This window comes from Ruditapes philippinarum, unplaced genomic scaffold, assembly GCF_026571515.1.
Source record: "Ruditapes philippinarum isolate M1 unplaced genomic scaffold, ASM2657151v2 ctg3974_1_1_1_1, whole genome shotgun sequence".
Lineage (NCBI taxonomy): Eukaryota > Metazoa > Mollusca > Bivalvia > Venerida > Veneridae > Ruditapes > Ruditapes philippinarum.
The window spans coordinates 157,639-229,727 of NW_026853242.1; the positions used below are offsets into that span (position 1 = coordinate 157,639).

A 72,089-nucleotide genomic window follows, 5' to 3' on the forward strand; every position below is an offset into this window, starting at 1 on the left:
CTTTTAAAATTTGGATAAAACCCATCTTTTTCCCCATATGAAATAGTACTGGTTAAGTTTTGGCCCAAAAAGGTTTTTTTAAAAGCCTTGAGCCTTCAAATTTTAGCCCAAATAAAATTTTATTAATAATTTAATAAACCCAAAAAAATTCAAGAGTTTTACATGTAAATGTATAATGATTTTTCTTTCACCAGTTTGAGCTGGAAAGATGCCATAATGACTTGTAATGTTTAAACCATCTGCTTTAATAAAACCCAAGGAAAACCAATCTTACATCTACATTGTATATCCATATATTGGTTAAGGCATTAAGTTACGAGTCAATACGTCATTTATCAAAAGACATTTATTGTTTGTTTAGGATTTATTGGCATATTTAAATCTGATATTATCTCGACAACTTCCTGATAGCCTACAATTATTTATTATATATTAACCTGAAGCAGAAAATGTTAAAATGATATAATTGTTAAAAATACAGAATAATTGTTTATTTGTAAGTTATAATGCCTCGTTTATTAAAACAGGTCATCATAATTCATACTAAACTATCTACATGTTCAATTTGGCTGCTCATTTTGAAACATTTTGTCATTTTAAAAGTCATTAAAAGTAATAATGGTGAAAGTGGTTTTTATAGAAATTTAGTAACTGTATCCCAAAGTTACACATAAAAGCAGGGTAGGGGGTTTAATGTTCATGTCAGCATTAGTCATAATTTCATATGTATAATATTTATATCTTTCTTATTTTTGAGAAAGTATGAGTTTAAATAGAGTTACTGATTTTTAGTTCGGAAAAAATTTTGTATGCATATTGGCATGTCCAAAACTATAATGAAGGTTTTACACACTTGTTCTCAGTGATTATTTAACATATTTGGCACAGGTCACATAACTCTGAATTATCTTTTTACAGAGTTATTCCACATTCTTACTCTCGAGCACTGAGAATAGTCGAGCATGCTGTCTTACAAACAATTCTTGTTTAAAAAATTTTAACATGCATAATTTATACTTATTTAATGTGACAGTTCAATTGAAATGTTCCCTGTTGTTATCTTACCTAAGCAAATATAAACAGAGGAAAATTTTTCAAAAAAAAATTTCAAATTTTTTTAAGAAGTTTATTCAAAGTAAAAAATTTTTCTATATTAAAAAAAAAAGTGTTTTGTTTTTAACCCCTTTTTTTAAAGGGGAGTAAACATTTATTTCCCTACCCGTAAATTATGCTAAGGCATGGGGGGTTTTTTTTTAAAATTATTTTTTTTTATATTTTCGGGCTTTTTTTTTTGTTTTTATTGGTTTTATTTTTTAAAAGACCCCTTAAAAGTTTTAAAATTTCTATTCTCTTTTATTTGTCATTTCGCAAAGGGCTTGAAAAAACCCTTTTTCCCAAAGATTTTTAACCAAATTCTAAAAGAAATTTTCTTTTAGAGTTTTTATTAAAACATTAAATGTAGTTACCCCTGTAAATTTTTAAAAAAATTCTTTACGTGCCAAAAAAAAAATAATTATAAACCCTAAACAAAAAATTAAACGCCTATATTTGGATTAATAAGCAACCAAGATGGCACAAAAGTTAACTTGCAAGAACCTTCACTGCCTTCTGTCTGTATGTCTGTCCGTCCGTCTGTCAGTTCATTTAGATTTACTCTGACTGATCAAAGTTCTTCATAGTTTTCCTGGTGCAAAGATTTCTTATTCTGTTAAATATACATTTCTTTAACTTTTTAAACACTACCAATGATACTGTTAAGCCTGTTTTACCTGTATAAAACCAAGCCAGCCTGAAAATGTGTACAATCAGGCTTTATAGATTGGTTGTTCAGTTTATTTTTATATTAAACCCCTTAAAATGATAATTGATAGTTTTAAATGAAAAACAAATCCAGGGCAAAACTAGTATACAAGTCAAGGGTCATAGAAATAACTTGCTAAAATTAGATAAGTTTATCACAAATTCATTTTAGTTGATTGTATTGGAAGCTTGCCACTTGCTTGATTATTGAAATACAGTCAGACTATAGTTGATAAAAACTTTTGATGTTAATAAAAACCTAATATTTGCATGATAATTGTACATTCAATATTGAATACATCTAGTGCCACATATAAAGTTCATCTGCATTGTTTGTTCACTTTAAGACTCCTGATTATGTGGGGCTTGGATCTGAAACCCTTTTAGTGTTTTTCTTTATTGTATTTTCAAAAAATTATGTAAACTCTGTTAATGTATACTGTTAGATATTTAATTGATAACTTATTGAATAAAACCATTGTCTTTAATTGACTGTTGTTGTTTCATAATTAAAATGTATGTCCTTATGAAATTTGGTTTGTTTCTAATGCAGGTTTTTTTCATTTAGAGCCAGTAAGGTCAAAGTCATGAGCCAGTAAGGTCAAAGCCATATTTAACTTCTAAAGTAAACTCAATATTTACAGTGGGTACTTGCGTAGTATCAATTTTCGTCGGCAACCTAGGCTATTTACCGTGTACCAGTATTATATATAGTGCCGTGGGTTCCAAAGATGATCAAATTAAGGTCTGGTGATGATGTAAGAAAGGCTTGTATACATACATGCTGTTAGATTGTCTGTAAAACTCCAACAAGGGTCGATACATGTATATAAATGTTACAGCATAAATAAAATGAAAAGAAGACAAAAATTAAACAAAAATAGTAACATTTTATTCCAATGAAAGACATTGTTGCAAGAAAATATACCTTTGTAACTTATATTACAATGAGATTGATGGGTATAAAGCTATATATCTATAGAAATATTCTTTTATAAAATCTATAAACGGTTAAATTTATCGTTTCCGTAATCAATTCTCAAAAAAAAAGGTGTCTTATTTAACACAAATAAATTGTGTACGTTAACTGAATAAAATGTTTCGAAACTACTTTCTACGGTGTATTTTAAGCGGGGTTTTAACTATTTAGCAATTATTTCGTGCATGCGCCATTCACTGGGTAAAATACGAACATATTTCTTTCATACAGGTATTTTGAAGATATTCTTCAAACAGCGGATATGTAAACTACAGGCAGCATATTTATACAATCATACAAGCTCTATACAACCAGACAAGCTCTTTAAAATCAAACCATTTCTGTACAGCCAGACAAGCTCTATACAATCATACAAGCTCTATACAACCATACAAGCTCTTTACAATCAAAACAGCTCTACAATCATACAAACTCTGTATAATGATACAAGCCCTGTACAATCATACAAGCTCTGTACAATCATACAAGCCCTGTACAATCATACAAGCTCTTTACAATAGTACAAGCCCTGTACAATCATACAAGCTCTATACAATCAAACAAGCCCTGTACAATCATACAAGCTCTATACAATAGTACAAGCCCTGTACAATCATACAAGCTCTATACAATCATACAAGCCCTGTTCAATCATACAAGCTCTATATAATAGTACAAGCCCTGTACAATCATACAAGTTCTATAAAAGCTCTATACAATCATACGAGCCCTGTATAATCATACAAACTATTCTAGAATTGTTGACGGTGGCAAGAATTGAAGTATAACTTGAAATGATATGGTATGGACAGTCCATAGCATGTGTTGCTTGAAATATTAAAAATAAAATTTACAATCAGTTAACTATGACGCTAGTAAAAAGTATAATGTTGTGATTATTAATGTTAAGCAAAAGGGCTAAACAAAAGCAGCGATTCTGCAATATATTTATCGAAATTTCATACCTGCGGTCCATGAATTTACCAATTTACCAGGTATTGCAATAGTCTTAAAAACGATAATTTTGCTAAAAGCCTTGTAAATATAATTATAAATGCTGAACTACATTAAATTTTGCAATCTGTCTTCTGTTATATTATAATGATGACCTTGCAACACGACTTCAAGTAAAGTTAAAAAAAAAAAAACAACAAACAAGCAAACAAAAACCCAACATATTTACAAATGTTTAAAAAGAACTTGCATTGTTTTACAACAATCAATATGATTTGTAAAACAATATCCAAAACAAAAATAAAACACATTTTTCCTTAACTCACCATTAGATGGTTATTTGTTTACAGTTATTTATACAAATATGGCACATAAAGATCTACAGAATTCGAAAGCATGTGCATGGATCGAACATCTCAGCTTCATGACTTCTCCATATTATCTTCATGAAGTTGTAATGCCCCAACCGTATTTCGTTAGAAAACTATTGATCTTTTTACAGTACGATTTTCCCATAGTTGCGGATGTTGTATGTCACGCATGCGCATTTTGCGTAGGGCAAAAATGCAATAAGGAAAGACTACAATTTATCATACTTGGCTAACCACCATTCAGAATCTATGAAATGTTTTTTTAGAGTTTTTATTTATTTGGTATAATCCAAAATAACTGAAAATATTTTTCTCTTACGCAACCCAGCATTGTTACACAGCTTGTTTATAGTTGCCTTTAAAATCGTTTAATATTAGTTGCAGAAAAAAAGAAAATGACACGAATAAAAATAAAATGAATATTTTAAAATGGTTAAACTTTCGACACTAAACAATAGCCGCAAAAATTAAAGAAAATTTGAAAGTATTTCAGCATTCGTTTAATTAATAAAACAACAATCATTTGTAAAACTAGTCATTAAAATACTGTCGGAGCACTCGAAACATTCTTGTATAATATACCTTCACGATAGTTTGAAACTTTTGTAATGAAAAAATCAAACTAGAAGGAAAATATTTGTAATATAGCATATTTTTTGGAATTCTAAAGAAAATATAACTGATCCTGTTTGCGTTATATTCTTATTGACTAATTCACATTTTACCTCCCGTACATTAGCATCTAATTGGTTCGCACGTTCGCCTCGTAATCAATGATGTTCCTGAGCTAATGGTATCTAGCCAATTACATGTGATGCTTTTTATGAGGAAATGATTGTCAAAGCATTGTATATATATATATCACAGATATGCAAAACTTTGTATTGAAAACAATACACTCTAAATACAATGAATTATTCCTATTAATTTCCGCAGTCTTAATTAGGTTCTAATTTGTACTCCGGAGGTGGTGGGTATGCCGACGTGTCCGTTTGACTGTATGGTGGCGGTTGTATCGGAGTTTGACCGTATGGTACAGGATTTCCATACGGTGGCTGACCGTAAGAGTAAAATTGACCGCTATTGTAGTTTTGGCCACGTGACGGTATTGTAAAATTTTGGTAAGAGTTATGATTTGTCTGCCCCACAGTAGATACTGAAATGGAAAAAATAGCCAAATTCGTGATATAATTAATAATTACCCCAAAAAGGACTTTGACAGCTTTCATTTTGAATCAGTCAACAAGGTGTTATTACTGTTTAGAGATATCAGGGTGGTAATAGAAGTTAGTAAGACAAAAGTGGGCAGGGCTGGACGGATATAGCACGTATATGTTCAAGCTTGCTCAACTAAAGGCTTTCCACTTTCCATTTCAAATCTGTAAGCTTTATTGTAATAAAACATGTAAAAAAAAACATCTTTATGTAGAAAATTTGAGTCTGGCATTACTGAGTTGTACAACTATTTATAAATAAATGTACATTCCGAGAATATGACGATAGCTAAATATTTTCATTCAATAGTTTTTAATTATAACTGAATAAAAGGTGTAAAAAATCTAACCCTTATCCTAACGTTAACAATAATTAAATTTACGTTGCATTGCAATAGGTTAAATGTTTTTCACAATTTAATTTCATTTATGTGAATAAATGTTCAACGTGGCTATAAAAATCGTCATATTGACTTACTATTAACATTTTGTTGATTCACTGGTCGTACAAGTTGATTTGGTCTTAACTTCTTCTTTTTGGTGATAAGAATTGAACAGAACACACAAATGGAAACAAAAAATATAGCTGCAAACACAATCCCAATTACTGTAGCAGACGACACTCCATCGGCACTAAAAATACAAAAATAATATATACATGTATGTATATGTACAATTCATGACGTTCAATAGTTGTGGTGGTGGTGGTGCATGGTAGTTTTCACTCCGGGTCACGACAGTAAACCACATTGAAGTCACCAGAGCACAGTTCAGCCACCGCATCCTTAATTCCTGGGCAGGCTGTCAAGCAGTTTATCAGTACAAGATGACTTCACTTTAGCAAGGAACTGAAACTTCTGTACATGTCAGAGCAGAGGTGTAGTGCGAATGACCGTAGAAAGGATTTCATGATCAGTTACAACGAAAGTGACCTGCGCCGTCTGGGAATCGAACCCGGGTCGCCCGTTTCACAGTCCAAAGCTCTACCTATTCTAACCGGACAGCTCGTTCATTAGTTCAAAATAAGGAATCAGTATTTATATAATAATTAAAATTATCCGTTACGTTTTAGTATAATATGATTACGTCAAATGAACATGAATAAAAATTCAACAAATCCTGTTTTATTATTTCAATTTATTCAACACATGGCGGCCAATGGGAGGTAAAAATAGAAAATGCACGAATATAAAATGTATAGCCACAAAACCATTTGAGTAAGTGGAAATTGATAATTTGTGTTTTTGGGTTGTTTTTTTTTTAAATATTTTTAGATAGTTGATCTTTATGCGGGCTCACTTTGTCAGAGGGTTATATGATTGTTCAACGAAAGCAGGTGATTTTAGAAACGCAATGCAAAATGCAAATTGACCGTATGCAATTTATGAAAATGAGACATTTGCATACGGAACACCTCGCCGATATTCAAAACCTTAAACAAAGTATGGCGAGAAAGTTGGTTTTGTAGATATTGTGTCTCACCAGCATTTTCTGTTTCCATCACAACAATGATAGCCGTGGTCACAGTATGTGTATGTTGATCCTTGAACGTCACAGATATCCCGGTCCCCTGATACTCCTTGTCCTGAAATATGTTATATTTTGTTAGAGTATTGTTTAAACTTGAAAAACCGTGTTCCATATATATATACGTGTTCATTTATACGTATTTATATATACTCGTTCATATACATCGTGTTCATATTTATACTATTAGTTATAAAGATTGTTGACAGGTTGTATGGCCCTATATAAACGGTTGCTTGAAAATATAACCCGAGCCGCCAGGCGAGGGTAATATTGCAAACAACCGTTTATATTTGGCCATATAACCTGTCAACAATTTTTATAACGAATTTATAATACTGCAAACTTCCTTTTCTAGAGAAAAAAGTGAGAGTTCTTTGTAAATTGATAGCGGTCGTGTATATTATTAGTTATACCGGTATTATGGTTATATGGCCCTGATATAAACGGCTGTTTGGAAATATAACCCGAGCCGCTAGGCGATAGTTTATATCGCAAACAACCGTTTATATACGGTCATATAACCTGTCAGGAAAATTTATAACGAATTTTTATAATACAGCAAACTTCCTTTTTTGAGAAAAATGTGAGATTTCTAAGAAAATTGACAGCAGCCGTGTTTATAAAGCCGCTCACCCACGGACGCCTTATAGTGTAACTCAAAACATAACATAATATGTAATTCCTAGTTTTAATAAAGCTTAGCTACACAAATTCCTTTGTAAAATCAGTATAACCAAACGTACATAGTTAATAATTTGAAATGAACATGTTTATTTTTTTTTTAAGAAAATATGCTTTTTTAAGTTTATTCTTTAAGATGACATCTTAATTCTTTAAAATAGCATATTTTTGTTTATACTTTAAAAGTACATGTTTTTAAGAGAACGACATGACTAATGACTAGATATTCCTAAAGAGAACATCATTATTCATATCTAGAGCATGCTTATTTTTAAGGGAACATCTTTACTCTTTGAAAGGACGTTTTAAAAAAATGCATTTTATGTTACAAGATATAGTATTATGCAATGAGATAATATCCTAAAAGATACAGAAAAATATGTTCTGTTCAAGATAAGTGATATGTTATGCATGTATTTCACGAGTTTGTTTTTGGGTGGTTTTTTTTTTTTTTTTTTTTTTTTTTTTTTTTTTTTTTTTTTTTTTTTTTTTGGTTGTAAATGTTGTATAAATTCCAACACAATCGAACCAATAAATTAGATAATTACTACTTACGACTGTGTAAATCCCGTCATGGTTTTGGTATCATTACCGGATTATTATAATATTGTTATAATATGGTGTTAAGAGGATTAGATTCAAGTGGGAAAATAAATACTCAAGTAAATACGTAAACTTTATTGTTTAAATTAGCAATCACGTGTTCATTTATTTTTTTTTCGTTTTGAAGCTGGAGTATTCGAAGTGTATCGAGAGCTGTCTACTCATCCCGGCGTCCACGTCCAGATTTCACATTAAAGTTTTGGTGCTTATCTTTTTTTACTTAAGGTATCAACTTTAAACTTCAAATATATGTCCCTTATTATCAACAACATCATATGTGTGAATAAAGTTAAATTAATCCAAGTGCTCTTTTTATAATATACGAGAAAATGACAAGGGTTTTAACTCTAGCACCAATAGTTTCAGAATTATCTCCCCATAAACTTAGATTTGTCTTAAAAATGTTATTTTTTACTGTAACTTCTATATTACTTAAGGTACCTACTTCAAACATATAATTATGTTCCTTATCATCAACCACATGATTTGTGACACGATTCATACATATCTCTATTCATTCTATTCATTCTTACAGAATTACCCCCCCCCCTCTTGAACTTAGAATTTCGTATTAAAAAATGTTATTTATTACTTTAACTTCTTCTTTTCTAATGGTATTTACTTCAAACTTCAAATATTTGTTGCTTATTATCACTCACATTATGTGTGACACGTCGGACAAGTAATCTAAGGATTGCTGGTCGCGTGAGTTCAAACCCCGTCAGGGGCAAGCCACCGTTTCCGTGACCAAGGAAGTTTACATTTATTGCTTAGTACTGGTTGGCTTAGGAAGCTTATAGCTTCCTACACTTCCTACTCAATCGAACTAAATAAGTATTAACTAATATTATATTAACACTTAAAGTCAAGAGATTTTTTAAGCGGAGAAAAGATTATGTTTGTTAAAATGACGTTTTGTTTTTCATATATTATTGATCTTAAGAAAATTAAATATTTATTATATACTCTAAAACCTTAACATATGACAACGAGTTCTTAAAGTGTTTTTTTTTTATACATAGAAACGCTAAAAGATAGCCGTTAGCCACGTAAAATAAATTTCGCATAAAAGGGAGCGTTTTGTGAATTAAATAGTTGTTACTATTTAACAAGTTAAAAAGTTTAAGTTTTACGCTTGAGCTATAGATATCTGTTAAATTTTCTGCATTTTATTGACATAATGCTGCTTGATCTGGTTTGATTTATTGTACAATTAGGGTACATCTATTTAACCCAAAATTCATTCCTTCATTTTACATAATCATTTTTTTAAACATTTTATATAACATTTTCAAAAGGCAAACACATTAAAAACCGTAAATATATAAATTATATATACCTACCATGGTAAAATATTACTCCAAGTATCACAGAAATAAACGTTTCTTTCCTGTTCATCTTTAACATACACTGTATTTCCGCCTAATTGTTGACAAAAAACAAAATCCCTCTGTCTTTTCCGTGTAATTTTACATGTTTTAATCCCAAATTTTAATTAACTATTTAAATGTTTATCGCGCTTTCGTGTGAAAGAAATATATAAATAGGTCGGTGTATATAGTACCAAACTGTCTAAACTGTTTAAACGATTAAAGAATATTGATTTCAAGTTTGGTGACGTCGGTATTCTTTTGAAAGTTTACTCTGATATAAAAATGTATATATGTATACTGGGTGTATATTTATTTGAACAAGGAAAACAAAACTCAAATTTTCATTACAAGCGTACATTTAGATGACTTTTAAGAAGAGGAAGTGAAGCGAACTCCTGTATTTAACCGGGGTATCATTTTACAACACACAAGTCTTGTTCCCGCATCAACGTATTCCCTTTTGATTGTTTGACATAAAGGACACGTACATTCATGCACGTGTGTAGCAATAATTGGTTAGAATTCATCATTTCCATTTCAATGACGAACTTAATCTTACAGTATCTTAATTAACTTAAGATTTTATCTCAAAGAAATAGACTTTGCAAGTGTTATTTACATTGCATCCAAAAAACAAACTTGAAAGCCATGGCTATCTAAAATATAATTATGCTGATAATTTTAAACTACTTGGACCTTTTTTGTCCTTTTTTACATACTATCACGTAAAATAAACTTTATACTTAGCCAAAAATCAAACTACAAAATGTGGATTTATCAAATATGTGACCAACACGGAAAATAATCATGAATTATCGCCCCACGGAATGTCATTTCGTAACACCTCTTAAACAATTCCTGAGTTCGGAAATTCCATGGTCTTCCGTCATCTGTCTGTCCGTCTGTCACAAACTTGTCCGGACTACTCCTCAAAAACTACTAGTGCAATTTCATCCCAACTTTACATGAATGGTCAGTACCAAGTCTAGTTGTGCATATTGTCGGCATTTTCCGAGTCAATGTGGTTATGACCCTTTAATGATTTTGATTTTTAAAGTTAATCCTCTTATACCACTCATGCAATTTCAATGAAACTTTACAGTGTTGAACCTGAAGTTTAAGGAGTACTGAAACTAATTATGTATTGTTTTACATAGATAACATGCTAGATAACAGTATGGCTAATCTTTATCACAGCAATCGTGATGACAAAACTGAACAGCCCTGGTTGACTTAAAGTTTAACTTAAAATAGTAATGCATTAATTTTGCATAATTATATATTAGATCAGCCAGAACTTCTAATTAAGATTAAACCGATAATGACTAATTGGACATTGAAATGTGATAACCGTATGTATAAAATATGAGGTAAAATTTATACCAAACACGAGCAAAAAACAATACAAACTTATCAGAGCGTCTCTAATATCTTTCTGTGTGAATCAGTATATCAACGTGCTCAAAGTTTTGCACAAGAATGATACTCTGAGTCTGTGTTTGTTTTGTATGATTTTACGGCCCATCAAGACTATTTAGGTCTTTTGGCGTCGAAACCGGAAAGTTGATTTTGGCTAACCTCGGGTGCTACACCAGGGGTCAAAACCGTCTTATCTGCTGGAGCTAAGAGATTCATAGACATATAATAGATGTACATCTGTAAACAAATTCCACTTAATGTCATATGGTTTCGGTTTCTATAACCATAATAATAAGTATATAATTAATGTACTCTTTTTAATTACTTAATTAATATAGGTGTACCTTAATTTACTCGATATATTGGAAAAATCTTAGTCAACAACTCACAGCATTAAATTACTATTTGTTTGCATGACCGAAATACCGTATCCGTTCCGTGTATTTTTAGTCCCTCTCTGAAGCTTGATGGAATAAGGGGCGAGAAGATGCGATTGGTTATTGCACACAATGTTGGCGCCTTATCGTGCACAATGTTGGCGCCTTATCGTGCACAATGTTGGCGCCTTATCGTGCACAATGTTGGCGCCTTATCGTGCACAATGTTGGCGCCTTATCGTGCACAATGTTGGCCCCTTATCGTGCATACTTAAAATTCAATTCTAGGTTAGTCGATATATCTTGAACATTGTAGAACAATCCAGTTTAAAGTTTCATGTATTTCACATAATGATGATGAATTCCTCTCAAATAGTGGTTATCACCTTAAAGCGGTACATTAGGACTTTTAGTCATCATTTGAAGAACTAAGTCGCATTTACATGCCATCACGGACTTCTAATTATCGTATAAATTTAACCTTTTCTTTATTCCTTTATTCTTCATTTACAGTCACTATATACAGTATAGCTGTTTGACACGCATTTTATTTAATGTCATTTTAAAGAGAAAAAAGGATTACAATGGCAATAAAATAAAATTACACTTTATAGAGTGTAATGATCGAGATAAAGTAATTTATATTTGCTCAATGTGTTTTTGTTTTATTGCTAAATGTTATTTTGTGTTTTTTATGGGGTCTGTCACAGGAGTTATGACCACTTTCTATATGTAAGTCTCTGTTCTAGCACAAGAGCAAGGAAAATGATATTCGATTTACTATAATATTTTGATTTTCTTAAGTCCTCCAAATAACCACATATCTCGCAGTCACATGAGTGCGCCTTTCCGTTTTAAAGCATTATTTCTGACTTTAAATATTTACCGGAAATTACGTGTTTTACCACGTGATCGGACAAGTTCCGGCTAGAAGTCAAAATGGATTTGCTAGCGAACTATGACGATGAAAATACTGAAGATAACTCAATATCAGATAGTCCCAAACAAAAGGAGGTGTGTTAAATCGTTTAAGTACATAACATGTATTGAAAGTATACAAATTTTACTTAGTATCAGTTAAGTGACAAGGCTAATTGAAGTGGAAAACTATGGTGGTGTAACAGTAAAACCTTGTTAAACCAGGATGTTTTTTAAATCATAAATGATCATTGATAATTATAAGAATCTATATCTTATGTTCTCTTAATTGTTTCTTATTCTGTTTAGCAAAGATAATTTGATTAGATTCAGTAGACATAATCTTAAATATACAGAAATATACGTTTGAATTTGTCAGTGGTAATGATTCGCCCCACTCACTATTCGTCCCACAGAATTTCAAAATTTGTTGACGTTTCACCTACAGCTATTTTCAACTTACAGGTGTTTTGAATTATTAAAAAAATAAAACATTATAATTAATTTCATGAATGAAATAGAATAATAAAGAGTCAAAATTATTTTTGTTTTGTATCAATTCTGTGAATGTAGAACAAATGGTGTTTGGACTTTACACCTCCTGGATGTTTCACCCTTGGACGTTTCACCTTCAAAACCCAGGTCTTTTCACCTCCACTTTTTAAATTTGATAAATATATGAAATAAATACCATTATGGGTAAACATCCTTGTAAACAATTACATTCATGATATAAAGAAGATTTTTTTGACATAAATATAGTGAAATTTTCCTGGAAAAATATTTAGAATAAAATATGATACCATTTTTATTTTCTTATTATTTTTTATAAAATAGAAAATAAAATTATATGATGAAAATAACAGTGTTTATTATAATGTTATGTTATTGTATAGTGCATACATTGTAGATATAGTAATTGACTCTGAATAAAATTTAGTAAATCTGATCATTTTGTTTTTATATGTTTTTCATACATGGATAAATATTTGGTAAATTTTAATTGAACAAGAATATCATTTTTTAAATAAAATTTCTTAACCAAAAATTCAAAAAACAAATAGATCTATTTATCATGCAAATTTATATGAAATTGAGTTATCTCAATTATCACTCAATATAATCCAATTAAGGTGTAACAACTAAGGTATGTCAAACAAGTTTACTGATATTAATATTAAAAAAAAAGGAGGTGAAACATCCAGGAGGTGTAAAGACCAAAGGTGAAACGTCCAGGAGGTGTAAAGACCAAAGGTGAAACGTCCAGGAGGTGTAAAGTCCTGAAATCGAACAAATCAAATGATTACTGTTGCTTAGAAGTTAGCTTGCTATGCATTTATTTGATGACAAGTACTGAAGTAGTGCTGTTGTATGTGACAGAGTTCCTATTCCTGAAATTGAGGGTGTTACTGCATCATGTAAATAAAGGTGTATAAAAAACAAATTTATGTAAATAAAAATAAACAAAAAAGGCAAAAAAAAAAAAAAATTAAAACTAAAAATTAAATAATTTATCCCATTCCTTTACCAGCATGTATTTTTCAAACATTCCAATAATATTTTAAAACCATTCAAGCAAACAATAAATAAACAAGAACTTTATATTTAATCTATGATTTTTGATAAAGTTCTGTAGATTTCCAGTGAGAAAAAAAATGTGTTACTTTTAGAAGAGCAGTTTTAATTAACAGGATAATCTGACAATCTGTAACTTTTTTTTACCTTTTTTGTGTGGCTTTAACATGGATATCTTTTTAGGCTATAAAATCATTATTTTTGAGTCTGTTCCCAAAAAATTTGATGCATACCCCTAACATCGGTCATTCAGTAGTACATGCTCTTTAAAAAGGCCGGTGGGCAACCTGAGTGATCATGTCAGTTGTAAATGTTAACCCAGTTTAAATTGGAATACAATATATTATTTATAGTTCATGAGAAACACATAATTAAGGCCATCCTTAAAAAAATGTTTGTTTGCAGTAACCCGACCCAGACTTTTCAAGGTGGGTAGGTAGGTCGATTTTGTTTTTTATGCCCCCGCCATATAATGGCAGGGGCATATAGTGTTACCCTGTTCCGTCATTCCGTCCTTCCGTCCTTCTGTCATCATCAGTTTCCGTTCATTATCTTAATAACCCTTGCACATATTGAACTCAAATTTGACATATGGATATGTCATGAGAAAATACAGGTCAAGTTCGAAATTGGTCATGGTTCGATGATTTTTGGCAGAGTTATGCCCCTTTTACATTGAAAATAATATGAAATTTTCAGTTTCCGTTCATTATCTCCCAAACGGTTCAAAACATTCAATTCAAAATTGACATATGGATATGTCATGAGAAAATACAGGTCAAGTTCGAAATTGGTCATGGTTTGATGATTTTTGGCAGAGTTATGCCCCTTTTACTTTGAAAATAACAGAAATTTTCAGTTTCCGTTCATTATCTCCCCAACGGTACAACACATTCAACTCAAACTTGACATATTGATATGTCATGAGAAAATACAGGTCAAGTTCAAATTTGGTCTTGGTTCGATGATTTTTGGCAGAGTTATGCCCCTTTTACTTTGAAAATAATATGAAATTTTCAGTTTCCGTTCATTAACACCCCAATGGTACAACACATTCAACTCAAACTTGACATATGGATACGTCAAAGGAATGCGCAGGTCAAGTTCAAATTTGGTTATGGTTCAATGATTTTTGGCAGAGTTATGCCCCTTTTACTTTGAAAATAATATGAAATTTTCAGTTTCCGTTCATTATCTCCCCAATCGTACAACACATTTAGCTCAAACTTGACATATCGATATGCAAAGGAATGCGCAGGTCAAGTTCAAATTTGGTCATGGTTCGATGATTTTTGGCAGAGTTTTGCCCCTTTTACTTTGAAAATAATATGAAATTTTCAGTTTCTGTTTATTATCTCCCCAACAGTATTAAACATTCAACTCAAATTTGACATATTGATACGTCAAAGGAATGCGCAGGTCAATTTCAAATTTGGTCATGGTTGGATGATTTTTGGCTGAGTTATGCCCCTTTCACTTTAAAAATAATATGAAATTTTCAGTTTCCGTTTATTATCTCCCCAACAATATTACACATTCAACTCAAATTTGACAAATGGATATGTTTTTGGAATGCACAGACCAAGTTCGAATCTGGTCATGGTTCAATGATTTTTGGCAGAGTAATGCCCCTTTCACTTTGAAAATGATATGAAATTTACAGTTTCTGTTTATTATCAACCCAACAGTGTTACATATTCAACTCAAAATTGACATAATTATTATGGATATGTCAAAGGAATGCGCAGGTCAAGTTGGAATTTGGTCATGGTTTGATGATTTTTTGGCAGAGTTATGTCCCTTTCACTTTGAAAATAATATAGATACATCTTAGGAATAAGCAGTTTAAGTTTGAATTTGGTCGTGGTTCAATGATTTTAGACAAACTTATCTTTCCTGAATGTTGGAAAAAATTTGAACTTTCAGTTTCAGCACTCATACTTTTGTGGAAATGTATATAGCCATTATGTTGGCTACAAATATGCAATATGCTATTTTTAAAAGGTTAAGACTGAATAATTTCAGTGCCTTGAACATTGTATAAAAATGGTTTGAGTTAACATTGAAAAGTTTTAAGGGCTTTGAACTTAGAATGAAAAAAATAATTTGTGCAAACAAATTTGGAACTAAATATTATAACATTTGAAATTTTGGCTGCATGCGGGGGCATCCGTGGCATGATGACACATTTCTAGTTTTATTGAACTGTACTCCCAAATAAACATGGAATTTCAAAATGCTGGACAATATATGCTTTGATAATCTGGTAACAATTAATAAATTGATAACTGAATTCTAATTTAATAAGACCTACATTTTATTTCTTCTATTAACCTTTAAAAGAACAAAAACAAAGCACAAGGCATAATTTTCTGATCATGAAAAAAAATTTTGAGTAGGGGCAAATTTTGTGAGTCGGTTGCGTTACTGCAAACAAACATTTTTTTTAAGGATGGCCTAATTGATAAAATTACTGTTTGATTTTGTTTAATTTTATATTATTGGCTTCTATGAAGATATGTTAACTATTAGAACATGGCAATATTTTATATGATATATTAATTTATTGATGCTTTTATTTACAACAGGTGAAAGGTAAAACACATTTAACCCCAACAGTGTTAGAGAATGAATGGCTCTCCTTTGAACAGATGATAGCACCAGGTGGAGGAGGAGGTAACACAGACCCTGTGAAGAGCAGTGACTTCTTAGTGAATGGTATTGTGGCATATCCCGGCATGAAAAGTTCACAAAACCCAGCAGAGAGTGGTTTAGCTTTAGAAGAACAGTCATCTGCCAGCAATGAAAGTGATGCAGGTAGTTAAGTATTTTTCATATATAAGTTTAAAATGAAAATGTAATTCTTATAATGATATAGATAAGTTTGGTAATAAAAATGTTTATATATGAAAAAAAGCAAAACATTACTAACTAGTGTGAAGGTTGGGGATATGTTGACAATGCATACTTAATATTTTATAAGTAAGGTTTACTGTACAGAAGTTTTTGGTTATTTATATGGTGAATAAATGCAGGTAGGCGACAGGGTTTTCAAGTTTCAACAGTTTCTTCAGCATACATATGCTTCTATATTTCTCAAAAGATAGAAGAATGATTGTCATTAAGTTTCAATTACTATGAGTGTAACAAAAAAACTTTTTATGTATTTATAATGAAATGAATTGTTAGTTGAATATCAAAATTTACAATTGTGACTGAAATGTATGTTTCATAAATATGTTTGATCTTGAACAAATGAATCACTGACTTTTTCAGAAGAAGACAAGCCTGAACAAAGTAAAGATTTAGTGTCAGGGGAACCAAATGATGCAGAACCAGTAAAAAAAGAGGATGAAGATGATGATGCCTTTTTCAAACTTAGAAAGGTATGAAATCAACAGTCATCCCTGGAAAGTGGGAGCACAAAACATCTCCAGAAATGTTGTTACTTGTTTATTTTTGTAAGAGGGAATTTCACTAGGATTGTGCTTCTTTCTATAACTTTCCAGGGATTAGGATGGGCTTGAATGATTAACTGTAACCCTTACTGGGGTATTGAAATTATACGGACAAGAAATTAGTACATGTACATCTTTTAACTTTTTTCATGTATGCAAAAGGATGTTCCCCCCCCCCCCCCCCCCCCCAAAAAAAAAAGGGGGGGGGAAGAAAAAGAGTTTGTTTTGAGCTAGCTTTTGTTTTTTAATTTGAATATTTTCGTTATATATGAAATTGACCTGAAAGGAAGATGTACATATATTGGTTTCTTTCATATTGCTATGGAAAGACTTCGTCACATTATTGTTAGATACAAATCATTGGGTAAAACAATAATTTACAAGGTATGTCTTGCAAAGAAACTTTGTTTGAGCTTGAATGATGGGAAAAGGCAAGAATGTGCGAGGGTACCAAAAAACAGATAAACATGTGATGAAGTCTAAGATATAGCAAATGCTTTTAAAGTACATTTTCAATTATAACACGTCTGATTAAAAATGGATATTGTGACATGTTAAAAAATATGTTGGCTTTCACAGCCAGGGTTTTAAAAAAACGTACAAATCACCACAAAAAAACACTGTCTGACACGACTACTTATATAATATCATAGGTATCCAGAAAAGCTAAATTGCTCGAGAGAGGTCTTCTTCAAATAGTGATGAATTGCCACCGAATATAGGGTAAGTACGACAACCCCGAGACGCACTGGAGCCAAGAGAGAATTACAAGCCTGTGAGAAAAAATGTGTTTGGGGATATAGTAGAGTAACAGAGTTCTTCATCAAAACTTGACCTAATTTTAGATCCAGACATTTTGCACATTCTTATATTTATATCTTCGCAAGTTGAGTATAAGTACAAGAGAATCTATATAATTGGTATTAATTGAAGGGGGAAAGAGTCTTCTTAATACTTGATCATATATTTTATTTAAAAAATATGATTGTTTAGCAAATAAAATGATTATCAGTGTCAGAAAGTCATTGCTGTAATTTCACAAGTATATTAACCTTTTGCTAGTTTTCCCAACTAGTGCTGCATAATTTTGTTTTCTCTCAATATTTTATGTCGGAATTAAATGTGATGTTATATTTTAAATTATTCTATACCTATTATATGTAAAAAAAATGCCAGAATTCTTTATACCATGTGACTTTACAAATTAATTCTAGTATTTCTATGCAGGGGCATAAAGTATTCTTTATTTTTCTATGTATTTGTATTAAAAAAGAGTCGTACAGAAACTTTATGATTCATACACATGTGGACAAGTTAGAAATGGGCCTGTTAATTGGAACTATTAAGTCATTAACATGCCCTTGTTAACCATGATAGTAAAGGATTATTAATTTATAAATGTTAATTGAATACATGAAATACGTATAGAATAGTATTATTAGAGTATTATTTAACAGGATTCTGTACAATACAGGGATTTACATGTATAAGGGTGTGTACTCAGCTGAAAAAAGCACTTGCCCGGTGATACATTAGTATGTCACATGTCCATGTTGGTATACATCAAAATACAGGCCATTTTTTTCCTTGTATCATTATTAATTTCTGGTAAATGGAGGCATTCCAAATGCAAAACAAAAATTGTCAATCTGTATTAATGTTGTTGAATTTCTTTGAAAGCATATTTTCAAGAGAGAATCAAGTAGAATTATTTATTCATAGTAAAATAAATAAAAATAATAATATGAATGCAATGCCTATAGAAAGCACCTGTTCTTGTATCCATTATATGTTTAGCAGTTATTGTAAAATTCCCAATTTGGACAATTTTACTATGCATTTTTCCCAATTCCGTAGATGTAATGTTGTTTGCATTCCAAAAATGGTGAAACCATGGCAGAAAATGTAACCCTGTTTTGTACAGATACACTGTTAAATACCCTGATGAAATTTCTTTGTAAAATATAAAAAGACAGTGTTTGCAATGTGTATGAATAAATGGTATTAATTGATAAATATATAATGCTACGTGTACATACACTTTAGAGAAAGAAAACACAATTAGGACAGGGTATAGATGTTCTATTCTTTCTATCACTCATGATTGATGTAAAATAAGTTCTGATATCATTAAATAAATATGTAATAATTAATTTTACTGCTTGATATATTGTTGAAAAATTACTATGAGCCAGATTCCTCATGATTGCTACAGAAAATGACAGAGTACGGTCATAAGTTGTCTACTTCACAACTTTCCAGGAGAACTGGATAGCAATATCTCTGCTTCTTTTTGTATTAAACCACCAGTCTGTAAAAGTTGGTAAAGCCACTAAAGGAAATCCTTAAAAACTTTGTATAGAGCAAGTATACATGCACTCCTCGGTTGCAGAAAAAAATACATTGAAATTATATTGGTTTTAATTTTTAAGAAGTCATTATTTGAGCAAGAAATACAGGGCCATTTTGCTGTGTGCTTTTTAAAATAAACTTGGCATGTATTTGATTGATATATGAAATAATTGCTCTTTATTCTGTGTACTAAAGTCCTCATATGTTTAAAGTTAAACAGATATTTGCATTTCTTTTTGCTTGTACATTAATGATAATAAATACAAAGGAACCAAAAGCACTTAAACAGCAAGCAGTGTTCGTTTATTTTCAGCAAGTAAAAGAACGAGACAGGTCAAGCTCATCTGATCACGATCTGCGTGAAATGTCGACTGAGTGGATCACTAGTTCGGACAACTCTTCAGTGCGAAGCGTTCCGGTTTTGCTCTCTTCACTTATTCGCATGCACACCACCTGCAAATCTTTCACCACCGGCTTCAACCGAGTCATCAGCCAGGTCCACGCATAAAGCGGGCGAGAGCCCACCAGAGCCGGACAGAGAGAGACGAGGAAGATAAATCAACCACTGCAGTTATTGATAGACAGGTAATTTAACTCTTCTATATTGTCAGTAGCTGGTGACTAGCAATCAAAGTTAGAATAAACTTATCTTCATGTTTATGGTAATAGAATGCATTTTTCAAACCTGTACATGTACTGATACTAATTTGAGAACTGTCCCTGAAATATACATTATTTTAAATTATGAAGATCTTAAAGCCTGGAATTTTTTGGAAAAGAAAATATCAAATTGATGTTGTAACATAACGCTACCTCTCTGTGTTCTCATCAAGATCCTCCAAGTGACTGCTGATGATGTAAAATTAGATGTTCAAATTTCTACTTTCAGTTATTTAAATATGTATGGTTCCTTTTTAGATACTCGGTGAACATTATTTACGTGCAGATCTTCAATATCTTTCACTATATTAAATCTTTGAAACACAGCATAGTAAAAGTTTGCATAACAAATACTACATGTATATTGAAATAATCATTATTGATGAAGGGTTAGGGTTTTCAAAGTCTAATGTTAAGAACATACTTCATAGATATTTTCTTCCTTCAACAGGATCAAGATAAAAAAGAAGAAGGCTCTGGTAAGCTTTCAGATGAGAAGAAGAGGCCGAGGTCAAAGGATAGAAAACGCTCAAGGTCTAGGGATAGGAAAAGGTCACATAGGTCAAAGGTATGTTCAAGACTTGTTCATAAAACATTTTTAAGTTTCCACATATATTTTTGGTAAACTTTTGTAAAATTGTCTAAATGCGTTTGACAGCTGACAATTTTTAGTACTGACTTTTACTTTTTGTCATACTAGAAAACATTTCTCAAAGCCTGTATGATAACTTTATACTTGTATTTCATTACTCTTCGCTTAAATGAGGAAGCTATCAAGCTAGCTTTCTGAACGTGGGTGGTTCTATTCAGGCACCCATTCTTGCCTGAAATAATGCTGGGGAAGAGCACATGAGGTCTTCCTCCACCAGTAAAGCTGGAATGTTGCCATATGACCTATACTGTGTCGTTGTGACGTAAAAACCCAATTAAACAAACAAACTTGGCTTAAATTATGTAGCTAAGTGATTGGTATACAGTCAATATGATAATTGTCTGATCTAAAATGTTTCGCTTTTCTAGCATAATTTTTTAGTTTGTACTTATGTGTGTTGAAACGGCATTAGAATTTGGGGCACTTGCAGCCAAATGGTTAAGGCCTTTGACTTTCAACCAGTTACTCCTCACAACTGTGGGTTCTGACCCGACAAAGATTCTTTCTTGTGAAGATACTAACCAGACTAGTTTAGGAAACGTCAATGGGTCTACTCAAGGTGCCTGTTTGTGCATGTAATAATACACGAAGAGTTATTATACACCTCAAGTCTTCCTCCATAAGTATAACAGGAAAGTAGACATATGACCCTATAAATAGAAAATAATTAGAATTTTCTGATAAGCTTGTATTCTTAAGACTATTAAACAAACAGTAACCAGAAATTTTATTTTTTTGTAAAAAATATATAAACATGTGTTTCATCCATTATACACAATTTCTGTACTTTAATTTTCAGCATGATCACAGTTCCAAGTCTAAACGCAGACGAAGCAGATCACGTTCATCAAAAGACAGAAAGCGAAGACGGTCTCGTGACCACCACAGGCACAAGGACAAAAAGTCTCGAGACAGAAAATCAAGTAGAGACGAGAAAAGAAGTAAAAGCAGGGAACGGAAAGACAGTAAGAGTGAAAATAGAAAGTCAGAAGTACGTGAGCATAAAGATAGTACTAGTGAAAAAAAAATAACCGAAACTCAGTCATCTACAGACGTAAAGTCTGATATAAAAGACAATAAAGATAGTAAGAGTGAAGGACACAGAAAACGAAGTCGAAGTAGAGACAGGAAAGATAAGAAGAAAGATCGTAGAAGAAGTAGATCTCGTCACCGACATAGAAGCAGGAGTAGAGACAGACGTAGCAGGGATAGAAAAAAAAGTAGAAGTAAAGAGAGAAAGAGAAGCAGAAGTAAAGATAGAAAAAGGAAACACAGAAGTAGGAGCCGAGACCGTAGAAGTAGAAGTCGACATAGAAGCAGGGAAAGACATTCTAGGTAACTATATAATTTATGGCTTGCTAGCAATGAACATTGTATTATCAGTTATTTTAAGAAGTACATTAGTGACATTACCAGGGGTTTTATTTTAACTTTGTCTATGTTTATCCCTATGCAACTTGCCAAATGTGTATTACTTACGGTTGTTTCATTTACATGATATTCTACATGCCTACAGAAATAGACAATCCATATGTCGGCAAATATAATAAAAGCATTGTGCAAGATATGGATAAAATAAAAACAAAAACAGTACAATACAATATCATTCTTACTGACTAATCCATTTTTGATAGCTTAATATTGTGTCATAATTATTTTAGTTTTTACCATATTATGGAAAATTTGAAGTAAAATACTCCTGATGTGAAAGTACAGAATTTATAAATTTTGGGGAAGAAAATGTGAAAGCAGCCAGTAAGCTCAGGCTGAAGATCTGATTAATGTTATTTCAAGGGTCCTGGTCAGGCTGAATGTTATTTCAAGGGTCCTGGTCAGGCTGAATGTTATTTCAAGGGTCCTGGTCAGGCTGAATGTTATTTCAAGGGTCCTGGTCAGGCTGAATGTTATTTCAAGGGTCCTGGTCAGGCTGAATGTTATTTCAAGGGTCCTGATCAGGCTGAATGTTATTTCAAGGGTCCTGATCAGGCTGAATGTTATTTCAAGGGTCCTGGTCAGGCTGAATGTTATTTCAAGGGTCCTGATCAGGCTGAATGTTGTTTCAAGGGTCCTGATCAGGCTGAATGTTATTTCAAGGGTCCTGGTCAGGCTGAATGTTATTTCAAGGGTCCTGGTCAGGCTGTGTATCTTTCTAACCTTTGTCACATTGTGAAATAGAATGACACATTTATAAGATGTATTTGTTTTGTTACAGAAGTAGAAGTCGGGAGAGATTGAGGAGTCGTAGTCCTGTGATGGGCAGAAAACTAACTTTTAAGGAACAGATGAGGAAAGAATTTATTAATGCCAGCAAGGAAATGAGTAATCAGGAACATAAAGGTTTGTAATTAACTGTTGTTAATAATTTTTGGATGGATTATGGACAAATTTTTCTAGTTTATATTCATAACTTTCTAGTCTTGATTCATGTAGCTAATTGCTACTGGTGTTATAAAGGAATTATAGTAAGGAACTATGGTTGTGACCCTATTAGGGCTCAAACCTATGATCCCTGGATAGAGAGGCAGACACATTAACCATTCTGCCACTGCTAATAAACTTAAAACATTGGGGATGGGTTAATTATAAGGATTTTTGTTATTTTATTTATTATTTAACAATTTAATATTTTACTATTAAGTAAAGGTATTTTTGAAAATTATAAATGTATTGTTCTATTTACAACATTTGAGAAGTTAAAAGTGGAGTATATGTTAATTCTATGATAAAAGTTTTTCTTTAGCTTAGGAAAGTCACTCCTAGTCAGTGATTCTAGAATGCATGCTTAGGCTTTCTCTCTTTACATATGCGTATGTAAAACCCAGTTAGTTGCAGAAATGATTATCCATTTAAGTGTTGCAGATTAATATATGTGTGTAAATTAAAGATTTTCAGTGTATTTGTATTGTGGTAAAATTGAGCCTATCACGACAAAACCAACATAGTGCGTTTGCGACCAGCATGGATCCAGACCAGCCTGCCCATCCGCTCAGTCTGATCAGGATCCATGCTGTTGGCTTACCAACTCTATTACAAGTGAAGAAACTGAAAGCAAACAGCATGGATCTTGATCAGACTGCGCAGATGCGCAGGCTGGTCTGGATCCATGCTGGTCGCAAACGCACTATGTTGGTTTTGTCATGACACGGCTCAATTAACTTTACATCAGTTATAGATAGCCACACATCTTTATTTCATGCCATGATTATAAGTAAATTAATGTATGTATTTTACAGTAGTGTCCGACCTTGATGCATTAAGAAAGCCTGGGGAGGCTTTGAGACCATCAGATCTATTGAAGGGAGTCAAACTCAACAGTGGAGAGTCTGTAACACCACAGATGGCACTTATCCAGACTATGGCAGCTATGCATAAAAAGGTAAATAATGTAAACATTTGACTGCCTGTTTTCAGGTAGTGTACTGTATAATCTATTGATAACATGTTATAAAGTTATCCCCTAGTCAAGAATTCTAACAACTTATTTGGGGCCTTCATGGCCAAGTGGTCAAGGTCACTGACTTCAAACCACTTGCCCCTCACAGCTGTTGGTTCGAGTCCAGTCAGTGACTTTGAATTCTTTTTTGTGAGGAAGCTATCCAGCTAGCTTATGGAAGGTTGATGGTTCTATCCAGGTGCCTGTTTGTGTCTGAAATAATGCATGGGAGGGCACCTGAGGTGGACCTTTACTGTGTTGGTGCGATGTAAAACCCAACCAAAACAAAACAACAACAACAAAAAAAATCAATAGTAAAGTAGGGACATATAAAGATATGATATTTTGTATAGAAGTAACAAATCATCAGTGAATTTATTATGTATTTTTTCTTCACTCAGGCTCAGGAGTTGACTGGGGTTGAGGTGCCGAAGTACTATAACCCAGCAGCTGTTAATCCACTTAAATATGCCGAACAAGTCCAAAAGAGGAAGCTTTTATGGTCAAAGAAGACAGATGAAAACCAAAAGGAGAAAAATGTAATATTGTTTCTATTTGATTAAACATTATAAGATATTTCTGTCAACTTATTTTAATACCATGTTTTTCTTGTGTTGTTAAAAAAAAATGTAAGTGAAATTGAAATACTGTTTGTTTAAGTTAATGATTAAAGATCTAACACCAATTTGGGAATTATAATATTATTTAAATACACAATTGTTACATTATGATCTGGAGGGGGAACATTTTGGGCTAAAAAATTTATGTGTACTATTGAAGCTTTCAAGCGATGTTAAGGGGGGTGGGGTAAAAGGTTTAACATTAATGCTTGATCAAGTCTGATCCATGAACATTCCATTGAAATCTGTTACTAGAGTTATAGTAAGATACTTTGGCATTAGTCCCCACGCTCAACTTCTGTCACCCCCATCGCATACAAAAAAAAGAATATGTTAATATATAGGTAATGTTTATATAATTATCATATATTACAGGATCATATGGAGACGCAGTGGAAATCCGCTTTTGTTTCTACAGAAGATAATAAAACAGCGTCAAAATTCCGTAAACTTATGGGTATGAAGGGAGGCGAAGGTCAATCATCAGCGGAGGAACTGCCGGAGGACTTACAGAAACTGTCGGAGGAACAGCAACGGAAGCAGGCGGAATTGTTTCAGAGACTTGATCAGGACTATCAGTTTGCGCGTATGACGACCCACACGCAGCGTGGTGTCGGTCTCGGCTTTTCAACAACAATCATCGATCCAAATCATCCGCAAAATCCACCCTGAAATTGCCAGTGAAATGTTTTTGTTTTTGAGATATATATATGATACATATGTGAGATATTATTTCAGACTATCAGATATGATGCCATACATTGTGATATATCATTTAAGACATTACGAGATAATCATACAACACATTACGAGATATCATACAACACATTACGAGATATTAATATCTCATACATTATGAGATAACATAAAACATTATGATATATCATACAAGACATTATGAGATATTATCTCAGATATTTTGAGATAACATAAAAACATTATGATATATAAGACATTATGAGATATATAATAAGCTAACATACATTATGAGATAACATAAAAGATGTAATGAGATATCATGTCGGACATTTTGAGATATCATCAGAAATTGTGTCGGACATTTTGAGATATGATACAAGACATTATGAGATATTATCTCAGTGAATAAGATATTATGTCAGACATGAGATATCTTACAACACAATATGAGATCATGTCAGGTATTATCAGACATTATCAGATATTTTACTACACATTTGATTTATGATAGATGTAACATTTTGGGGTATAATGCTATTGGCCTTTATGTATCACTTTGTAGATAAGTTACGAAGCTGAACTTCATGGTCAAATCACACCACATTTGTAATAAGATGCCATATATTAACAGTATTTTTATGTTCATAATTCATTTTGTCATGATTAGTTGGTATTGTGTGCTCAATTAAATTTCAATTAAGTTGTTGCTGTGTAAAAAGTTTCAGTACAATCTGGAAATAAATTGTTGTTGACTGGTAGGTTGTATACACAAGATTAACTTTATAACTAACAAACATAATATAATTAATATTATATGTTATATTTGACAGGGAAAATGTTTGATTACCATGTAGATAGATATTAAGACAGTTTTTCAAAGTTTTAGAATTTCCTTGCTGCTGTTGTGATAACCTGTCTTTGATTTGGAGAACTTTCAATTATAAAAAGCAGGGATATAAAAATAATACTAAAATTGAGCAGAATAAGGTCTGTTGATCTCATAGGCTAGAACAGATACTTGGCTGTTGGCATGGTGTTGCTTGTAAAAGCTTTGCCTGTAAAAATTTGAAATAGAAAATAGACTTGGTCGGGACTTATATTTATGTACATAAGGATGTTTCCTTTTTTGCAATTACTTCAATTGTTGAGCCATTGCAGTAAGTTTTTCATCTATTTCATTACAATTTATGATTTGCTCTCTTAAAGTAATTGGTATAATTATTGCAGAAATGTTTTCATGATTTAAGACTGACATCCAGTATATATTGGATGTAAACACTTCTTAATTTGTTAGTATGTTTATCTTTAATTTTGTTGTAACTTGGTAAATATTAATGAGTTATGATTGTTTTTCTTTGTTTTTGCACATTACATGAATTGACACTTTTTTTAAGTTCTTGTTTTTAAAGTTTTTGTTTTTTTGTCCAAGAATATCGATTGAGGATATAATTCTTAAGATGTTGTCTTCAGTGATATTTTTTACCTTGGTGTAAAACATTAACAAGAAAAAATTTACTATGTACGTATTTGTATTAGGTCAGTTATAATCATCTATGGCGTGAATTGTTACGGACATTTTACATTTTATGTGCATATTTTTTATTTTTCATTTCAGTTTGGTCCACATTTTGAGCAGCTATACAACTGCATAGTTATTTATTGCTGTTGTGATAATGAATTTGTACAAAGAAGTCCTGAATTGTAAATATATAAAACCTAATTTTACTGCAATGAAGCATAATTATGTGCTATTTGTAAAAATTCTGTTAGAAGGGTTTGAAACAGAAATAAAAAAAGTTCAAACAGAGAATTGTTGTCATCTTGTCATTGGTTTATACAGAATTTATTTTAGTTCAATTATGTAGGAAGCTATAAGCTTATAGACACACTTTCTAAATTTGTTCCTGGAACCAACCAGTAATGAACAATGTGTGTAAAGTTTCTTGCTCAAGGAAACAATGTCTTGCCCCTGATGAGGTTTGAACCCATTCTGCTAGCAATTGTTAGATAACTAGTCCAACATGTTAACCACTCAGCCATGCTGTCACTGTCCACTTCCTACTATTTTCTGGCCATATTACAGGTTTAGTGGTTCCATTCAGTCACGGATTTATATTACACGGATTTATATTACATTGTAATATAAATCCGTGATTCAGCTTAACAATGCCTGAGAGGGTCACATGATATACTTTTCTACTAGTTATATTTGAAATCACAAGTTGGGCTGAACGTGTTGGTATTATTAAAAAATACAACAGATACCTTGACAGGAGGCTGCGTTGTATACTGTATGGAATAGGAAATTGTCAGATATTGACCATTACCTTGATGTTGTTTTTTTTCTTGGAGTATTGTTCTTGCAACATATTCATTTGTACCTCACATTGCATCTTCTAATTCACAATTCCATACAGTAAAATAATGTAAAAAGAATACAGTACATGAATTGGTACTGATATTTAATCCGACTATAGAAAATAAGCAACACTAAAGATGTACAGGCATATGATTAGAGTATTATTTTGCCTGAAATACTTTGCTAATTTTTTTTTTTTAATTTGTCAAGAAAATATTTAGCAGCCTAAACCTAAATCTATTCTCACACATAGCCAGAAATAATGAAGGCGGTGCAGATGTTTACATCTCCTGAACGAATAATCCATATAAACATACCACAGCTGTCAAAACATAAAAATGCTGACAAATCATAAATCCCTTACATAATTTACTGGACGATAAATTGTTAAAATGTAGCTTTACCTATATCCCATACAATTTTAATTAAAAATGAATGACATGTCTGTAGAAATGTGTAAAAATAGACGTGTCTCGTTTTAGTGTGACAATTTTTTTTATCTATTTTTAGCAATTACATTTGTCTTGCACCACTACTGATAGTCCTATAAATATGACGTCGCTTTGAGATATTTTGGCTTCTGGGCAAAGCAACGTCATATCGAAATTGCTCAAAAACCCATAGCATGTTCCGCCAGAAAATCGGGCGGAACGAAAAACAATGAAGACAGCGTGTATTTACATAATTTTTGACCTATTTATGAACAAAACTAAAAAATAAATACCTTTTGTCAAAATAATTAAACTGTCACATCCGAAAAATCATGATTAAATCCTCTTATGTATTTCAATTCCTTTTACAGCCGATAAACAAATGGCGGCCGTAAAGTGCGCGAAATCTGATTGGCTAATTCAAATGCAAGCGTTTAACTGAGTCAGAACAATCTAACGGAATATTTTTTTAACGAAATAATTGCCCATGCACCGTCAGTGTGTTCGAATATATTTTTCCGTTCAAAAATTTGGAATCAATCTGTAAAGCACCTTGCTTAACCAGTATGGCTGATAGACAAAAATAGATTGATGTTTATATTTTATTTTAAATTGATAAGTACATCGTTTGAAAGTTTTTGCGTATGATTGAGCATGAAATTGAAAGAAAATATGATAAGCTTTTGAATAAAGCTTGAAAGGCAAGACAATAGACATTTTTGGAATTTTTTATGATGCTATGCGTTTTTGAGCAATAACTATTAGACGTCAGGCTTGACCGACAAAAACTATAACAAGCCTGTAACGTCTAATATATTGGACTACACTACTGAAAACAATGTACAATTCACTTATTTGTGACTGTGTCAGCAAGGAAACACATTAGTGACTTTATTTTAAGAGTGGTAAAACACTGTGATGTATCGTTTTGGACTCTCATTACTGAATAAAATGGATTCACTTACAAATTATTTTTCACGTATGTTTGGAGAGGACGATGTGAAGGCAGAGGTTGGTCCTGATAAATTGAGTTCAAGTGATGATGCTGGTAATCCTAATGCAGCTTGGAGAAAAAGAGCAAAGCGGTGTCAATGCCAAACTGTCAAACCTATGGATCCAAACACTCCAGTGAAGGAGGATTGTGTTCGTTTTGTATGTATATCTGACACTCATACAAAATTAGAGCAGTTCAAAAATTTAGAAATTCCAGATGGCGATGTATTGATACATGCTGGTGACTTTACAATGCAAGGAATGCCAGACGAGGTTGATGTTGTTAACAAATATTTAGGTAAGAATGCATTGATTGGGTTTTACATCACACCGAATCAATATATACATTTGTAGGTCATATAGCGACGTTCCAGCTTTACTGGACGGGCACCTGAGTAGAATCAACAACGTTCTGTAAGCTAGCTGGATAGCTTCCTCACATGAAAGAATCCAAAGTCCCTGTTGGGATTCGAACCCACAGCGGTGAGGGGCAAGTGGTTTAAAGTCAACGACTTTAACCACTCGGCCATGGATACCCCAGATATTTTAATTTTAGACAGATATACTATTGTATATACATGATTAATGAGACCTACATTTTCTGATCCTAGCCTGTTTCAATATACAGTCATATTAATACATGTATGAATAAATATAGGAATTGAAAATATGGAAACATGAAATCTGAAAAGTTATTTATCAAAACTTCTGTAAAGCGTTTGAATTGACATGTCAATTTTCTTAAAATATTTCACACATTGAATATATCTCATATATATTATCTATGTTGCAGGAACTTTAACACATAAACATAAAGTAATAATAGCTGGTAACCATGACATTACATTTGACCTTGACCATGTGAAGAAGAATGGATCAAGGAAAATATGGTCATTAACAACTGGCATGGAATTGGAATCACGTTTGGAACATTTTGGAGTAAACACTGTGCATGAAATGTTGACGGACTGTATCTATTTAGAAGACTCTTCAGTCGAGATATACGGAATTAAAATATACGGAAGCCCCTGGTGAGTATAAAAAATTGTTAAAATATTTTATGATTATATTTCGTCACCTTAGTGCAATTACTGGGTTGCTAAGCTCCAATTAAATTTAAAAGGACTTACCCATAACTGCACTAAGGTGGCAATTAAGTTCTTAATATTATTGAATGATAATTTATAGGTATTGCTCACATTACATTTGGACATCGGGTATACTATACTTGATGTGCATGCAAATGTGACTTACTATTGCATTTTAAAAGCTGCCAACTTCAAAGTTAATATGATCTTAAGCTGTTTTGAAGAAGCGTTGTTTTTGTCAATAATTTTTTTTTTTTTGGAATCAAAGAATATATAGATCTACCTTAATTATGAAGTTTCAGGAAGAGTCCTTATCTTGCTGTTATATCAACACATGTATTGCTTAACGGTTACTTTTAAGTCTTTTTCAAACTTCCACATGAATAAATATATTCTTTGATGTTAATATGGAAACATATTGTTTATAAACAAACAGGACAGCAGGGCGTGGCTTCTGGGGATTTCAGCGTCAACGTGGCCCGGCTCTAATGAAGAAATGGAACCAGATACCAGCTGACACAGATATTCTAGTAACACATTCACTGCCATGTGGTACGATTTTTTTTACTCTTATGATGATTATGATGTTTCTATAATGTATGTAAAATACATGTGTTTTTGGTTGGATATAATAATATTAGTTATTTATCAGTGTATTCTATCTTTAGTGATATAATTCAAATGTTTAAAGAACATTAAGGATATCTGTTTTGTTACTCTGTTGACAAAAAAAACAAACTACACATACATGTAGGAAAAAGTTTTGTTATGTTTTTTTCTTTCATAGCTAAAAGGGATTGCACTGTGGGTCTTTGATATATGTTTTTTTTCTCAAGATTTTATATTTTATTTTTTTGTTGGGCTGGATCAATAACTTGTATTGCAAAATTTCAGATAATTCACTCACTCTTCATAATAATTATTTTGAAAATTGTGAAAAATGACCCAAAAATTAAAAGCATTCATTATAATAATGATTGACAAGAAAAAATTTTGTTGAAGAAGTTTTACTTATTACAATGATCAGGTATTGGAGACAATGTCAATGTTGGTGTGGCTTACAAACTGAAGAGAATGGTAGGAGGTCCAGCAGCTAATCACGTGGGTTGTGTAGATTTACTTGACACTGTACAGAAACGTGTGAAACCAAAATATCACATCTTTGGACATATACATGAAGGTAAACTTATTAGTTATAACATTATTATACTTACATGTTATTACCAATAAATGACTAAAATTTTAGCATTTTTTTACTGAATTTTTTTTCTGCATGACTAACGCAGTAAGGGCTATTGTTGCATATTCTGACCTATTTGTGGTTATTTCGTAGATTTTAAGTTCCGTTTGCAATGAATTAATTTATTGAACTGTCTTTGATTATTTGACAATATTTTACTGTTTAATACATTTTAAAATGTTTCATGAAGATTAGCATGCATGAATCTGGCATGCTACCTTAAACTTTTTTTCAGTTTTAGTTAAATTAAGTTGTTTTTTTTTTTGCATCACACCTGAAGTTGAGGTATTCATGTTTTTTTTGTTATTGACTCCTGCCTAGCATCATAAGTTGTATGCTACATATTCAAGGTGGCCTTGCCTCAAGCTTGTAAAACTATTTCCTTGAGTTCTGTCTCAAATCTCAGGATTTTCATTGGTCAGTGTACATTCCCTGACAGTTTCTGCCTTATCAATTGCCTGAGACCTTAGCTTGATCCTAGAAAATTACTGTATAACCTTGGACCCCTAGTTCTGGTGCCACCTGCCTCTGAAGTCACGGATCATGGGTTTGAACCCTAAGCAGATCAAAATCAAGTAATGTCAGCCAGTACATTTTTGACCAGGAAGTGGATTTAGTATATATAAGATTGATATACTAGTTCACGTATTTAATAGGACTTTGCCACAGCATCATACTTGGATAATATATATGTTTGAATAGAGCTTTGTTAAGTATTAACATTATACTAATTTAACAATTTAAATTACAGTGAGTATATTATTTTAATAGAAGTAAATTGTTACTGTATGAAAATTTTATATAATTTTATATTTGATAAATATGTTTAAAGCAGTGTTATAAAAGTATTAATAATAGCAAGAACTTTTATTAATCACAAATGATTACTGTATATATTAATTATTATATAAGCCGCGTTATGACAAAACCAACGTAATGTGTTTGTGACCAGCATGGATCCAGACCAGCCTGCGCATCCGCGCAGTCTGTTCAGGATCCATGCTGTTCGCTATCAAATTATCTACTTGTAATATGGTTTGTAAGCGAACAGCATGGATCCTGATCAGACTGCGCAGATCCATGGATCCATGCTGGTCGCAAACACATTACGTTGGTTATGTCATGACGCGGCTCATATAATGTTGTGTTATTAGGGTATGGTGTAACAACAGATGGGACAACAACGTTCATCAATGCATCCACATGTACACACACATATGATCCCTGTAACCCAGCTATAGTGTTTGATGTTCCTTTACCAGCTGGGTATTCAAAGGTAAGTAGGTGTTTCTTTCACATACATATATAAAACATATCACATGTGTTTTTTTTAAAATCTTCTGGCATACACTGTGATAATATTTTTTGACTTTTATAATTATAATAATGATGATGATTATAATTATAATGACTGTTATTCAAGTGATGATAATGAATTTTTGATGATGATGATGATGATGATGCTGCTGCTGATGATGATGATGATTAAGATGTTGATGATGATGTTGATGATAATAATGATGATGATGTTGTTGATGATGATGATGATGATGATGATGATGATGATGATGATGGTGGTGTTTTTTATAATAATGTTTTTTATTTTACCCAAGTAACCAAGTGTGACCAGTACAGATGAAAATGATAGTTTACTGTTTGCTATTCAGTCAGTACATATTTTGAAATTTACCCAGATTTAAGATGGACAAGTCTATTTAAGAGATTTAGCTTGGTAAGTGGTACTTGAAATAGAAAGTTTAGATATCTTTCTTTGTAAATCACCTTTTATAAAACAGTATGTTTTAAATTTTAGACACAAGAGGCCAATAGTATAAGAAAGGACATTTGCAATAACTTTGCTTCTTCTGAACACTATGCACATAGTGATCCAGTGATTCCAAAAAGTCATGGGACATTGATGAAGATATTGATGATTCAAATGAAGATTTGAGCCTGTCTGACTCACTGAAAGTAGATAGTGTGATAGAAGAGGAAGATTTAGACTGTGTTGAATTTACTCATACAATAGGTGAAACAGATATAGAGAATACAAATTCTATAGCAACAGGACATTAATGTTAGAGTAGGACATTACTTATTGAATAGGACATAAATGCTTCAATGGGCAATTATTTTTTGAGTGGGACATTAATGTTTGAGTGGGACATTACTGATTGAGGATTGAGTGGGACATTACTGATTTAGTGGGACATTACTGATTGAGTGGGACATTACTGATTGAGTGGGGCATTACTGATTGAGTGGAACATTACTGATTGAGTGGGACATTACTGATTGAGTGGGACATTACTGATTTAGTGGGACATTACTGATTGAGTGGGACATTACTGATTGAGCGGGACATTACTGATTGAGTGGGACATTACTGATTGAGTGGGACATTACTGATTTAGTGGGACATTACTGATTGAGTGGGACATTACTGATTGAGTGGGACATTACTGATTGAGTGGAACATTACTGATTGAGTGGGACATTACTGATTGAGTGGGACATTACTGATTTAGTGGGACATAAATGCTTCAATGGGCAGTTAATGTTTAAATGGGCCATCAATGTTTGAGTGGGCCATTTATGTTTAAGTGGGACAGTAATGTTTTTAGTCGGACATTACTGATTGAGTGGGACATTACTGATTTAGTGGGACATTACTGATTGAGTGGGACATTACTGATTGAGTGGGACATTACTGATTTAGTGGGACATAAATGCTTCAATGGGCAGTTAATGTTTAAATGGGCCATCAATGTTCGAGTGGGCCATTTATGTTTAAGTGGGACAGTAATGTTTTAGTCGGACATTACTGATTGAGTGGGACATTACTGATTTAGTGGGACATTACTGATTGAGTGGGACATCACTGATTGAGTTGGACATTACTGATTTAGTGGGACATAAATGCTTCAATGGGCAGTTAATGTTTAAATGGGCCATCAATGTTCGAGTAGGCCATTTTGTTTAAGTGGGACAGTAATGTTTTAGTCGGACATTAATGCTTGAGTGGGACTTTACTGATTGAGTGGGACATTACTGATTGAGTGGGACATTAATGATTGAGTGGGACATTACTGATTGAGCGGGACATTAATGATTGAGTGGGACATTAATGATTGAGTGGGACATTAATGATTGAGTGGGACATTACTGATTGAGTGGGACATAAATGTTTGAATGGGACATTACTGATTGAGTGGGACATTAATGATTGAGTGGGACATTAATGATTGAGTGGGACATTAATGATTGAGTGGGACATTAATGATTGAGTGGGACATTACTGATAGAGTGGGACATTACTGATTGAGTGGGACATTACTGATTGAGTGGGACATAACTGATTGAGTGGGACGTTACTGATTGAGTGGGACATTGGGACATTACTGATTGAGTGGGGACATAACTGATTGAGTGGGACATTACTGATTGAGTGGGACATTACTGATTGAGTGGGACATTACTGATGAGTGGAACATTTATGCTTGAGTGGGACATTAATGCATGAATAGGACATTATTGATAATTGGTAATGCTTGATATATGACATTAATGCTTGAGTAGGACATTGATGTTAATTGTTGATGCCTTAAATATGACGTTAATGCTTGAATAGGACATTATTGATAATTGTGACTGCTTAAGTAAGACATTAATGGTGAAGTAGGACATTAATTGTTATCATTAATGCTTGGTAAGACAATAATGCCTGAGTTAGACTTAAATGCTTGAGTAAAATGTTAATGTATTTATTATAACTAGTGCCTGATTAGAACATAAATGCTTGAGGATATATAAATAATGCTTGAGTAAATTTTCTTTGCAAAAGTATTGAGTGAGACCAAAGGCTATATAAATAATTATGCAATTTATGGATTACATCTAAAAAAAGGCTTTGAAAGTTACAAATTGATATGACTGAATTCAGGAAAAACAGATAAGAGTGAATAGCCTAGTAATGCCACCATTATAAAGTAAGGCCATTGTCACCAGTATTGAACCAGGTTAAGCCTGCTAATCTATGCTTTCATTACACATCAACAGGTTAAGACTTCAAATAGGCTTTACTGAAATGATACAGGGTTACATTATATTTTGTACTAGTCATGACAATTCAGGTAAATGCAAACCTCAGATATATGCACAGATCAGGATGATCTTGTAAATTTGAGAAATGAATTAAATGCATTTTATATAGTTTTCTCTTTCCTTGCAAATTACCCACTCAGATATTTATTTTGATTACATGTACATTGTACTTGATTCTGGAATGAATAAAATTCATATGGTTTTTAGCAATTTATTTTTGCAATACATGTACATGTATGTTGTTTAATTGTTACTGTGACCATGACATTTTTATATCATGTGATATTATTTTAACCATTGTAAATTTTAATATACATTGTATATGATTTTAATATAAAGTAAGGTTAAAGAAAATAATTGAGCCGTGTCATGACAAAACCAACATAATGGGTTTGCGACCAGCATAGAATCCAGACCAGCCTGCACATCCGCGCAGTCTGATCAGGATCCATGCTGTTCGCTTACAAACTCTATAACAAGTAGAGAAACTGATAGCGCACAGCATGGATCCTGATCAGACTGCGCAGATGCGCAGGCTGGTCTGTATCTATGCTGGTCGCAAACCCATTATGTTGATTTGTCATGACACAGCTCAATTATGTAATACTTTTATCATCTAAAGTTGATCTGTTTTAGTTATCTAGAATCTTTTTTAAGAATTTATGTACAATCATGTAGAATCTAATTAAGACTGTTCAAAGTGTAAATCTTGCAGAATATATGATCATAAATTTATCATATTGAAATCACATGAATTAACATATGGAAACTTATTCATATGAAAAACATGTGATAACAATACGTTTAATATATGTTTGTTGACACATGTTTTTCATATGGTCCTGTTTAATATTATGTTAATTTACATATTAAAAAAACATATGTTCTTTAAAACACATGAAACACATACGTTTTACATATGGTGTACCAAACATACAACAAACATGTGGTGCATATTTACCTGTATAGTCGAGCCTGCTGTCCTACCAACATCTCTTGTTTGAATTAAACAAAATTCTACATCAGCTAAGCTCTTGTTTTACTATCAAGCACTAAGAATAGTCAAGCACATAGTCTTATTAAGTTACATTTTTGAATAAATAATAAAACTTTTTATTGTAACATCAATTTACATATATTATGTAGGGGTATATACTTTCTGCCTTGCTTTGATTCAAGCGTTATAACAGGTGATTATGGTTAAACATTTTCATGACTATTATTTCTAAACCTTAGTATTTTAATACTCATAAAAGACTCTACATTCCCTTAAAAACAACAAAAATCAGCATAAAGAAACAAATTTAGAATTTTTGACATTTATAGAATTTCTTTATATACCCATGCAAGTTGTATAACTATTATTAGTGTTCAACAGTTTCTTTTGTAAATGTATATGTATATTTGATGTATTATTTGTACATATAGGAACATAATTCGTCCCCATAGTGCAGTAACGGGTTAACTTCTATTGAATTATGTTAAGGAGTTAACTTGTTAGTGTACTAAGGCAACAATATATTTCCTTTTTTATAAACCGCAATTTCATGCCTTTCTACCATTTTCATTCATTTTTGATAGTCATTAAAAAAATATTGAGGCAAAAGAAGTCACGGATTTTCCAAAGTCTTAGTTTTATTTTACATATTTTTTCTTAAAAAGCATGCATATGTCTGTTCTATAGAAAACGTTTTTATACTGTATCTTTTGTGTCTTTTTTATGATAACGTTTACGTTTTACTTGATTTACTACACTGTATGGTATTTCATTGTTGTTTCACTAACATACTTACGCAAATTCTTGACTTACGCAAATTTTTTTCAATGTGCTAGAAAATAAATTCAAACATACTCACATGTTTTTAAATCTTATATATTCAATCTTTCATTTGCTCAAAACTTAATTAACATAAAATATAAAAACAAATACTTGCTATGGACATAAAAAGATCAATGGAAATTTTTGCGTTAAGATTAAGAATTTGCGTAAGTATGTTAGTGATATTCAACTCAATCTCCAGTTCAGTGGATATAACTTTTTACATGTAGCACTGATAGTCTTGCTGGAGTTTACATGTTGTTTTTCTGTGCTTGAATAAAAAACAACATTGTTAAACAAACTGTGGAGACTGTTTGCAAGATGTGATGTTTTTACGATAATATTTCATATATTATTTTTATTATTTATTAATTTGTATACCTACTGAATCTCCAGTATTTTTACCTTGTGATATTTATTTTACGAATGTTATGTATTTAATTGTATTAACCAAACCATCTGAATGGATTTATTGAAGTCATTTGTAAATAAAACACAGCTGTGATACTCGAATAATCAAAAATAAAATAAATGATATGAGTGGAATTAACGTTTATTATATTGTTTACCTTTATTATTTTACCTCACGTAGGTAAATAACCAAACACGCTCGTAATTTACGGAATACATGGCTCTGGTCTTAATGGTCTTAATGCGTTATGACAGGATAAAGATTTATCTGACACGTTCAGCGGGAAGCCTACATGAATCCTCTTACTTTTCATGAACGTTATTTTGCATATAAATATATTATTTCAGAAAATGGTATTGTTGAAAGTGGTATACACTGAAATAATCAATGGATTTATTTATTATAAAGCGTAACATCTGCAAAGGCGACCCTTTGTAAAGCAATGACTTCTTTACAGCAACATGTTTTGAAATATTTCCCAAAGAAAGTCTTCAAAATAAATTCCCAGTTCCGATGTAACGGGTGGTGCTGATACACGCATACATATCTGGTGCTAAAGTGAAGGAAATGAAGTTAATAAAGTGTTCTTTATTACATTATTGTGTTGAGTTACTGGCGCATCAAGCAATGAAAAATAAATGTATGGAACATGCAAAACAGCAAAGTTTACCTACAATATGACTTATTTAATTATTTTATCATAGATAACCATGACTTTGCCTCGCAAAGCATACAAATATTGAACTCTTATTATAGTTCCTGCAGCTAAAATAACAAGGCTAAGCCACCCGACCATATAGTCTGATTTAAAGCACATAATCTCTTAGATTGGAGATTGTTGTTTTTCTTCCTTGGAAAAGACAACAATGTATCCATAACAAGGGAAGCGCTAAATTTGAAACAATGTGTTATAAAAACAGCGAAATGTTAACAAAACGGAATTTTAACTTCCATATGTACATTATACTTAATGCAAAAGAAGCAAATGATATTCACCTATCGGCCAATGAGTAACTTTTTGTGAACTGTAAAAGGACACCAAAAATAAAAAATAAATTAATAAAAAAATTATATTGTGATATTTGTGTGTAAATGGGCCTTTAATCGACTCGGGTTTCTTTATGATTAGTTTCAAGTTTAAAACTGAGTAAGTTCATTCTTGAGTCCAGCAAAGTGAAAGGTTATATATAATATTTCGCTTGCGATCGGTAATATAAATTCAAGAATTGTAAAAGTATTGTAATGTTCAAACAGTGTAATGACTGAAACATGTTGATTAATTGAAAAATTGATGACGTGCAGTCTTCAAAAAAAATTAATACAAATGTATAATGAAGTTTATTTTGTAAATTATAGATTTGGGTATTCAGGTTCTTTTATATTTGTAAAGGCTTAGAATAATGGAGTCGAAAATTTTAATATTTTGCAACCAAGTGTGTCCGACTATAGGCAATATATTGTTAAACCCTTAATTAAAGGTCCATTATGTTTCAGAAATGTTTTATTTCTAATCTCAAAAGCTTTTATATTTGGTATCGTCTTAAATGTTTCAAAAAGGTATGCCAATTACCTGAATCATCTTTTGCTTTTGTTGCTTTTTGGCTATTAGTACAGTTATAGTGATTCACTTTTGAGTATGAAAGTCAAAATACTATTTTGTTTACATTTTGCTACTTTTCAAACAAATAACTTCACTTTCAGTACTACTATCTTCATGCGGTAATTATTATTCAACGTGCTCTAATTAAATCATTAGTTATAAAACTCATGTTTGTTTTTATGGAGCAGGGTTATTTCATTCGTTTTTGAGGCATAATGTGCCTTTAAAGTTAATGTAGTTTAATATACTGAACTCACGTAAAATAACAATGGACAGCAGGACAGGTAAATTACATGTATACATACTCGGCAGTGTCCGGGTAATAACTTCACAAAGTCATTTAAGGCAGGTGCACTCAAATTGTCATCGTTTATTTATTTAGAATTTTAAAGATTACATCCATTCCGCCCCACCCTTCCTACTGCAATCTTAAAATACATACATTATATCTGGCACATACATATTTCTTGTAGAATTTAATATGTTAACGTAAGGATATATCTACAATTGTTGCGTGAATACGTTTATACAATAAATACGTGAGTGCCATTGACTACGACCAGTTAGTCAATAATCTGAATTTAATAATTCTAGAATAATCTGGTTCGATACTTTTAGGAATATCACATACATGGCAGATCGTACATATGTGATATCATAATATAGATACATCACTGGGTTGGCCTTTATCATCATATCTGAAAAATCAACATATGGCCAGAGTGACATTGTAATAAAGTGCTTTATCGTACAAATTCATCATAATTGTACTAGTATATTGTATATGTAATTGTATTGTATCAGATTATATATACTCATGTGTTTACTTGGTGTTGTTATGCTTAGTGTTGTTATGCTATTTAATAAGGTCAGTGAGTTAAAGACCTGCCACAGGAAAATGTACCATCAAATATAAAAGATTATCTCTATAAAATTTTGTTTGATTAGGATAAAGAGGAATCCTGCCAGAAATACAACCAATATGTCCGAGGAAACACTCTCACAATACCGGTCATTTACTAAGTTCAAATTATTATAAATCTATCAAGTTTATATTCCCTTTACCTAAAATATTTTAGCCGCTTCTTAAAACACAACCAAGATATCTTGCAGTTATTTTAGAACTGTTTGATAGTTTTTTTGAAACTTATCAAATACGTTCATAAATTATCTAGCCAAAGAAAGAAAAAAAAACACCACACTTCACCAAAATACTCTTAAAACTAATAATAACCCGTATGTTTGCAATAAATTTAGATTTCAAAATGATAGATTGGCAGTCATTAATTTCACACTGAATTTCAGAACAATTGAAAAATATACGATATATGAGCCGCGTCACGACAAAACCAACATAATGGGTTTGCGACCAGCATGGATCCAGACCAGTCTGCGCATCCGCGCAGTCTGATCAGGATCCATGCTGTTCGCTTACAAACCCAATAACAAGTAGAGAAACTGATAGCGAACAGCATTGATCCTGCTCAGACTGCGCGGATGCGCAGGCTGGTCTGGATCCATGCTGGTCGCAAACCCATTATGTTGGTTTTGTCGTGACACGGCTCAAATATACAACATATGTTAATAATAAAGAATAGTGGCTTGCAACAAGTTACATGTGTTCTTTACGTGTGCCAAGAAAATATGAGAGATAGTTTTCTTCTAAATTGCTGAAAACGTTTGAAATGTAAATTATCTTAACATATTTATATACTTTGAAGCAATAATCATTTCAAGAAATGAAAATATCCCCAGAGTACCAGACAAAAATCAAATGTTTATGAATGTGAATGCGTTTGTAAAATTAAGAAATGATATTCTGACTCCATATCGTTGTGAGAGCATATCAGTTATAGGAGAACATATATTTGTTAACATATTTTATTGATTTTTTTGTCACTGTACCTACAGGATAATTATGTTCTTATATATTATATATATATATTATATCTCGTGTGAAATGGTGTCCGCAAATTACAAGATGTGAACAGTTGATCCGCAGTCCGCGAACTTGCATGTAACGTATTAAATTTAAACAAGAGCGGTATCAAACTTTATCAATACATTTATCGTGACATCAACAATGTCTTTTACGTCCAAATAAACATTTTTTTCTCCGCATAATCACTCTGTTATGTCGCTAAGTATTTTTTGTAATAAAACATGTAGGTATTTGTGAGATATATATTAACTCGGACTACATTTCAATTTTGATAATAATTAGTGACATTTACACGCATCTATATTGCATGATACTGTCAGAAATACGGTGATATGATTGGCTGATAAGGCTATTGTTTCTTCCTGGTTTATTAGACGCCCTGAGACTCATCTCGGAAACTATTTGGATAGTCTACCTGTTCGACATACCTGCTGGTATTCGGGAAGAAGAATTAAGATCCTACATTATTTCTAATTGGAGTTAATTAACTAGAAACAAAACAACTTGGAATTAAAATGGAGGTGAATTCTGCTATAATAGAGGTTAAAGCCGTAAGTATTTATTCTTATAAAATAAAGTCTGTTTTTTGTTTGTTTGTTTAAATAAAATTTTATATTAACATTGAAAAAAATCATCTTAAAACATGTATTTAAAAAGCACAAACGTCTCTCAAAAACTTATTTTTATTTTGTTTTGGTTTAATGTCTTTTGGACATAAATTTACCCAAATACTTGTAGTAGAATATTTTAATTTGTACAGCTAGGGCATAATTAGTCTTGGTTTTGGATAATGCAATTTTAACTTACAACAGTAGATTATTTTAATTTTCATTAATTTTCAAGAGTACAATAGTTAAACTTTGGGTTGTACTTTAGTTAAACTTTGGGTAGTACAATACTTAACATTTGGTAGTAGAATAGTTAAATTTTGGGTAGTATAATATCACAATTTCGAAAGTACAATATTTTAACTTTTTTCGTTAGTACAATATTTTAACTTTTGGTAGAATGATATTTAAACGTTCGGTAGAACAATACTAGTAGTACAATAGGTAAACTTTTTTTGTACACTATTTTATTATCTTTAAGTACTACAATAGTTTATCCTGTGGTAGTTTAACTTTCATTTGAACAATATTTTAACTTTCTTTAGTACAGTATTTTAATTTAACTTTTGGCAGTATTATATTTAAACTATCGGTTTAACAATAGTTTAACTTTCGAAAACACACTAATTCAACTTTTGTTAGCACAATATTTATACTTTTTTTTGGAATGATATTTAAACTTCCGGTAAACAACAGACCAATTCTTAGTACAATAGTAAAACTTTACTTTTCAGTAATACAATAGTTAAACTTTTATTAGTACAATAAGTACACTATTTTATCTTTTAGTAGTACAAAAGTTAAACTTTACTTTTCAGTAATACAATAGTTAAACTTTTATTAGTACAATAGTTAAACTTTTGGTAGTACACTTTATTGTCTTTTAGTAGTACAATAGTTAATCCTTTGGCAATTTCTATCTTTCGTTAGTACAGTATTTTAACTTTTGGTAGTATACTTTTTAAGCATTCGGTAAGACAATAGTTTAATTTTCGGTAGTATAAAAGTTAAACTTTCGGTAGAACATAAGTTTTATTATCGGTAGCACAATATTTCAACTTTTGGTAATACAATATATTAACTTTCAGAAACACAATAGTTAAAGTTTTGGTAGTATAATAGTTTAACTTTTGGTTGTACAGAAGTTAAACTTTCGGTAAACATAAGTTTAATTTTCGGTGACACAATAGTTAAACTTTTGATAGTACAATAGTTAAACTTTTGGTAGTACAATAGTTTAACTTTCTGTAATACAGTAGTTAAATCTTTTGTAGTACAGTACTTAAACTTTATGTAGTCCAATAGTTAAACTTTCGGATATATACAATATTTATATCTTTTAGTAGTACAATAGTTTATCATTTAGTAGTTTAATTTTTTAACTTTTAGTAGTACAATACTTAAATGTTTGGTAGTACAATATTTTAGAAGTAAAATCTTGTTACTTCCAGGAGGTACTTCACTGATTTAACTTTCAGAAGTTTCAGTAATAATACAATACGAGTAGTTTTATAGAAATTTCGCAGGTATTCATATCTGTTGTTGATATTTAACATAATTCAAGTTGTACAATATTGAAATTTTTCGGAAGTAAAATATTTCTTTTGCAAAACACTTAAATGTGAATGTATATAAATAACTGTAAGTGCTTAAGCTATTTCATTTATGTGCTTTCAATACTTCAGGTCGAGTTTTGGACTCGAGTTGTTAAAGTCACTGATTTTCTAAACTCTTATTACTATTGCTGTCACTTCGACTTTTCTATTACATATATGTATATATAAAATAATTGCCAGTGGAACAATGCTCTTTGGAATAGTTCAAGACACTCAATGAACAAAATTATGACTAAGTATTTAAAAAGAATATAGATAAAATAATAAAATCGAATTTGTAAACTAGTGGTGTTTTTTATTAGAAGAAGTTTCAGTGGCGGCATGGCCGATTGGTTAACTCGTCGGACTAGTTATCTAATGATCGCTAGCCGCATAGATTCAAACCCCGTCAGGGGCAAGTCGTTGTTTCCTTGAGCAAGAAACTTTACACTCATTGCTCAGTACTGGTTGGTTCCAGGAACGGATTAGAAAGTGTATAGCTTATAGCTTCCTACACAATCGAACTAAAATAAAATGGTAAAGTTTCTTTCCGTTACGGAATATTCCCTTTGCTTCAAATACACCGATGATTGCATTTTATTTCTTACTGCTTGTCAAAAAGACCGACTTGACCGATTACTGTGGCATTCGGATTGATGAAAAGATGTAAGCAACCTATTACTACTTTCTTCCATGAACCACTTGTTTTCTGAATTTTGCTAACCGGCGGAAAACGGTTTGTGCGACAAAAGGTCGTAAATGGAAGGAACGTTTTTGAAGTTAATTAATTGGTGTACGCCGGGTAAACAAATTGTATATTTCTATACATTTTGAAAATTAACTGGATAGCTCGAAATGTCCAAAGCAGGTCCAGCTCATTATTTACATATTTGAATGTTAAGTTATCATTTAAGGCCAAACTTTTCTATAATTAGAAGTTGAGAAACTAATTTCCAAAGATGGAACATTTTTTAAGAATTCTTTCCGACCCAGCTAGGTCATACAATTTATAAATATGCTCACGAAAAAAAATCGTATTTTGTACCCAAAAATCTCATCTGTATATACAGTGTTGTCTCAAAGGAGCAAACTGTTCAAAAATAATTTGTCAGGCCTTGAAATAGCAAAAGCTTCATAAAAATAATCAAAGTTGTTATAAAATATTGTAGTAACCTCTGTCCTTTGTTACCTTATGTGTTTCTGTATAGGACATTATTTGAGACAAGATTATGAATATCATTTTTAAACCCAGACACTGAACATCAAAACAAATACATTTTACAAGCAAAGAACATAATTGTCTTTGAGTGGCATTGGTATCATACTTACATTGTATTTCAGTGATAACATAACTGGACAGTACTGAATATAACAGAGAATTGTGTTTTACATTCAAGTACTAAATACTAGCAACAACAGTTTTCCTAGGAGATTATCATTCATCTAACTTGCAAATGATCTACATTCTAGACTAGGAAATCATAATTCTAAGAATCAGTGAATAATATTGGTTATCTAAAACGAATAGTTTTATAGCCTGCTAGCTAATAAACTACACTTAGAATATGGTGTTTAGGACCTACCGGCGGTAGCTGTCGGTGCTAGGGTGTAAACTTGCATTTACCACTGCCGTCCATCGAACCGAGTCTACAACATTTTCAGGTTGCCCATGCTGAACGACCTTTAAGATGTCAATAGTTCAATATTGTAAGAGCCATTTAAAATACATGTAGATTTACTCCAATTGTATGAAATACTTTAATTTTTAAATTTCTCAATTTATAATTGATTACATCTTATCAATGTGAAAAAATGTTTGTTATAATAAATACATAATACAAAGATGAAAGGATAACATTCTTGGCACTTATCAATCTGTTTATTTCAATTTAACGCTGCCCCAACTTGAGTATGTGATATAAAAGTAATGTCTAGCATACGGAAAGTTTGTATCCCCCCCCCATTCTTTCACATTTCAAAACTGGAATAGTTATTCATGTCTAAAATTATCAGAACACCATAACCTACATATGTTTGTACCAGATCAATTTTAAATGTCCTGTGAATCATATATTCAACTGAAATTTCAGTATGAATAATATTTAAAAAAAACAAACAACCCCCCCCCCCCCCCCAAAAAAAAAAAAAAAAAAAAAAAAAAAAAAAAAACGAAGTCCTATACAATATGCATAAATTTACGATTATTATCATTATAATTTTGATAACATTGAGCATATATTTCAACTACTTTCGTCATTCTGCATAAAAATAATCAAGATTAGTTCATATATAATATACTAGATTATCATAACTGAAAACAACAAAAACACCAATTTCAAAAAAGAATGATAATAAACAACAAAAAAACCCCTCAAAAACAACAATTATTATTTAGAGTTTAAAAGACGTTTGCTATTGGGAGCAATTTCTCAAACATTTTACTTCTAAGTTACAATCAAATCTTTGCATACACTGTGACGCATGCGTGCGTCTGCTTGTGTGAACTGGTTGCATTAGACCAGAGTACCTGCTGCATTTTGCAACATGGAAACAAACATTAATGGCTTACTTTGTGCCAAAACTGTCAGTCCAGTCTAACAATGTTTCAAGACTGCGTAGATTTTAACTAAGATGTTGTACTTCGGTGCTTAGTCAAAAGCTTGAGTTTATTTTACATGTATATTTGCAAAATGAAATGAATCAACAGATTTTATAAATATATTGTTGTTTAGTAACTCTTCAGAGGAGTCATAATCTATCCAGATTAGAACATGCGGGGCAGTTAGCCTCTTTATTTTTATGCGTTATTTACTCATCCACACGCTATATGCGAGTTAGCTACCGAATGGTAGTGCTCTTCGTCTAAGTGTAGTTAGTCAATGGTCTAATTTCCAGCCCAGTCACATCAAAGATGGCTTTCAAATAAATCTTTTGGCCTGAATCTCAAAAAGCTTGTATAGGACAAACAAACTTAAGGGCCATCTAGGCGATCTCAAAGGGCCTCAAAGTGTAAGTCTGTCATGATATTTAACAAACAGAAAAAAAGTCATTTGTTATTTTATAAATGTTTTTTTTTTGTTCTAAAGAAGGCAATAAACCGAAAGCCAAAGAAAAAGCGTATGTTTGTATTAAACTGATATCAATAACCTTAAACAGCATATGTTTATATGCTTGTTTATTACCTGTTAACAATCATAGAAGAGTGCTACCCAACTGATCGATTTCTATTATTTCAATCTCAAACTAAATTAAGTCGAATGCAGATTTCATTTCAATATCATGAGATAAGTTCTTGTGCACTACGTTATTTATTTTATTACAAGTTTTATTCTGCACTAAAATATTGTAAGATTTTGTATACCAGATGCTAGTAAACTCTTTTGAATGTTTGAAACGATATAATGGAAACGATAATGATAAACATTCAGGCATCACCAATAATACTTATTTGATTATATTTAAGAATGTTTTACAATAAAATAAAAGTACTTAAAATAATTGCAGTATAAGACATTTTGAAGGCATATCATATCAAACGTCCCAAGATAAATGAAGTATATGAACATATCTGCAGATGTTTCTAAATTCAACATTTTAATATCATTGCTTAAGTCGTGCCTACAACATTTTCATTTTGTGTCGATTTGAATGTTCCTTATGGATTCCGTTTTTCTCTATCTATATAAAAGCTATGATCATTTAACTGTATCAAATAAAAGATGAAAACCTTAAAGAATTTCTAAAAGGACAAAAAGATAATGTTGGAGACTTAGTTTGATTTAGCCTGTGCATTAACGGTAGTGGCAATTGCAAGCTATTGTTTGTCCACATCCCTAGCACCGGCTTAAGCAGAATTCAACATTCAAACATTGGAATTAGAAATGATAAAATTATTTAATTATAAAACCCACAGATGTATTCATACAGCGGTGACCATTAAATTTTCAATATGACACGTTTGTGCCATTCAATAAATTGTGGTGAAGTAAAGCAATGCATGCGCCCTTTACGAGAGAAAACATAAGGAGGAGAGGGAACTTAATGAAATGGAATTTTGAAAGAGGATCAGAGGTTATGAACCATTTTGACCATTTTTATAAGCAACTTGAATGCATTGCTGTATTTTGTGTTTTTCTTGAAATTCCTAATTGTCGGTTGTTCTGTGTTGCTGGATATTGTTGGGGGCTGCGTCCATTCAATGTTCTCCTTCCTTGTGAATAATTGTTCTCATATTTTCTAACAATAAAACTATCTGTATCTTCTTTTCGCTCATATGATTTCAGTTTTATTGATGTAATAAGAACAAAAATGCAATGAGATAAGACAGTAAAAATTGGTAATATGGTCTTGAAATATGTTGTTATTCGATAATTGAATTCAATAATGCTCTTCCACAAGTTTAGGAGAAAATAATGTTCTAAATTTATCGTAAAATATGCCAAACTAGTGAAGGTTTTTAAAGCATATTTACGTGGTAATAAAAACAGTATTTCTTAAATGACTTACACTGGCGCTAATTCTAACTTTATTATCTAGTACATGTGTTTTCGGTAGGTTTATTTTACTAAATAAATATATTTAACTATTTTCTTGCTGAATTTATATAATGGATTTGCGTTGTTTAAAAAAATTAATTGTCCATTACTAGTTAAAATATATAAGTATTAAATGCAAAATTGAGCAATTAACAGTGATGCCTGTTCAGGCTACACGAGTTGGCATGGCATCTGTACGGTGGGATGATATTCAATCTTAAGAAATTATTGGATGTTCAACTTTTAAATACCTTGAAAAGTGAAACTAAAAAGTAAGAAGAGAAAGGTTTCGTAAATAAATTACAAGATGTATTGGTTATTATTTTCTGCCAAGCATTTGTTATTTATTTGATGCTTAAATTGAGGCAGCATAAAAATGAAATAAGCAGGGTGATGTGTGCCAAGAATGTCACCCTTTCATATTTCATCTCTATAAAATTGTTGGATATTACTATAACAAAAATATTTTCTGCATTGTTAAGTTTGTTCTTTGTGATATTTGTTTGGAGTTTGAGATGTTAAAATATGAATTATCCTATTGTTCGAGTACAAACATGTATAGTATTGTTAAAACTAATTATTGAATATTATGGTATTTTTTTTATATATATTTCAATACATGTCAATTAACTATTCATTTGGTTTCCATAGTGTTCCATGGCCTTGTTCTACAACTAAGAAGTAAATTTTTATATATATTTTAGTTACTATATTAGAATTAAGTATGGAAACATCTGGACTTGAGACCGTTTAGGTTATACATGTATGCAAAAAGGAAATTTAAAGCAATTTAAAGTTTTCATATACATAGGAAAACAAAAAGAAATATTTTGAAGGATGAATAAATTATGTTTATGTTTGTTATATTATAATAATTATATACCGTCAAGTTCGCATCAAATATCTTTGCTATGTACATAATAAAATTTAAAAAAAAAACATTTTTTTGAGTATTGACTACTTAGTAGTTTCATAGATATACTTATAACTATCCGATATCACAAGGAATGTGTTTCCGCATGTAATATAACAAATAACTCGGTAATTAGAAATAAAACAATAAGCTTTTATTTAATTTACAATTTATTAACCATAAAATCAAGATGCTACAAATATTTAACGGTTTTTTGACTAGAGATGTATGTAATGTTAAATTGCTAATGTTTATGTAGTTTGGTTTCATTATAGAAAAAACATCAACTTCTACATCGATCATTTTTACGAAAATCATAGTGACAAATTTTTGATATATTTATAGTACGAATGATGTCACTCTTATTCAAACATATTTATATGATTTACTGATAATACCTTACAACACATCTAGAATTAAAGTACCATTACATTAAAGATGAAAAAGATGACTAATATTTAAATATCGAAGGTAAACTCTCCACCTCTGAGTTGACAGTCTTTTTTTTCTGTCTGCATTTTTGTGATGGTAAACAACTTGGCCGAAATCAAAATCAGTTTTGCAAACGCTTCTGCGTTTTAATTGTTTTTCAAATAGTGTTAACACAAATATGAAAAGGAACACTAACTTTGTAATTTACAATTTATTTATATTCATTTTTATTTTTATATATATGGAGCTTTTATTTATTATATCTAGCTTTACTTTCGCTGTTTTTTCGGCTTTTCAATGGTGGAACAATGTCCTCGACGATAGCTCAAGACACTTAAGGAACAAAGTTGTGAATACATATCTAAAAAGAATAGAAATAAAAAAAATAAAATCGATTTTATAAACTGGTGGTTTCTAAATTAGAAATAGCAAATACTACGCCAATATGAGATTAATTCTGCACGAATTTTTTAAACTTCTGAATAAAGATGCACTGGGAAAAGAAAACAGTAAACATTCTCTGACGCGGCAATGAAACCTATATGCTATGTTGGACCAGACTGTTATTTAGACTGCTACATTTTAGTTATTCCAAATTGAAATCCTTTAATCGACTGTTCCAAAATCAAATAAAAACTATTTAAAAGTAACGTAAAACTATCAAATCTATTGCATAATACAACAGAGTGAAACAAAAGGGAGAAGAATCAACATTCATTTCGCTATTTTACGTGTTCAAATGTTTTGTTCTTTATCTGCATAATTGTTTCGTTTGACATCCTTAATTTGACTGAACTTGATTGTCTGTGAACAATTAAGAGCGGGGAATACACAAGGTATTCATCATTCAACACCACCACCATTACCACCACCAACAACAACAATAGCAACAAAAATAACAACAGCATTAAGATGTCATAATATTATAAGATAAAGCGATAAAATGTTGGTGATTCTTTCGTTATTCAAATTGGAAGAAACTAAACTCCACTACAATTTGACTTTAATCGAACTTTATGCTTGGAGAACATTAAATTTGAAAGTTCTGACTAGCACCTGTCTGCATTATTTTTATTCTAAAATTATGTTAACTATATATAACTTGTTAACATAACATTGTTTCATGCAAAATAATAAATACAATAATCGGAAAATATTGTTTGAAAGTCTTGTGAAACGAAATAATTCTGTCAGAAATGACATGTTTAAGAATAATTTATACCAATATCTTAAGTGCTTCATTGCTTTACGAGTATTATACATTTAATCATTATTCGTGTCGAGTTCTGGGCTCGAGTTGTTATCACCGATTTCGTAACTCTTATCACTATCGCTGTTAATTATATATAAAATAATTACCAATGAAAAAATCCTTCGAGGATAGTTCAAGACACACAACGAACAAAATTGTGACTAAATATCTTAAAAGAATAGATAAAGTTATAATCGATATTGTAAACTGGTGGTTTTTATTAGAAATAGCAAATACCACGCCAATATGGGATTAATTTAAAACTTCTGAATAAAGATGTACTGGGGAAAGTAAACAATAAGAAGTTCCTGTGGCGGCAATAATTCCTAAATGTTATGTTGGAGCGGCCGATTGGACTGTTACATTTTAGTTTTTCCAAATTGAAATCCCTTAAATTTTTATTCGGCTGTTCCAAAATAAAATCAAGCCACAACCTATTGCATAGTGCATCAGGGTAAAACCTTACATGTTCAGATTTTGTGCTTTATCTACATTATTGTTCCGTATGTCATCCTTAATTTGACTGAACTTAATTGTCTGTGAACAATTTAGAGCGGAGGATACGTAAGATATCCATCCTTCAACACCACTATCACCACAAGTAACAACAACAACAACAACAACAACAACAACAACAACAACAACAGTAGCTAAATAACAACAACATTAAGATGTCATGATATTATAAGATAAGGCGAAAAAGTTCTTTCGTTATTCAAATAAAAAGAAAACATTTAGTTCGACTATAATTTGACTTTTATTGAACATGGGAAACTTTTTTTCAAGAGCTCTAGCTAGCGCATGTAATACATTATTTTTCTTTCCTACGCGCGAGGGATGATTCAAAATTACATTAACTTTTGCTTTTAACTTGTAAACATAACATTGTTTTATGCAAAATTATGTATTCAATAACTGGAGAATATTGTTTGAAATTATCGTGAAACGAAAGAATTTTAACAGAAATGGCATGGTTAAGAATAAGGCTAGCAGGGTACTAGAAGTTAATTTCATTTCATTGCAGATTATTTCCCTTTACATGATGGTTTGCTGTTTCTACTGTTTGTCAAAATTACCAATGTTTTTATTTTCATGTCTTGACCGATAAGTAGCAAAATACTTCAACTTTCGTCTAAACATTTTGAAAATAAACTGGATAGCTCGAAATGTTCAAAGCAGGTTCAGTACATTTTTTACATATTTGAATGTTAAATTGTGGTTTAAGGCCAAACTTTTCTAGGAATAGAAGTTGAGTAACAAATTTCCAAAGACAATCTTTTACAGTATTTCTGACAGAGGACAAACAATTTATTCAAAACAAAAAACAGTTTTACCCAAAAAATCTCAGCTGTGGGGAAAAGTATATCCTTTATACAGTGTTGCCTCAAAAGGAGCAAACTGTTTATTAATGATGTAAGTTATCAGGCCTTGAAATAGCAAAAACTACAGAAAAAATGAATAAAAAAAAATTATTATGAAATATTGTAGTAACCTCTGACCTCTGTCATCTGATGTGCTTCCGTTTACAAAATTATATGGTTGCATTAAACATCTTATCAATGCGGAAATATGTTTGCTATAATATATAAATATAACAAAGATGAAAGTATGACATTCTTGGCACACATCAATCTGTTTATTTCAATTTAATGCTGCCTCAACTTGAGCTTGTGATATAAAACTGATGTTTGGCATCAGGAAAGTTTGTCTTTTTTCCCTTTTGTTTTTTTAAACATTTCAAGGTTGGGGTCTCAAATTATTAGTACACCTAAACCTACAGTTGTTTGTAATAGATAAATTTTAAACGTCCTGTGAACTTTAGATTCAATTGCAATTTCAGTTTAAATAATGATAAAACAAATTAAATAACGAAGTCCCGTACAATATCTATAAATTTTAAGAACCAAAACAGTAATATCTTATACGATTATTATCATTATAATTTTGATAACTTTGTGCATGTATTTGAAATATTTTCGTCATACTGTATCAAAGTCATCAAGTTATTTTTATATATCTAGATTATCGTTACTGAAAACAACAACAACAAAAACAACAAAAAATCATAAAGAAAAGAAAAAAAAAAAAAAAACAAACAAAAAAAAAAACACAAAAAAAACCCAAAAAACACACTTAAGCACGCACGCACGCACACACGCACACACACACATAATACAACAATTACAGACGTTTGCCATGTAGACCAAATTCTAAAACATTTACTTCTTATAGTTACAACCAGTACTCTGCAAACACTGTGACGCATGCGTGCGTCTGCCTGTGTGAAATGGTTGCATTAGGCCAGAATACCTGCTGCATTTTTCAACATGTTAACAAACATTAATGACTTATTTTGTGCCAAACCTGTCAGTCCGGTCTATAAATCTTTCAAGATAACGTAGCTGATAATTAAGATCACTCACAATGTCACTAACTCAATTTCAAGCCCGGTCACATCAAAGACGGCTTCGCAGTCATCATTAACAGATAGAGTCTTTCTCGTTGCGGGTATTCTTTCCTCGAATACTTAAAAAATCAAGTCGAACTAGATATAAATAAGTGTAATGGCCTGTATCTCATAAAGCTTGTATAAGACTAACTTAAGACAAACAAGGCCATCTCAAATGACCTCGAAGTGTAAGTCTTTCATGATATTTAACAAACAGAAAGTAAAAAAATGTCATTTGCTATTGTTATTTTATAAAGAAGACAATATATAGAAAGCCAAAAAAAAAAAAGCGTTTGTTTTTATTGAACTGAATAAATATGCTATTTATCAATAACCTTAAACAAAACATGTTTGTTTATAACCTGTTAACAATCCTAGAATAGTTCTACCCAACTGATCGATTTCTATTATTTCAATCTCAAACTAAATTAAATTGAATGCAGATCTCATTTCAGTATCATGAAATTAGTTCTTGTGCAGTACATTATTCATTTCATTACAGGTTCTTCTGCACTACATTATTGTAAGATTTTGTATACCAGATGCTAGTAAAACCTTTTAGATATTTGAAATGATATAATGGCAACGATAATTGTAAACATTCAGACATTACCAATAATGTTAATTTGATTATATTTAAGAATGTTTTACAATAAAATAAAAGTAATTAAAATAATTGAAGTATAAGACTTTTTGAAGGCATATCACATCAAACGTCCCAAGATAAATGAAGTATATGAACATATCTGCATATGTTTCTAAATTCAACATCTTAATATCATTGCTTAAGTCGTGCCTACAACATTTTCATTTTTTGTCGATTTGAATGTTCTTTATGGATTCCGTTTTCCTCTATCTATATAAAAGCTATGATCATTTAACTGGCTGCGTCCATTGAATGTTCTCCTTCCTTGTGAATCAGGGTTCTCATATTTTCTTACAATAAAAGTATCTGTATCTTCTTTTCGCTGAAATGATTTAAGTTATATTGATGTAATAAGAACAAAAATTCAATGAGATAAAACAGTGAAAATTGGTAGTACATGTATAGTCTTGCAATATGTTGTTATTCGAAAATTGAATTCAATAATGCTCTTCTCCAAGATTAGGAGAAAATAATGTTCTAAAATTATCGTAAAATATGCAAAACTAGTGATGGTTTTTAATGCATATTTATGTGTTAATAAACCTGTATTTCCTAAATGACTAACACTGGCGCTAATTCTAACTTAATTATCTAGTACATGTATTTTCGGTAGGTTTATTTTACTGTTTTTTTTTGCTGAATTTATATAATGGATTTGGGCTGTTTAAAAAATTGAATTAGTCAATTACTAGTTAAAATATATAAGTATTAAATGCAAAATTGATCAATTAACAGTGATGCCTGGTCAGGCTACACGAGTTGGCATGGCATCTGTACGGTGTGATGATATTTAATCTTAAGAAATTATTGGATGTTCAACTTTTAAATACCTTGAAAAGTGAAACTAAAAAGTAAGAAGAGAAATGTTTCGTAAATAAATCACAAGATGTATTGGTTATTATTTTCTGCCAAGTATTTGTTATTTATCTGATGCTTAAATTGAGGCAGCATAAAAATGAAATAAGCAGCGTAATGTGTGCCAAGAATGTCACCCTTTCATCTTTCATCTCTATAATATTGTTTGATATTCCTATAACAAAAATATTTTTGCATTGTTAAGTTTGTTCATTGTGATATTTGTTTGGAGTTTAATATGTTAAAATATAAAGTATCCTATTTTCAAGTACAAACATGTATTTCTTAATATTGTTAAAACTAATTATTGAACCTTACGGTATATTTTTATATATACATTGTATTTCAATACATGTATATATATTACTGTCAATTAACTATTCATTTGGTTTCCATGTTCAACGTGTTCCATGGCCTTGTTCTACAATTAAGAATTTTTTGGAGTATTGACTACATAGTAGTTTCATAGATATACTTATAACTAACCGATGCCACAAAGAATGTGTTTCCGTATGTAATATAACAAATTACTCGGTAATTAGAAATAAAACAACTATCTTTTATTTAATTTACAATTAATTAGCTGTAAAATCAAAATGCTACAAATGTTTAACGGTTAATTGACTAGAGATTATGTAATGTAAAATTGCGAAGGTTTATGTAGTTTGGTTGCATTATAAGAAAAAAAAAACAACGTCTTCTACATTGAACATTTTTACGAAAACCATAGTGACAAATATTAGATATATTAATAGTACCAACGATGTCACTCTAATTTAAACATATTTATATAATTAACTGATTATTAACTGATAATACCCTACAATACATTTAGAAAATTTAAGTACCATTACAGTGAAGATGAAAACGATGACTTATAACTAAATATCGAAGGTAATCTCTCCACCTCTGAGTTGACAGTCTTTTTTGTCTTTCTGCAAACAACTTGGTCGATATCAAAATCAGTTTTCAAATGATTTTTTTTACATAAATTTGCATGAATGACAAAGGTGATATGAAGACAACTAAAAATTTCAGTCTCACTTTTGCAAACTTTAGTGCGTTTCTAATTGTTTTTCAAATATTGTTTTCACAATTATGAAAAGGAACACTAACTTTGTTATTTACAATTTATTGATATTCATTCTTATTTTTATATACTGGAGCTTTTATTAATCATATATACAATTTATTTATATTCATTTTTATTTTTTATATATCTGGAGCTTTCATTAAAGATCCTGTAACACATTTTTTTCATGGTTTTATTTCATAAATATGATGCTCAAATTCAGATTTGTCAATATTGTAAGTTCCAATAAGCATTATTTATAAAGATATTACCGAATTTAACATTTCATGTAAATAAAGGGAGGTAATTAGAAATTTATTTTCCATAAATTCTAAGTCAAATTTTCCAATAAGAAATGAATGCGTATAATTTATTGATTAAATATAATGTGCACAAATATTTGCAGTACACATTTTACATATTCTTCGATGTTTGAAAATTGTTTTATTTGCATAATTATATACATATATAATTTTTGGCAAATGTGGTATACACACAGTAACAATATCAATCACAAAACATGCAGGATCTTTAAACAAATCTAGCTTAATTTCGCTGTTAGTTCGCCTGTTCTATTAATTGATATATAAAATGATTACCAGCGGAACAATGTCCTGAAGGATAGTGCAAGACACTTAATGAACAAAATTGTGACTACATACATATCTTAAAAAGAATAGAAAAAAAGATAAAATCGGTTTTATAAACTGGTGGTTTTTCAATTACAAATAGCAAATACCACTCTAATATGAGATCAACTTCTGACCAAGTTCTTTTAGACTTCTGAATAAAGATGTACTTGGAAAATAAACGCTAAAAATTCTCTGGCAATGAAACCTATATGCTATGTCGAACCAGATTATTGGACTGCTAAATTTATAGTTATCCCAAATTGAATTCCCTTTAATTACTTTTTGGCTGTTCCAAAATCGAATCAAGAAACATCCTATTACATAATGCATCAGGGTTAAACCTTACATGTTCAGATTTTGTGCTTTATCTACATTATTGTTCCGTATGTCATCCTTAATTAGACTGAACTTAATTGTCTGTGAACAATTAAGAGCGGGGGATACGCAAGGCATTTATCCTTTAATACCACCACCATTACAACAAACAACAACAACAACGGTAGCAACAAAAATAACAACAGCATTAAGATGTCATAATATTATAAGATAAAGCGATAAAAATTCACGATTCTTTCATTAACGTTTAGTTCGACTATATTTTGGCTTTTATCGAACGAAAACATTTTCATGAGCTCCAGCTAGCGCATAGCACATTTTCATTCCTACGTGTGAAGGATGACCCAAAATTACATGGATTTTTGCTGATACTTCTAAATATAACATTGTTTAATGTAAATAATGGATACAATAAGCGAATGATATTGCTTGAAATTATTGTGAGACGAAAGAATTCTAACAGAAATGACATGGTTACGAACAAGTCCAGCTGGGTACTAAGTTAATTCATTTCCTTGCGAACTTTTCTCCATACCGATAATTGTATTGTTCCTGTTGCATGTCAGACTGACTGATGATCTGTTTTCTGGTCTTGACCGATAACTGCGTCTTAGATTGACGACTAGATAAAAAAATGAAATATTTCTACTTTCTACCACGAACCTCTTGTTTTCTGCATTTTGCTAACCGATGGAAAACGGTTTGTGCGACAAATGGTCGAAAATGAAAGGACTGTTTTCAAAGTTGTCGCATGCCGGGTATACTCATTGTATATTTATTGCTTGACATTTTGAAAATAAAGTTTATAGCTAAAAATGTCCAAAGCAGGTCCAGTTCATTATATACATTTGAACGTTAAATTATTATTTCAGGCCAAACTTGAAACTATGAAAAGAATTTGAAAACACATTTCCTAACGTGGCACATTTTTTACAGTAGTTCTGACCAAGCTAGGTCATACAATTTATAAATATACTCAAAAAAGAATGAAAGTATTTCTACCCAAAATAACTCAGCTGTAGGGAATAGTATCCTTTAAACAGTGTTGCTTAAAAGGAGCAAACTGTTCAAAAATGATAAAATTATCAGTCCTTGAAATAGCAAAAGCTTCATAAAAATAATCAAAATTGTTATAAAATATTGTAGTCACTTCTGTCCTTTGTTATCTGATGTGTTTCTATGTATAAAATTATTTGAGAAAAAAAATATGAATATCATATTTAAACCCAGACACTAAACTTCATAACTAATACATTATACCAGCAAAGCACATAGCTATATTTGAGTAGCATCGGTATCATACAAAAATTGTATTTACTTTAATGATAAAATAACTGGACAGTACTGCATATAACAGAGACATCAGATTTATTTAAGAAATTGTGTTTTATATTCAAGTACTAATACTAGCAACAATAGATTTCCTGGGAGATTAACATTGATCTAGATGGCAAATTTATATAACAGTAGATCTACATTCTAGACTAGGATATCATAATTCAAAGAAGCAGTGAACAGTGTTGGTTATCTGAAACAAATAGTTTTGTGCACTGTTAGCTCATGAACTACACTTAGAATATTGTGGCGAAAACCGTCGGTGCTGGGGTGTGGGTTTGCATTTACCACTGCCGTCCATCAAAACGAGTCTGCAACGTTTTCAGGTGTGCCATGTTGAACGGCCTCAAAAATGTCAATATTTACCTATTGTAAGAAACAGTCCAAATACATGAAGATATACTTCAATAGTATGAAACACTTTTTTTTCAATTTATCATTGATTACATCTTATCAATGCAGAATTATGTTTGTTATAATAAATAAATAATACAAAGATGAAAAGATGACATTCTTGGCACACATCAATCTGTTTATTTCAATTTAATGCTGCCTCAACTTCAGCAGGTGATATAAAAGTAATGTTTGGCATAAGGAAAGTTGCTTTTTTTCCTTTTTTTAACATTTCAAAGTTAAAATAGTTATTCATCTCTTACATTATTATTACACTATACCATACAGTGTTTGTACTAGATCAATTTTAAATGTTCCGTGAATCCTAGACTCAACTGAAACTTCAGTTTGAATAATGATAACACAAACATAAAACGAATTTTCATACAGAAATTATAAATTTAAGTGAGGCACCAAAAACAGACCAAAACAGAACAGTAATATTTTATACGATAATAATCATTTAAATATTGATTACCTTGAGTACATATTTGATCTATTTTCGTCATCCTGCATGAAATAATTAAGACAAAATCATGCTCTTGTTCTCAAGTTCTTGTATGATATACCAGATAATCAATTGTGAAAATAGATAAAAAATGCACAAATAAACCCAAAAACAATCCCCTCAAAGACAACAACAGCAGAGAAAAACAAAAAACATCAACAAAATTCAATCAGCAGCAACAATGGTTTAAAGTTATATAGACGCTTGCTATTGAGAGCAAATTTCTACAGCTCTTACCAGTGAACATACACTTTGACGCAATTGTGCGACTGTTTGTGTGAAATGGTTGCATTAGACCAGAATACCTGCTGCATTTTTTTAAAATGGAAACAAACATTAGTGGCGAACTTTGTGCCAAACCTATCAGTCCGGTCTAAAAATGTTTCAAGATAACGTAGATTTTAACTTAGATCACTCACAAAGATGTTGTACTTATGTGCTTAGTCAAAAGCTTGTGTGTAGATTTTACACATATCGATATATTAGCAGAATAAAATGAATCAATTATGAATGAATTGTTGTTTGTGACTTTATATTTTACAAGTACAAGTACAAGCTGTTATCACAAATTCTACGATTTAAGGAGTCGTCTTAGGAGTCATAATCTATCCACATTCATTGTTGGAACACGTAGGAAAGTTAGCTTCTTTATTCTAATGCGTTATTTACTTAACCAGGCGTTATATGTGTGCATGTTAGCTACCTAATGGTAGTGCGTAGTTAGTCAATGGTTTAATTTCAAGCCCGGTCACGTCAAAGACCGCTTCGCAGTCATTATTATTTGAGTCGCGCCATGACAAAACCAACATAATGGGTTTTCGACCAGCATGGATCCAGACCAGCCTGATCAGGACCCATGCTGTTCACTAACAAACCCTTTAACAAATAGAGAAACTGATAGCAAACAGCTTGGATCCTGATCAGACTACGCGGATGTACAAACATGTATATATCTCATTATTGTTGAAACTAATTATGGAGCTGATGGTTTTTTTATATATATATTTCAATACATGTATATATAATGCTGTCAATTAACTATTCATTAGGTTTCTATACGATTTCAATGTCCTTGTTCTACAATTAAGCATATTTTGATATATAATTTACTTACTTTATTAGAATTAAGTATGGAAACATCTGAACCTGAGACAGTTTAGGGTATACATGTATACAAAAAGACATTTGAATCAATTTTGAAGTTTTCATATACAAAGGAAAACAAAATGAAATATAAATAGTTTCATTGATGTACTTATAATTAACCGATCTCACAAGGAATGTGTTTCCGTTATAATATAACAAATTACTCGGTAATTAAGAAATAAAACAATAAGCTTTTATTTAATTAATTAACTGTAAAATCAAGATGCTACAAATGTTTAACGGTTAATTGACTAGAGATTACAATGTATATAATGGTTTATGTAGATCGGTTGCATTATAGTAAAACACCAACTTCTACATCGAACATTTTTACGAAAACCATAGTGACAAATATTAGATATATTAATAGTAACAACGATGTCACTCTAATTAAAACATATTTATAGTATTTACTGATACATCAAAAATTAAAGTACCATTACAGTGAAGATGAAAAAGATGACTTATAACTAAATAAGGAAAACTGTCCACCTCTGAGTTGACAGTCTTCTTTGTCCTTCTGCAATTTTAGAGGGTAAACAACTTTGCCGATATCAAAATCAGTTTTCAAATTATATATTTTGTTTTACATAAACTTGCATGAATAACAAAAGTGTTTAGAAAACAACTAAAAATTTCAGTCTTACTTTTGCCACCTTTATTTTATGCCTAATTGTTTTTCAAATATTGTTACACAATTATGAACAGAAACACTAACTTGGTTATTTACAAACTATTTATATTTAATTGTATTTCTTTATATTTGGAGATTTCTTGCTTTACATTTGCTGTTGGTTCGACTTTTCTATTGATCTATATAGATAATTACCAGTGGAACAATGTCCTACAGGATAGATCAAGACACAAAATTGTGACTACATATCTAAAGAGAATAGAAATGAAAAAATAAATTTCGATTTTATAAACTGGTGGTTTTGAAATAAGACATAGCAAATACTACGCAAATATGGGATTAGATTCTGAACGAGTTTTTTTAAAACTTCTGAATAAAGATATTGGGAAAAGTAAACTGACGCGGCAATGAGACCTATATGCTTTGTTGGACCAGACTGTTGACTGCTTTATTTTAGGTATTCCTAACTGAAATCTCTTAAAGAACTATTCGGCTGTTCCAAAACCAAACCAAGACATAATGCATAATGCATCATGGTTAAAACTTACATGTTCAGATGATTGTGCTTTATCTAAATAATTGTGCCGCATGACTTCATTAATTTAAATGAACGTTATTGTCTATGAACAATTAAGAGCGGGGGATACGCAAGGTATGTATCCTTCAACACCACCATCTTTACCAACAACAACATAACAGCAGCATTCAGATATCATGATGTTATAAGATAAAACGATAAAATGTTGATGATTCTTTCATTATTCAAATTAGAAGAAAACGTTCAGTGCGACTATAATTTGGTTTTATCGAACTAAAGGCTTGGAAAACATTTCATTTTTAAGATCTCTAGTTAGCGCATATCGTACATTATTTTGCTTTTATACGTGCGTGGGATGATCCAAAATTACGTTAGCTAATGCCATTACTTGTAAGCATAACATTGTTCCATGAAAAATGATATGTACAATAATCGGAAAAATATTGTTTGAAATTTTTGTGAAACGAAAGAATTCTGGTAAAGAATAAGGCCAGCTGGGTAATAGAAGTCAATTTCATTTCGTTGAGGTTTGCTTCTCTTTATATCAAATACTCTAATAATTGCATTTTTCTTGCTGCATGACAAAATGACCGAATTTTTTACCTTTTTTCCTTGTGTAAACCGATCACTGCGTCTTGGATGTAGCTAATTGTTTCTACTTTCTTCAACGATCCACTTGTTTTCTGCACTTTGCTAGCCGATGATTTGTGCGAAAAATAGTCGAAAATGAAAGAATCGTTTTTAAAGTTATTGTACGCCGGGTATACAAATTGTATATTTCAGTTTGAAAATAAACTGGATAGCTCGAAATATTAAAAGCAGGTCCAGTTCATTAGTCACATATTTAATGTTAAATTCTGATTTAAGGCAAAACATTTCAATGAATAGAAGTTGAGGAACAAATTTTCAAAGTATTTCTGACAGAGGACAAACAATTTAGTCAAACAAAAAAGTTTCTTACCAAAAATTCTGAGCTTTGGGTAAAAGTATTCTTACTACAGTGTCGCTTCAAAAGGAGAAAACCGTTCAAAAATAATAAAATTATTAGTGCTAGAGGGAGAAAGACTATAGAAAAATGATAAAAAACTTTTTAAGTCACTTCTGATCTCTTACATGTAATGTGCTTGTGTTTAGGAAATAGTTCAGACAAAATTATAAATGAGACACTGAAGTTTAAAACTAACAAATTTTATAAGCAATGGACATATTTGAGGGGCATCGGTATCACACATTGTATTTCAATGATAACATAACTGGACAGTACTGTAATAGAGACACCGATTATGTGTTAGGCCTACATCCAAGTACTAATACTAGCAAGAAACAGTTTTTCTGGGAGATTATCATTTATCTAACTGGCAAATTTATATATAACAGTACATTCAAGGCTGGAATATCATAATTCTTAGAAGCAGTAAACAGTATTGGTTATCTCAAAACAAATAGTTTTGTCCGCTGCTAGGTCATAAACTACACATATAATAGTGTGCGTAGGACCTATCGGTGGAAACCATCGGTGCTAGGGTGTGAACGCAGGTTTGCATTAATCACTGCCGTTCATCAAACCGAGTCTGCAACATTTTCAGTCGTCGGTGCTTGGGTATGGACAAAGGCTTGAATTTGCCAGTGTCATCCATTAAACATTTTTAGTTTGGCATGTTGTAAATAATTCTGGAAACAAAGCGATCCCTCGGAAGCATTAATCACAACAAAATAACATAAGAATTGCAGACTCGGTTTGATTGAGTCTGTACATGAGGGATAATGAATAAGTGCACATCCCTCAATACCCCTAGCACCGGCTTGAGCGGTACTCAATTCTCAACACTTGTTGGTATCAATGATCCCTGTAAGACCTGTAATATGTCAATATTTCACTATTGTAAGAACCAGTTCAAATACATCTAGATATATTCTAACAGTATATGAAACACCTTCATTTTTAAATTTCTCAATTTATCATTGATTACATCTTATCAATGCGGAAATAAGTTTATTATAATTAACAAATGATATAAAAGATGAAAGGATGACATTCTTGGCACACATCAATCTGTTTATGCCTCAACTTCAGCATGTGATTTAAAAGTAATATATTGCGTAAGGAAAGTTTGTCTTTTTTCCCCTTTTTCACATTTCATCAAAGTTGAAATATTTATTCATGTCAAAAATTATGATAACACAATAACCTACAGTTGTTTGTACGAGATCAATTTTAAATGTTCTGTGAATCCTAGATTCAACTGAAAGTTCAGTTTAAATAATGATAAAACAAAAACAACAACAACAAAAAATGTCCCATACAATATCTATAAATTATCAACTATTATCTTTTTTTTTATAACATTGTATAATATTTGAACTATTATCTTCGTCATACTGTATCAAAGTAATCAAGTTTACTTCATATAAACTATACTAGATGAACAACAACAACAACAATTAAAATAATAGAATAATAATAAATAAAAAAACGTCAAAAACAACAATTATTTAGAGTTAAACAGACGTTTGCTTTTGTCAGCAAATTCTTAATCATTTTATTTCTAAGTTATGTACAGCCAGTTCTCTGCATACACTGTGATGGTTGCATTAAACCAGAATACCTGCTGCATTTATCAACATGTTAACAAACATTAGTGGCTTACTTTGTGCCAAACCTGTCAGTCCGGTCTAAAATTGTTTCAAGATTACGTAGCTTTTAACTTAGATCACTCACAATGATGTTCTACTTAGGTGCTTAGTCAAGGCTTGTCTTAATTTTACATGTATATTTGCAAAACAGAATCTATGAATTGTTGTTTAGAAGCTCTATATTTTACAAATGAAAACTTTCAAGATATAGCTGTTATCACAAATTTTATGATCATGTTGTAAGGAATATAATAAACAAGATCAACAAGGGAAGGCGGCGCTCAATGAACGCCTTCAAAGGTGTCGTTGAAGGAGTGATAATCTAACCAGATTCATTGTTAGAACATGCGGGGCAGTTATCTTCTTTATATTTATCCCAGACGCTATATGCGTGTTAGATACCTAGTATAGAGCGTAGTCAATGGCTTAATTTCAATCCTGATCACATCAAAGACCGCTTTGCAGTCATTTTTAACAGAAAGAGTCTTTTTCTTTGTTTGTATTCATTCTTCTGGTGTCGAATTAGATATGGAAAAGTCGTATAAGCTGTATCTCATAAAGCTTGAAAAGGATAACTTTCGGGCAAAACAGGGCGATCTCAAAGGGCCTTAAAGTGTAAGTATGCTATGATATTTAACAATCAGAAAGAAAAAAAAATTGTTATTTGTTATTTTATAAATGTATCTTTATTTTAAAGAAGGCAATGTATTGAAAGCCAAAGAAAAGCGTTTGTTATTATTGAACTGGTTATATATGATATTTATCAATAGCCTTAAACAACATATGTTTGTTTGTTTATAAAATGTTTACAATCCTAGATATTGTTACCCATCTGATCGAATTTTATTATTTAAATCTCCAACTAAATTTAGGCGAATGCAGATTTCATTCCAATATCATGAAGTAAGTTCTTGTGCACTACGTAATTCATTTCATTCTGCACTAAAATATTGTAAGATTTTGTATACCACATGCTAGTTAAACCTTTTAGATATTTGAAATGATATATTCGCAACAATAATTGTAAACATTCAGACATTACCAATAATGTTAATTTGATTGTATTTAAGAATATTTTACAATAAAATAAAAGTAATTAAAATAATTGAAGTATAAGACTTTTTGAAGGACAAATCAAACGTCCGAGGGGAGCCGTGGTATATGAACATATCTGCAGATGTTTCGAAATAATTCTGCTTAAGCCATGCTGGAAACAGGCTCAATCAAATAGAGCCTACAACATTTTCAATAATCTGTCGATTTGGATGTTCTTTATAGATTCCTTTCCCTCTTTCTGTATAAATGCTCTGATGATTTAGCATATCAAATAAAAAACCTAAGGGAACGTCAAAAAAGGACAAAAAGATAATGTTGTAGGCTCAGTTTGATTATGGCCTTTCATTGACGGTAGTGCCATCTGCAAGCTATTTTCCGTCCACACCCCTAGCACCGCCTTAAGCATAATTCAACATTTTAACATGGAAATAGGCAATGATGGAATGTTGGAATTATGGAATTAGAAACAACCACAGATGTGTTCATACGGCGGTGACCATGAAATTTTCTATATGACACGTTTGTGCCATTCAATGAAATGTTGTGAAGTAAAGGAATGATGGCGGCCTGAACGACAAAACATTAAGATGAGAGAAAAATTTAACTAAATAAAATGGAATTTTGAAAGAATGTAATGAATGCATTTTGACTATTTTTATAAGCAACTTGAATGCAATACTGTATTTTGTATTTTTCTTGAAAATTCCTAATTGTCGGTTGTTCTGTGTTGTTGGCATTTGTTGGGGGCTGCGTCCATTGAATGCTCTCCTTCCTTGTGAATCAGGTTTCTCATATATTCTAACAATAACATTTTAGAATAATTTTTTGTTTTATTGATAAAAAAAGAAGAAAAGTTGTTATTCGAAAATTGAATTCAATAATGCTCTTCCAAAAGTTTAGGAGAAAATAATGTTCTAAAATTATCGTAAAATATGCTAATAGCGTGTTACAAACTGGTGATGATTTTAAAGCATATTTACGTGGTAATAAAAACAGTTTACTTAAATGACTTACACTGCCGCTTATTCTAGCTTTATTATCTAGTACATGTATTTCGGTACATTCATTTTACTGTGTACATATACGTATTTATTCTTTTTCTTGTTAAATTTATAGAATGGATTTGCGCTGTTTTAAAAAATTAAATTCGTCCATTACTAGTTAAAATATATAAGTAATAAATGCAAAATTGAGCAGTTAACAGTAATGCCTGTTCAGGCTACAAGAGTTGGTATGACATCTGTACGGAGTGATGATAATCAGTCTTTAGTCATTATTGTATGTTCAACTTTTAAATGCCTTGAAAAATAAAACTGAAAGTAAGAAGAGAAATGTTTCGTAAAAAAACAACACATATTGGTATTCAACTTTTGCCAAGTATTTGTTATGTATCTGTTGCTTCCATTGAGGCAGCATAAAATTGAAATTAGCAGGGCTTTGTGTGCCAAGAATGTCACCCTTTCATCTTTCATCTCTGTAAATCTTTTGCATATTACTATAATAAAAATATGTTCCCCATTGTTATGTTTGTTCATTGTCATATTCAATATGATATTACAAAATTGCTCGGTAATCAGAAATAAAACAACATGCTTTATTTAATTTACAATTAATTAAGTGTAAAATCAACATCCAACAAATGTTTAAAATATTTTACAGTTAATTGACTACAGATGTGTGCAATGTAAAATTGCGAAGGTGTATATAGATTGTAGAGAGAAAAAAAACAACAATAACAACGTATACACTGATCACTTTTACGATAATCATAGTGACAAATTTCAGTGAAATTAATATTACCAACCATGTTACTCTAATCAAAATATATTTATATTATTGACTTATTGTACAATAAAAACATATGTTGTCAAGAATTAAAGTACCATAACAGTGAAGACGAAAAAGATGAAAAAGATGACAAATAACTAAAACTCTTATAGGAAACGACCGGTTATCTACATAAATGAATTCCAAGCAAAAATGTGAATGTATTTAATGTCTAGCATAGTGTCGGGGAGACGTAAATGATGTACATTTTGGCTAGCAAGAGGAACAAGCGATCAACATATTTCCGTTTAGTGCGCTTAAAGTACTTATATATTCTACTACACTACAAGGCCGAATAACAAGGTCAGGCGTCAGTTTGAATTTGAAAACTTTCAAATATGAATATATGTTGAGAAAAGAAGGTTACAGTTTTAATGATTTCTTTGCTTAAAACGTCGTGATGAGTTGATCATTATGTCATCTGTGAATATCGAGGTTATTAAAAATGGATATTCAGATTGTTTAGGCAAATATCTTTAAGAATTGTTGAACATCCATTCCCGATGGCCAAAAGGTATGCGTTAAAGTTAAAAAAAGGGGAAAGAATGAAACTATTTGAACCCATCTCTATCAATCTCTTTAAAAAAGGGAAATTAAAAGTTTTCATTGTTATACAAATCTTGTGAAAGTACTATTAGATTCTTGTCAGATGCGACTTTTGATTGAACTTAAATGCACAGTTTGCAGAACCGCATTTACAACTTTTAAATAACAGATTTTATTTGTTTTAAATTCGTAACTTTCAGATTTAATTAGGTGGTGTTTCTGGGCGCTGGCGTCCGCTCCTTAATGTCTTGCAAGTACGATAACCAGGGCATCAGTACAGAGTGTCTACACTTCTAAGTATCTGAGGCCCCAAGATCCCTAATCATGGGACAGTCGTCCTAAAAATATGCTCCCACTAACACAAAGTCCTGTATTCGCTTCTGTTCTTGTAAATACAATGCATGTACAATGTAGAATCACTCGCTTGACAAGTAATAAAACTATCCATATAACTAATCATTAATAAAACACGAATGTATATAATGATCATACAACGAAATGATTTAGTCCCTAAATTAGCAAGAGAACGTGCGCTGATTTGCTTGCGTGGGTGTGAAGGTGTGCATGTGTGTTTCACAAACAAACATGAATATGATGAAATATGTTTTGTTACATTTCACAAATGATTAAGTACAAGGTGATGATATCTTAAAACATCTCAATTTACAGTAACTTTTATCACAGGAGTTCTCGAAGTTTGATATCTATATTAAAAATGAAATGATGGCATTCTTGGCCAACCTCAACATATTTATATCAAGTTTATGTTGTCTTTATCATAACATCGAGTACAACGAAAAAACCGGCATATATTCGGTTTGCCAATGTTTCACATAAATGTCGCCTTTTTTATTTCTATTTTCTCTCACAAAGTTAAACGACCTATATTTTCAAGATTATTTTTATGCATTTCCAGCACTTAATCATTTTCAATCACAACCTACTTATTCTTTCTGCAATTTAAGTGTTAAAAACTTTGCCAATATCTTTGCAAAATCCGTTTTCAAAAAAATATTCCACAATGAAAACATGATATGCAAAGATGTAAAATGAAAGTTTTAACATCACTTTTCAACCTTTCATAGCTTAGTTTCCAAATATTGTTAACACTGTTATTAAAAGTATCACTAACCTTGTACTTCATAAGTACTCGAAGATCACTTAGCCAAAGTATCTTGATCTCCGGCTGCTCTCGCTTTAACATATATCACAAGCGCCATTAAAATAAACAAGGCATTTCTATTAACATTTATTTTACACTCATTTTTTGTATTCATTTGCGTTAAAGTAATCATCCAGTACATAGCTTTTTTGGTGCTTTATAAATCAATAATCTTTTATAGCGAAATAAAGAAGAATAATCCACCTAGCACCTAACCACTTAACAATTTTCAGAGGTACAATTGTTCAATAAACGATTATCAAAAATAAGAATATCATAACAAAGCAGAGATAAAATAACACACGCATAATATTTATCTTAAATAATAACTTACAACATCTTATACTTCTTGTCAACGATGTCCAATACAAAATAGGAAAATATCAATAGAATGGAAATGGTAAAATTGAAAAAGTCTACTGGTTTTGTATTGGTTAATGCAACTAGGGTCAACAGCCCCTAGCACAGGCTTCAGATGACTTTTTGAAATGTAGAAACATCTGTTCATACCACAGTTATCGTTTTACTTTTTGTGACTCGTTCGCGCCATTCCATTCAACGGTTTTATTAGGATATTAAGACAATAAGTTTTCAGTTTTTTCGATTTGGACAATAGATGTTTAACAATTGTTTCCTAAAGATAACAGATAAATGACAAATAATTTCTTATATCCTTTCTTTCATTGATGCATCTTGCATGATAAAATAATTATCAATTAAAGCACGGTCAATTTACAACAGATTCCTTATGTTATTTTCTGACAAGAGCAACTATATGGTCATCCTGTTTTAAACAGTTATCATAATTACCATCGTGGTAACAAAGTGTTTTTCCAGGAATTATAATGAGGATTTTTGATATAATTTATATATAATATATAATTATAACTTATAATAATTTAATTCTTAAAAAACCTTAAACCAGATAAATTAGTTATTAACATATTTAGTAGCCGTATTGTGTTTTTTTATCTTGTAAGGTATGTTAAATATTGCTGGATATTGTTGGAATAATTATATGTAGTATTGAAAGACTAAATATTGACAATTATTTGTTTACTTCTATTTAGGCCTACTAAGGCATAAGTAATGTGCAGAAACATATGACAGTTATGTAACATGGTAACATTTCGTTTGACATTACTTGGTGTTGGTTGCTCAATATAGTGTCATGACATGACACTATCTTAATATGTTAAGGTTCTGTTCCAATTTCATTTTCATGACAGGGTAAGTCCTTACGAAAAATATGCAGTGTTAGCGTATAATGTATTAATACAATTATATGCATTAAAATATTTAATTATAAAGTCTGAACAAGCACCAGTGTATACAATTCAAGATAGACAACATCTTGCATTAATTAACAATAATAACAAAACGTGAATATGCTTAAATGATTACAAAACAAGTCTCTTGCATATTTAACGATAGTTTTGAAAACATTATTTTCTCTTAACACTTTGAAACAACCATTAAGAGATCAAATTTTCGAATTAAAACATAATCAAACATCATTGTGTAATATCATATTATCTACAATATTAGGTTTTCTATAAAATAAATTCTTTCCGGTGCTAAAATATACCATTTCCTAAGAAAGATTTTGTTTTTATTGTTTATAAATTGGCTATCAAAATGATATTTGAATTGCTTTTCAGAAATCATTTTCATGAAATACAGTTTTCTCATTAAAATGTTAATGACGATACATATCCTTCAATTAATTGAAACGAGTTGTTCACTGCTTCAGGACAATCTTTGATATCATCACATTATCTATGTTTGCAATGGCATAACTCTTCCCCAACAGATCACTTCAAAATATTTTAACTAGCATCTGGTATAAAAATGATGATAATAACTTGGCGAACAAGAACTTGTTTTACAGCTGTTTAAATAAGATGAGACATTCGATTGAGTTGAACTTGAAATCATTTAAACTAATGTTTAAATTAATCTAAATTTAATGATGATGATAATGCCTGTATCGAAATATTACCCTATGGTTGTCTATATAAATCTAATTACATGGGATTTCAAATTGATTGTTTCTATAATTAAACTCTTTTATCAAAATATTACTATTTCGGTTCTGTACGTTATTCTATTTATATGGGAATTCAACTTGATTGTTTCATTAATATATTCTTAAAACAAAGGTCTAGTCGAATCAAGGATTCATAGGGCATCAGAAATTAATGTAGTTCTAACTAATGTAAGGTGTAATTAAATCTTAATTTAAGAAATGATCAGACGTTCGACATAACTTGAGAAGAATGTCACGTGTAAAAAACGCCATGCAATTCTAAAGCTGGTATTTTATGACATATCTGATGTTTAAATTGAGGCATCAAAATTTGAAAATAACAAGGATAATCTGTGCCAAGAATTCTTGGAAAAGTTTGATACCTACAGAGCAATCTAAACAAAACCAAATGATTGAAAACCGCGTGATTTCATCGATTCTGTTCCGGGAGGATAATGGAAAATGCAATACCTCTTACTCCCCTGACACCGGCTTACGCCAAAAATAATGAAATTCTCAACACTGCAGGCTTTAGACCTTATGATGATCGAGAACAAGACAAATATAACAATGAAATACAGGATAATATTAATATACTAAGATGAAGTTTAAAGTAATAAAAAAAAACATTCCGCACAGCACAGCATTTGCTGTTGTGAGTATAAAAAAATCTTGAAAATAGAAATGTCACCAGTTCATTTGTCATATGTAAAATTGTTGGAACTTAACTTAAACAAAGATATTTCGAGATCAGTGTTATTGGTGAAACAGTGATCCTTCATAAAACTGTAATTCCTGTCGTTATGTATATAAGATTTTAAAAGGGGGTCTTAGAATAGTAAAATAAGGACATATTGACGTTTGCGTTTCACGGCCAAATTAAAATTATGACATGTTATTATTTTAGCGAGAGAAACAAACAATCGAGGTATTTTCCCAATGTGACTAAAGTTCAGTTCTTCTTATGTTTACATGTAGGTATGATCGTCATTAACTCATGTTCGCCTTCCAGTCGATTTGGCTATTTTAGGCAAGAAATCAAATCATCCATGACCTTGAAGCATTTTACAAACCATCACTATCCATGTCACAAAAGTCATTAAATTTGCCCTGGGAAAATATTTAAGTACTTATTTTCTGTAGAGGATTAGATTTTATAAATTTGCTATCGAATTGTTGACACAAGGTTATTTATCTTAAAGACGGGGGCTTCGCTTTTGTTGTCCATCCGTCATATATTGAAGGATAAATATCAGGTTTCCATACGGTGTAAGTAGAAACTGATTCACTTTCAAATGTG

General features: G+C 31.2%; 5 protein-coding genes across 7 annotated transcripts in view; 4 read left to right on the plus strand and 1 right to left on the minus strand.

Annotated features, from left to right (window-relative positions):
* Window positions 1-4,995: 4,995 nt before the first annotated feature.
* LOC132736247 (uncharacterized) lies at window positions 4,996-9,833 on the minus strand. The gene is made up of 4 exons (XM_060723341.1): window positions 9,476-9,833; window positions 6,801-6,903; window positions 5,797-5,951; window positions 4,996-5,260 (listed from the first exon to the last, which is right to left on the minus strand). Exons 1-4 carry the CDS (start codon window positions 9,537-9,539, stop codon window positions 5,043-5,045), a joined length of 540 nt encoding a protein of 179 aa, XP_060579324.1. The 5' UTR covers window positions 9,540-9,833; the 3' UTR covers window positions 4,996-5,042.
* Window positions 9,834-12,178: 2,345 nt separating this feature from the next.
* LOC132736248 (uncharacterized) lies at window positions 12,179-19,953 on the plus strand. 2 transcript variants are annotated; one of them, XM_060723344.1, is made up of 5 exons: window positions 12,179-12,315; window positions 16,383-16,611; window positions 17,071-17,180; window positions 17,906-17,975; window positions 19,918-19,953. In XM_060723344.1, exons 1-4 carry the CDS (start codon window positions 12,241-12,243, stop codon window positions 17,972-17,974), a joined length of 483 nt encoding a protein of 160 aa, XP_060579327.1. In that variant the 5' UTR covers window positions 12,179-12,240; the 3' UTR covers window position 17,975; window positions 19,918-19,953. The 2 variants fall into 2 exon arrangements, with proteins under 2 accessions (XP_060579327.1, XP_060579325.1); XM_060723342.1 differs by lacking the exon at window positions 19,918-19,953 and having other exon boundaries at window positions 17,906-18,893.
* On the plus strand, window positions 19,135-27,263 carry LOC132736241 (arginine/serine-rich coiled-coil protein 2-like). Its single transcript, XM_060723336.1, has 8 exons — window positions 19,135-19,157; window positions 20,009-20,189; window positions 20,716-20,832; window positions 21,716-22,251; window positions 23,129-23,253; window positions 24,150-24,292; window positions 24,751-24,888; window positions 25,345-27,263. The coding sequence occupies exons 1-8, from the start codon at window positions 19,135-19,137 to the stop codon at window positions 25,639-25,641; spliced, it is 1,560 nt and encodes a 519-aa protein (XP_060579319.1). The 3' UTR covers window positions 25,642-27,263.
* Window positions 27,264-29,288: 2,025 nt separating this feature from the next.
* On the plus strand, window positions 29,289-33,846 carry LOC132736249 (UPF0046 protein C25E10.12-like). Its single transcript, XM_060723345.1, has 6 exons — window positions 29,289-29,749; window positions 30,245-30,482; window positions 30,976-31,091; window positions 31,567-31,719; window positions 32,934-33,055; window positions 33,593-33,846. The coding sequence occupies exons 1-6, from the start codon at window positions 29,377-29,379 to the stop codon at window positions 33,728-33,730; spliced, it is 1,140 nt and encodes a 379-aa protein (XP_060579328.1). The 5' UTR covers window positions 29,289-29,376; the 3' UTR covers window positions 33,731-33,846.
* Window positions 33,847-42,013: 8,167 nt separating this feature from the next.
* The window catches only part of LOC132736250 (filamin-C-like), a 48,822-nt gene continuing 18,746 nt past the window's right edge, over window positions 42,014-72,089 (plus strand). For both annotated transcript variants that reach the window (XM_060723347.1, XM_060723346.1), the window contains exon 1: window positions 42,014-42,207. In XM_060723347.1, the coding sequence (XP_060579330.1) occupies window positions 42,172-42,207 (36 nt within the window). In that variant the 5' untranslated portion in view covers window positions 42,014-42,171. The remainder of the gene's footprint in view (window positions 42,208-72,089) is intronic.

Coding starts and splice junctions, on each gene's coding strand:
- LOC132736249 (XM_060723345.1), top strand. CDS start 29,377: ATGTATCGTTTTGGACTCTCATTACTGAATAAAATGGATTCACTTACA. Junction 29,750..30,244: donor TGTTGTTAACAAATATTTAG/GTAAGAATGCAT, acceptor TCTATGTTGCAG/GAACTTTAACACATAAACAT. Junction 31,092..31,566: donor AACACATTCACTGCCATGTG/GTACGATTTTTT, acceptor TACAATGATCAG/GTATTGGAGACAATGTCAAT.
- LOC132736248 (XM_060723344.1), top strand. CDS start 12,241: ATGGATTTGCTAGCGAACTATGACGATGAAAATACTGAAGATAACTCA. Junction 12,316..16,382: donor ATAGTCCCAAACAAAAGGAG/GTGTGTTAAATC, acceptor TATTTACAACAG/GTGAAAGGTAAAACACATTT. Junction 16,612..17,070: donor CAGCAATGAAAGTGATGCAG/GTAGTTAAGTAT, acceptor TGACTTTTTCAG/AAGAAGACAAGCCTGAACAA.
- LOC132736241 (XM_060723336.1), top strand. CDS start 19,135: ATGGTGAAACCATGGCAGAAAAT. Junction 19,158..20,008: donor GTGAAACCATGGCAGAAAAT/GTAACCCTGTTT, acceptor ACAACTCTTCAG/TGCGAAGCGTTCCGGTTTTG. Junction 20,833..21,715: donor AAAGGTCACATAGGTCAAAG/GTATGTTCAAGA, acceptor TTTAATTTTCAG/CATGATCACAGTTCCAAGTC.
- LOC132736247 (XM_060723341.1), bottom strand. CDS start 9,539: ATGTTAAAGATGAACAGGAAAGAAACGTTTATTTCTGTGATACTTGGA. Junction 6,904..9,475: donor TGGAGTAATATTTTACCATG/GTAGGTATATAT, acceptor AACATATTTCAG/GACAAGGAGTATCAGGGGAC. Junction 5,952..6,800: donor GATGGAAACAGAAAATGCTG/GTGAGACACAAT, acceptor TTGTATTTTTAG/TGCCGATGGAGTGTCGTCTG.